The 72,089-nt window shown below is 32.4% G+C and overlaps 1 protein-coding gene and 1 non-coding gene across 2 annotated transcripts; both read right to left on the bottom strand.

Moving 5' to 3' along the window:
• Nucleotides 1-22,312: 22,312 nt before the first annotated feature.
• LOC139853751 (uncharacterized) lies at nucleotides 22,313-23,943 on the bottom strand. The gene is made up of 2 exons (XM_071843115.1): nucleotides 23,069-23,943; nucleotides 22,313-22,967 (listed from the first exon to the last, which is right to left on the bottom strand). The coding sequence occupies exons 1-2, from the start codon at nucleotides 23,941-23,943 to the stop codon at nucleotides 22,313-22,315; spliced, it is 1,530 nt and encodes a 509-aa protein (XP_071699216.1).
• Nucleotides 23,944-48,015: 24,072 nt separating this feature from the next.
• On the bottom strand, nucleotides 48,016-48,100 carry LOC139856473 (small nucleolar RNA snR60/Z15/Z230/Z193/J17). Its single transcript, XR_011761956.1, has one exon. It is a non-coding gene; the product is annotated as a small nucleolar RNA snR60/Z15/Z230/Z193/J17 (small nucleolar RNA).
• Nucleotides 48,101-72,089: the final 23,989 nt, after the last annotated feature.

Below are 72,089 nucleotides of genomic sequence, written 5' to 3' on the forward strand. Positions count from 1 at the left end.
CAGATCTACACCATTTCAATCATAAGCTTCAATATCAACATAATTACCTTTCCCTAGCCCAAACTAATATCTTGGTCAACATTTCCTTGATCTGCACACTCCGGACATACTCCCACTTTATTTACCTTTTCGCAATTAGGACTTTAGCTTAAACCAACTACTATCCTTTATCCAGGTAATTTAAATAAAAGGTAATTATCCACTTGATATTCAATTCATTAAACCATTCAAAGCACGACCCTAGGTTAACTTACACCTTCTACATCAGAAAGTTAAAAGTAAATTTAGGCCCCGCATAATACAAATTAAATAAGAAACCTCTGTTTATCACCGTACCGAACGTCCTGCGACCTAACGACACTGCACAAATAAAACCGTCTGCTTTAGTCATATCAGATCACAACGCCGACCTATAAATAAAGCAGGTCGATATAAATAATTAACTTAGGTCAAGTCTTAGTATGATAGCTATAGTACTTGCTGCAAGTAAACATAGAACAACACTCAGTATGTTTTGGTTTGATCAGGACAGCGTAAGGACACGTACTTTCTATTTTTAGAAAGTTTCTATTTTTAGCAGGTTTCCATTTTTGAAAAGTTTCTATTTTAGGAAGGTTTCTATTTTTAGAAAGTTGCTATTTTAGGAAAGTTTCTATTTTAGGAAAGTTGCTATTTTTGGAAAGTTTATAACTTAGGAAAGTTTCCTTAATTAGAAAGTCAACAAAAGTCAACTGAAAGTCAAAGTCAACCGAAAGTCTACTCAAAAGTCAAACTTAGTCAACCTTGAATTTTAAAGTATAAATTATATTAATAATATAAGTTATTATGTTATTTAAAGTCATATATGTATAATCATGTCATATCATAAGCTTAATTAAGTTAAATTGAATTATTAAAGTTAACATAAGTTTAAATAATATAATTAATATAACATAAGTATTTAATTAATTAATTAAATATTAGTCATAACATAAGTAATATTAATTAATAATAAATTTTAAATTATATCATAAGTATTATTAATTAGTAATGAATTATTAATCATATCATAATTTTTAATTATAATTATTAAATCATAAGTATTTAATAATTAAATTATAATTAAATAATAACTAAGCCTTATAATAATTAAATAATTAATTAATATTTATTATAAGTCTTATTATAATATTCTCATAATATATGTTTAATACTTATCATAAGTATTTTTCATTAATAATAAAAGTATTATTAATCATAAGTTTAATTAAAAGTTTCATTAAATCATAAATAATTATTAAATGATATAATGAATGTATATATCATAAGTCTTCCATTAAAATAATTACTTTTATATCATAAGTAATTTAATAATAATGAAAATCATTATTTATATCATAAGTTATATTTTATAACCATAGGTTTTAATAAAAGGTTCATCGGGTCATAACTTGAGCCCTGGGTGTCGGTTTACGGCGAGTCTTATATATATTTTTACCTAACCAAACCACCCGACACCTTAGTGTACTCAAGAACACCCCAAAATCAGTCCCCAAGTCGTGACCAACAGTCATAAATCAACTTGGAACTTTAATCCGTTAAAAATCTTGTTTTAGTCATACCGGGTGATCCGTGGCTCGAATTTCGATGACCCGAACATGAATGTTCATCCAATAATCAATCCTAACACACTAGTACACCCTAGAGACTCCAAAAGTGGTCAAAAAGTCTGACCAAAACTGAACACATTCGTTTTTATATTTTAATTCCATGAAAACACCAATTTATGCATAACTTAAGTTTCGGGAATCGAAATAACATGAATCCGGAGTGTAAAATCAATGTATTAATGAGAGGAACTCATCTAAACACTTTAATTTATCAAAATCATCAGTTAAATGTACAGAAATGTTCAAAGAGTCCGCTGTCCAAATTTTTCAAACCGAAAACACACACAATTGAGCATTTCTATGCATACAATCATCAATACAACAATACACAAGTGCTATACTATCATAATAACATCAAAATCAGTAAAATTAAATAATAATCAAAAATCTAGGGTTAGGGTTTATACCCTAATCAAGAAATGAAAGATATGAGCGCGTAGAGAACGATGCGGTGAATCCGATTACACTAAAAGCCCTTTGAAACAAGCTCTTGATTGATGAAGATGATGATGATAATTGTGAGTGATGGTGGCGGCTTCAAAGAGGGAAAAAGAGGAAGGAGAGAAAAATGAGAGAAAATAGGTTTGGAATTAGAATGTGAAAATAACCAAAATACTAGTAAATTGCAAAATGGGAAAAATGGGAGGGATATGGGGTATGGCCGGCCACTTGGTGTGGGTGGGCCCCATTTTTGGGCCAAAATGATAAAAAGACTAATAGCTTTTAGCCCGAACGCCCGAACGAAGCACGAAACGCGAAAACGCTGTTACGTGATTAAATCTTCGGAGAGATAACGCACATGCGACAAATAAAATATATAAACACTATATATAAACATATGACATAAAATATCATATTTAAAATAATTGGGATTCAAAAATCTCAAAAGTCTGACCGTTGGTTTGAAAATCCAAATGATTCGCCGGATAGAAATCCATGACACGTAGAAACGTACAAATTAAAATATGAATACAAATATTCACATAACACATGATAATTAATATATTATTACTAAAATAATAATATAGGTCATAAAAATGACATGGCACGAATAACAATTAACGGACGTTAAATAATAAACGATAAAAGATAACGGAAAAAGTAGGGTCGTGACAGTTAGGGTCATTTTATGGTGATCTCGAGAATTTCAGCACAATCGGAAACCGAAGGTTATGCGCTGCCAAATGGTACTCCATCTGGAGGCGCATACTAATGATTTAAAAAAACGTGTTTAATGAAGTGACATTAGATTCAAATTTATACCCGTTGATCAAGCATATTTTCACGGGGTCAAGGTGAACTTACGCTTGAGTGCATAAAGGGGTTTAAGGACTAACAATATTAGAACCTCCGACACTTAGTTGTGGATAACCCATATCGGTATCGTTTCGATTCTGACAGGGTGGCCAATTTGAGAGTCCACCAATAACCTAGCATACGAAGTTGAGTGCCCTAAGACATGAAGGTTTTATAGTTCGAGACATACCTGAAAGTCTTTAAGATCGTAAGAAGCTTTATTCGTACGATGGAGATTTGTATGCTATGGTTTACGTATGAGTAAATGAATGAATATATGTATTAGGGTTTATTATATATGTATTTATAGGCTCGCGAATTAGGGTTTCGGTAGAATCTCTTCCCTAATTAAATGTGATCTTGTCCCAACTAACTTTCGTTATTTAAGGAAAAGAATCCGAATTGATTATACCATACATTCTTCTAGAATGTACTGGATCCTTATGAAAGTATATGAAACTCGCATCAGATGGTATAGGCGCACAAGGTGCGACTATACCCGTGACATATGCCTTTGTGTGCGGTTTTAGGGTTTTGGATGCGCATCTGCACAATCTTGCGGATATGCTTATCATTAAGTCCCCCAGTTCGATGTTATATACAATGAATATAGTGTATGACGTCGAACTAGTAAGAAAAAATGTATACACAATGAACCTTAACAACACCTTTAAATCAGATTAGCATGCTTAATAGTGCAAATATAAGTCCTAGTCGGATTTCAAATGTAACCGGACAGATTGTGAGGTTATTTAAATATATATGCGTAACCGGATACTGTATTAGCATTAAATGCAATGTATGCGTGCAGTCACCAAACTGTCTTTTCGGCTGCAATTCCTACACCCGAGGTGACAACTGTCACTGTTTACTGAAAAGGTAATGATTGTAATTATGCAACCGCCTGTTAATGCTAACGTGCACCGGACCTATTAACAAGGTACTTAACTTGAGATTGATACATGTGTACGGCTATCATTATACCCGCGTTACCTTTTGACTCCCATATTTTCTCTATAAATAGCCTTTGTGCTTTTTCACATCTCACAATCTTTTTCCTTTTTAAATCAGTCTTCCTTTTTCATCTTCTCTGCCAAAAACTCAAAAAAGGTATATCTTATACCCTTACGCTATGCATATGTAACCCTAGTTACAAATTTTTATTTTTCACTAATTTGTTGTTTTGATTATTGTCTTTCCAGATGAAGTTGGAATCTTACACACCGAATCCGATCATCGATTCTGGTACCCAGACAAGTTCACCAGCTAGTCGTTCAGATTCACTACCTTTATTGTACCAGACTCCCTGTTCAAGAGGGTTAGGTAACCAAAAAAGGTTACACGACGAAGGTATGAATTTCATCCGACGACCTTTCAGTTGAATTTTGATGTTAAGATATTTATACACCATGCTTATTGCTTTTACAGGTCCTAGTGGTGCAATTCATCCTTCCAAACGTGCATGTCCAAATCCAGAAGATTTGTCTCTACTTATTCCACATGCTAATGAACTCATGAAGGTTCCTGTTTCAGTATTCGCCCAACAATTTTCTTTTCTACAATCCTGCGCCCCTCAGCAATTGATTCAAAAGTTTTCCACACTCTCACCTACCGAGGACCTATACATGGACACGCAAGCAACGCTATTCAACTTTGCCAAGGACCTCAATCGTTTGCAACTCAAATCTACTGCGCTCGCTCATCCACCACCGCCATCATCCACAGAGACTTCCTTGCAGCAAGAAAATGCAAAACTAACTGCTCAGCTTGCGGTTGCGGTAACCGCGCATAAGCAGGCAGAAGAGCGAATCAATGTTATGATGTATAAAAGGCAACAGGAGGATTAGCATATTTCTGAGAAACGGTTTATGGAGTCGGAGGTTACATCGCTGTCTGCAAAGCTCAAAGAGTCAGAGAACCATGTCTTCTTTTTAAACGAAAGCTTTAGTGACTGGATTGCATCACAGGAGTCATGGGTCGCGAAACATGACACTTTAAAGGCGGAGTATGACATTCTCCCCAAGGGTTTACCTAACCTTGTCTAGCATGCTCTTGACTTGCAAAGCCATCGAGCAGCAATTTGGTGCAGCCATGGTTGCTGCATGTGCGTATGAGCGAACCCTGTTCTGAAATGTTATTCGCCAGGAACTGTATGTGCCCCCGTGATTCCCCCTAATATTGCTGAGTTGCTCGTTGATGGAGCCAAGGAAAAATGTGAGGAAGCTTGTTCCCAACTTCAACAAATCTCGATCCCCCGTCTTCAATTTCTCATTAACGATCCTACCATCTCCTCGCAGGAGATAATTACTGACAAACTCAATTGAGTTTGTTAAGCCATCCATGGGTGGCTTGTTTTTGCCAATGAGGGATGGGCCTTGCAGTCTTGGAGGTTTCGCATCCCCATATTATATTTTTCTTTTCTGTTGACCGCGGAGTATGCGTCTGATCGCTGCGTGCGAGGATGGCATACTCTCCTTAGTGTAGGGCAAACGTTCCAGCCAATGCTACCCCCTTTTTTATTTTAATATTGGCATATATTAGGTCAAATTTTTGTATATGTCCCGCTTTTATGCTAAGCGGTTGGCTTTATATTCTCCAACTGTAATATGTTAGCTTTTGATTGAATATAATTTCGACAACCTTTTTGGTTAAGGCGCATTTATTGTGTTTTTACGAAATCACTATGGCGGTTATAATGATTTGTTACAATATTATGCATTCAATAACTCTTATGTAGAATAAATGCCATGACTTCATGACGAGAGCGACCCTTCAATCGGTTCATGATCTTTTTATTCTTGCGCCAATAATCCAATGTTGTACGCAAAAGTAAGCAAACCAATGCTTATAAGTTTATACTCAAGACTTTTATTAAAAAAAAATTATAAGTATGTACGCGTATACAATCCAATGCAAATTACCCGTACTATAGACAAACCAATGTCTATACTCAAGAGTCTTCCGGCCACGCCAATGTTTGGGTTATTTAAACAAGTAACCAAACTTGTGTTTTATAGTCTGGACTGTGCAAGTCTCCGTCTTGCGCGGTGTACAAGCGTTTGAAACAAACCAATGTTTTACTACTGTCACCATTAAAAATAGTATTAGTAACCAAACTAAACTATGCCGCTTGAGACTCGGAGTGTGTCCCTGTGCAGCTTAAAGGGCATGCAATCAACAAATGTAAAAGAAATGCACAAGTTATTGGCTTAATTTGCATAATTCAATTTATTTCAAACATATCTTTTGACCAGCACTTAGCTGTCATGTTTACAATGGAAAATAAAATTTCACATGATAAAAACTTTAAATAGTTGTTTGGGGTGATCAGTCCCTCTGCAGTTTTTCATATGTAGCACCGTTTCAATGTCTGCGCATGCCAGGTGCGCTTTATTGCTCTTCCATCAAAACTTGCTAGACGATACGCCCCTGTATCGCTTACGCCAATAACCTTGTAAGGTCCTTTCCATTTAGATCCAAGCTTACCCGTATCCTCTGCCCTGCTTGCTTCATTTTTTTGCCATACCAAGTCATCCAATTGGAAAGATAATGGTTGTACGCGCTTATTATAGTAGCTTGAGATTATTTGCTTATTGATTGCTTCTTTTATAGCCGCCATTTCTCTACGTTCTTCAATTAAGTTTAGGTTTTCATGCAGTTCTTCGCTATTGCTACTTTCATCGAAGGAAGCTATGCGCATAGTTGGCACATTTATTTCGGCGGGTATTACAGCCTCGGACCCGTACACCAAACTAAAAGGTGTTTCATTAGTTGCGCCCTTTAGAGTTGTGCGGTGTGCCTACAAAACGTTAGGCAGTTCATCTATCCAACCCCTTCGACACAATCCCAGCCTTGCTTTGATTCCTAAAACGATATCCCGATTCGTAACCTCACACTGACCATTCGCCTGAGGGTGTGCGACTGATGTAAATGTTTGTTTTATATTCAATTCTTGGCACCAATCACTAAATGGATTACCTTTGAACTACGTACCATTGTCGCTTACTATTTCATTTGGTATTCTAAATCGACAGACGATGTTTTCCCACACAAAATTTCGAATTTGCTTGCCCGAAATTGTTTTTAGTGGTTTCGCCTCTACCCATTTCGTGAAATAATCAATGGCCACTACTAGAAATTTTACACCCCCTGGTCCTGCTGGGAATGGCCCTACTATGTCGATTGCCCATTTGCAGAACGGCCATGGAGACGCGACCGGTATCATAGGATGTCGTGGAGCCTTGCTTACCGGTGCATGAAGTTGACACGATTGACACTTGCGTATTACCTCTGCAGCATCTCTGTACATTGACGGCCAGTAATATCCAAGTCGCATTATTTTGGACGCAACTGTTTTGTGTCTCGAATACAGAGCGCACATTCCCTCGTGTACTTCCCGTATGATTGACTCCGCTTGAGTTGGATTAAGGCACCGCAAATGAGGTCCCAGAAAAGACTTTCTATATAGAATTCCCTTGTCTAACAGATACATTGGTGCTTTCGTCTTAATCTTTCTTGCTTCACTTAAATCTATTGGCAATGTACCTTTAGTTAGAAATTCTATTATTGGTGTCATCCAACTCTGCTCCTCTTCTTCAACTGCAGCCGAAACACTGTCTTCTTCAATAGATTTTACTTTAACTTCCTCAACCCAAATTTCTTTCTTAAAATGACTGAATGTTAATGCAGCTAACTTACTTAGCGCATCCTCCTTTTTATTCAGCGTCCTCGAAACCTGAGTTATCTGGAATAAATCGAAGTCAACTGCTAGCTCTTGCACAAGCTTTAAGTATTTTTGCATTGATTCATAGTGTGCTTTGAATATTCTGTTAAATTGGTTTGCAACTAACTACGAATCAACATATACTGACAGTTCTTTAACCTCCAGATATTTTGCTACCCGCATCCCAGATAACAATGCTTCATATTCAGCTTCATTATTTGTGACAGGGAAGCTGAATCACAGTGCGAAGGTATATTCCTCTCCTTCTGGACTTTTTAGGACTATTCCTGTCCCTGAACCTTCTAGGCCACAAGCCCCGTCTGTGTGCATTTCCCACAGCTGTTCGGGCGAAGGTGGTATTTCTTTTGATTCATGCGAGACTTCGATATCTCCGGCTGTTTCAGCCAGATAATCTGCTAGGACTTGCCCTTTTACCGCACTTCGTGGTGAGAAGCTTATTTCATGCTCTCCCAATTCAATAGCCCATTTGGCCATGCGACCAGGATTTTCTGGTTTATATTGCACCTGCTCAACAAGTATCAGCGAATGTAAATTTGCTAGGATTTATCAAGCAATTTTATGTTTATTTGATGACAAATTGTTGTTTGTCGTACCTGATTTATCGGCTGATCTGTTAGGACCCTTATTAGGTGCGCTTGGAAATACCTTCGTAAGCGTCTATGTGACAACCCAGAAATTTCCAACCAAATTTAAACTTTAATCTTTATATGTTTCCGACATGATAAGAAATATTTGTTAAGTTAAATTTCAAGAATTTTAAACTATGTTCATAAATTCATTCAATCTCTACCAAGTTCCAACGATTCACGAACCATTAAACGAATATGATTATATATGTATATATATTATAACTTGAAACATAAACAAAATATTAGATTAAATACTTTATATGATTGTATCTGTTTCAAAATATTTATCAATGGAATTAGAAAATAAGATCAAATGATTGAATTATCAGATATATTGAATTATGATTACAAGTCTCTGTTGAAAGGCCCACGTTGATTTGAGAAATCTTTCCATTTTAACAATATTCGAAAAATGGTAAAGTGATTTATAAATAAGAACAAATTGTCAATAATTGAGAACTAGACAAAGGATAGTGAAAGATTGAATCTCATAAAGACTCGATTGATCTATTTAGTTTCAAACGTACAAAAACGTTTTCAGTTTAAAAAGAACTTTATTATTAAAACGTATATAACTTTTATAAATATCTAGAACCACTTTTGACAACTCATTACTTAACTAGTATGATAAAGATAACGATATTTATAAAATATATATAACGATTTAAATTAATATTATATATATTTATACGCGTATTATACGTACATAGTTTTATACTTTTACTATACTTAAACTTTACCTTTACTTTATTTTTACTTTACTTTAACTTTAATAATTCACTTTAATAATTCATACTTTAATAATTCACTTTAATAACTCATACTTTAATAATTCACTTTAATAATTCATACTTTAATAATTCACTTTAATAATTCATACTTTAATAATTCATACTTTAATAATTCACTATAATAATTCAAAATAATCTATTATAAATAGAATTCAATAGGTTTCATTATTTCATAGAAACTTGAAAATATTTTTCTCTAAACTCTCTCAATCGATTTACATATATATTTACTCCGTATTATTTCAAGATATTATTAGTATACATAAAATATTACGACAGAGTGTTGTCCGAGTGATTTTGAAATTGTTTTTCGAGTAGGAAAGGATTAAGGAAATTATGGGTTATAGCTATGGAGGTGATTGAGTATGGTTCATGGGTATGCTCGTGAGGTCGATATAGTGTTTATCATTTCCGTTGCGTCTACGTACCTTTCCTGCAATATTGAATCTCAATATTGATACGTGAGTACTCATAATTTAACTTTTACATACTAATAGTGTATCCCTGACTAGTGCTCGAGTATTTAGGATTATGCATGCTTGTACTTTTGATATTGCCCTTAGACAGGTTAGGTTGAATCTTGAATTAGTTACACTTGCGGTTGAGATAAGGTATAAGATATGCATGTCCTTGGAAAGCTAGCGAAAAATTAAGAACTTTTCCTTTAGATATCGAATGGTTTCGATGAACGGATTAGAAGTTATAATCAATTGAATTTTTGATATTTTTATTAAAAATGATTATTATTATCGTTGTTTTTATCGTCGTTCTAGTTTTATCTTATTATTATCATTATTATTATCTTTATCAATAAAAGGGATTTATCATTAAAAATTGTTATTTTTTTTATTATTACTATCGTTATTATTATTATTATTATTATCCAATTATTATTATTATTATTATTATTGTTGTTATTATTATTATTATTATTATTATTATTATTATTATTATTATTATTATTAATATTATTATTATTATTATCGTTATTAATATATATATATCATTATTTAAAAATGGTTATTGTTATTGTTATTATTATTATTACTATATTATCATTAAGATAATTATTAGTATTATAGTTAATAATGTTATAGTAACTATCATTATTAATATTAGTGTAATTAAAACAAATATTTGTAACACCTAATTAATTTGATTACTATTATTATCATTATTATGAACACGATATAAAAGAGGATTAAAAGCTATTAAACGAAACAATTAGGAAATAATGGGTAAGAGTATCATGATGAAATTAAAATATTATAAGATATTGATTTAGATAAAATTATCGTTCTTATTATTTTTATCATTACTATTATTATTAAAAGTATCGTTAGTATTAAAACTATCATTTTAACAAAAATTATCATTTTAATAGAAATGTCATTGTTACTATAAAATATCATTATTATTATTATTATTTTAAATAGAATTATTATTTTAAAGATAAAATTAAAAATTATCGTAAATATTAAAGTTATCATAATTAGAATTATCGTTTTATCATAATTTCATCTTAGTAATTATAAATATTGATATTTTTATAATAATAATTATTATTACAAAATAATACAACTTTTACTTACTATCATTATAGATATTATTTTATCAAATAAATATGTGATACAAACATATTTTACTACGTGTAATAACTTACTTTAATAATACCTATCATATTATCTTTATGATATTAAATGAACCCTATAAATTTTATTACTTAATATATATAAAAGTATATTTTATTATATAAATTTAATATAAAATTTTATTTGTTAATAAATAAATTATATTATTTTCTCTAATAAATCTTTTAAAAATATTTAAAAATATAAAACGACGATATTTAAACTATATATTAATCATATATAGATTTTTGAAAATTATTTTGTGTCAAATTTACTTTTGTTGACTTTTGCATATTAGTCTCGAGCATTAGGATTGTGGTACACTATGACTTGACCTAATTTGTTAAACAAATATTGACCAACACATAAATATATATAATTAATTTAGGTTCATGAATCCGAGGCCAACCTTGCACTTGTTCAATGACGTTATATGTATTTTTACTACGAAATACAGTATGGTGAGTTTCATTTGCCTTTTTACCCTTTATATTTTTGGGACTGAGAATACATGCGCTTTTATAAATATTTGATGAAATAGACACAAGTAATTGAAACTACATTCTATGGTTGAATTATCGAAATCGAATATGCCCCTTTTTATTAAAGTCTGGTAATCTAAGAATTAGGGAACAGACACCCTAATTGACGCGAATCCTAAAGATAGATCTATTGGGCCTAACAAACCCCATCCAAAGTACCGGATGCTTTAGTACTTCTAAATTTATATCATGTCCGAAGAAGGATCCCGGAATGATAGGGGATATTCTTATATGTATCTAGTTAATGTCGGTTACCAGGTGTTCACCATATGAATGATTATTTTTGTCTCTATGCATGGGACGTATATTTATGAGAAATGGAAATCTTGTGGTCTATTAAAATGATAGAAATAAATGATTATGATAAGCTAATGAACTCACCAACCTTTTGGTTGACACTTTAAAGCGTGTTTATTCTCAGGTGTTAAAGAAATCTTCCGCTGTGCATTTGCTCATTTTAAAGATATTACTTGGAGTCTTTCATCGCATATTTCGAAGAATGTTGCATTCGAGTCATTGAGTTCATCAAAGATTATTATTAAATCAATTTATAGTTGGATAGTGGATATTATGAAAAGGTATGCATGCCTGTCAATTTTCGATGTAAAGAAAGTTTGTCTTTTAAAAACGAATGCAATGTTTGTAAAATGTATCATATAGAGGTCAAATACCTCGCAATGTAATCAACTATTGTGAATCATTTATAATGTATATGAACGGGTTCTTTCAGTTGGTATCAGAGCGGTGGTCTTAGTGAACCAGGTCTGCATTAGTGTGTCTAACTGATAAGTCGATAGGATGCATTAGTGAGTCTGGACTTCGACCGTGTCTGCATGTCAAAAGTTTTGCTTATCATTTTGTGTCAAAAATTAACTACTTATCATCCTCAGGAAATTACCTGCTTATCAATTTTAGTCTAAGACACGTCTTGCTGCATTGATTGCAAGAATAGTGTACAGACAAAAATTCATATCTTAGCATATCTGCTAAATCATATCTTATCGTATCTGTTACTTTAAACTTTGCCTGACATATCCCGCAAAGTCCTCCGTAATCTACGAAATCTTTTGATCTATATATATATATGTATATATATATATATATATATATGTATATATATATATGTATACATATATATATATATATGTATATATATATATATCTATATATATATATCTATATATATATATATATATCTATATATATATATATATATATATATATATATATATATATATATATATATATATATATGTATATCTATATATATTCTATGTAATTAGAATACCATCCGTTAGCCAAAATCATTTCATATCGAAAAAAAATCCTTTATCCAATCGTACGAAATGGAATTCTTCATCAGTTCAAGTCACTCAGATTCCGAAATGGAATCCCATTCAAGCTCTGAAAGCAGTGTGACCGGAATAGATCAACCAATCAGTCATCACCTATTCTGGATGAATTGGGGATGGGTTCGTTGCCTCCTCAATCATTGGAGACAAGAAGAAGGTGATCCCTTCCATCCACCACAATGCCCTATTGACGAAGAACCTGAAGCACTTACCGGCGAACCTGTCCAAAATACCATTTTCTCGCACATTTCCAGAGTATCTCGTCACGATTATATATTACATCAACTTTTAGATTTTATTTATCCGCTCGTCCGAACCGACAATCACCCCGGTGTAATAGAAGAAGTCAACGAGCTTCGCGCTTGGGTAGTGGCTTTGGAGAATATGGTGCAGAGATTACAAACACCAGCAGCAGCATCAGCAGCATAACCAGTACCACCATCATCAACGCCAACAGTACCATTACCACCTCCAACCACAACCGCGTCGTAAACCTCAACTTCACAATCTGTCCCACGAGCATCAACGTCATACGCACCATAGATACCAAGGAGTACCAACAACAATAACTGACGAAGTATTAATTTATAATTTCATTGGAGAAACATTCCGCGGCGATTATGTAATCTCTAAAGTCTTAGAGATTATCTAATCTAGCCCTAACCATAAATCAGTTAAGCGAACCAAAATGATAGAAGGAAGAGTAGAAACCCTGACAAAAATGGTGTTTGATTAACAAGCTAAACTTGCTTTACCAACAGCGTTACCAGCATCGTCAGTACAGTCAACATCCGAATCAACAACACCGATAACATCACAAACTCTGTCAGTTCAAGAATCACTGTGGACATCATTACGAATCAATAACGTATATTGTATCAACGAGTTATGAAGAATTAACTCATTCCCTCTGAAGAAATTATATATATATATATATATATATATATATATATATATATATATATATATATATATATATATATATATATATATATATATATTTGAAATAAATCTTTCCGTGCTAAGCTATTGTGTGTGAATCTTAACTACTCGGTTAATTCATATTACAAATATGCAATAATGTACGTCCTTCGGCCGCAACTTAACCAGCGTTAACTACAATCTCTGTCGCAATTCAACAAATTCCAATTCATAATAAATCAAGTATATATTTGATTTTACACTTTCATCATCGATGTACCCGAAACTTTTCAGATAACATCATTCGTACTTTGCGAAATTCACAAGAATTCCACGAACCGAACATCATACATCAACAAATAACGAAGTATTGATTCATAATTTCAATGTCATTAAAGAAATACTGCGTAAAAGTTATGTACTTTTTAAAGCCTTTAGGGATTATTCAATTCTAGTTTCAACCGAAAATCAAATGAGTTTAATTTAACATTAACTCATTAAATCTATGTTACATCTGAAGAAAATATACATATATATATTTTCATAAAGACTGTAATAAAATTCTTTTGTACAAAATATTAATTGTGAATTTTTTTTTTAACGGGTAGGTAATACCCGAGAGATATATAGATTCACAATTAATATGTTACATTCTTTGAATCTGATTCAGCAAATCATCCATTATACTCCCTACTTTCACAACAATATACATTCTTTTATAGAAATCAAAACAACCATACTCATTCAAAATTTAATTACATATTTTGATTTTGAAATCTCAAAATTCAACTTGAGATATGACCAAAATCATCACTCTTAGATCCTTATATCTTTCACAAGCTATATTTTGACTTCAAAACTGTGTTAGAACATCAAATGTATGTTAACGATTACAATCTGTGTTCAAACCCTTCGAAAATTGCTGAGGACACTTCGAATGATGAGCAATCGAGATGATGATTCAACCACATGTTACCCACAGTTATGTACCTGAAAAACTCTTGAAACCAAAGTAAAAGTTTAAACAACGTATTCGCGTCAGATTCTTTGGCATTTATTAGCAAAAATAACTTTGCGACTCCTATTCAAAGTAGTCAGTTTTGTCACAGCTCCAGCAAGTCAACTTTGACTTTTCAGTCAGACTAACCTTATTATAACCTTGAGATATACACCATCGTTACCAGGGAACCTTTTACATTCCACCACATTATTAGCAGATGTACCAACAACTTCATTACCCTTTAACTTTAACCTCTCCAAAAAGTCATTATAATTATTTATTGAAACCCCATCATTTACTCATTCGCATCTTGTAATGAGAATTGCCATACGAATCATTGGGAATTAGCAATCAGTATTTTGAAATCTCGCAGCATGTCTACGCCAACAGTTATATGAGTATATATAACGTCTATCTTCTGGACTTAATTTGAATGTAAAGTTTCTGAAAAACACTCCGAACTACGAATTGGTTCTCCGAAAATGGAAAAAATGCTGATGAAGCAGCAAAAACTATAAATGACTTTAAATGGTAAAAGCTGGATGATAATAATGAAGTGTGCTGGCAAAGCGCAGAAAAAGAGAAGTTTTGGAACTGGAAAACGGATTGAGCAAAGTAGGAAGGAGGCTGTGGATAAATTACAAAGACTGAACCTGACTTCAAAGGATCCAAATGATTCAGTACCTGCTGAAGTCATTAATGAATACCTTGCTCCTGACTCTAAACCCCTGCGGACAATATTCTTCATCATCCTCTGATATTAGAAATTTTAAAATATCATCATATCTTTCATTATAAATATCCTCCATATTTTTGAAGATATTTTCTTAATTTTTCTTATTTGAAATCATTTACCTCTTCGTGCTATCTGTATTACATCATAAAAGAAACTATTTTAGTTTCTAAATTCTGAAACATTCAAGTTTAAAATAGGAATATTTTAAAGTAGTGTTGGGAACTGAAGCATGAATTAGTATAATATAATGACACTTGATCAATGTGATTATATTACAGTAAGTCATGCTGAGTTTCTAAATGGAAGGTGATGATTCACAGATCATAACATCATCATGTGCCATGTTATACGACTCTTGTATTCTATTTAACCTCTAAAATATCAAGAAAATATTTCTTGATGATTCGGCCTTTTCCAAGGTATTCTAGTAATTTGACAAGTCAAGATCGTGCCATCACAATTTTCTTCCTAGAACATTAACAATGTTCATTCCGAAATTCATATCTGTGAATTCTGGACCATTACAAGCGGTGCTTAATCGCAAGAAGAAGAAACGAAAGGACAAAACTCCGAAATAGAAATTGGGGTATAAATTGCAGCAAATAAAAGAGAGCATTAACTGTGAATGATAATGATTATAGAAGACAGAAGCAGAGACTTTGAAATATAAGGGAACATATAAAGCCCAACGATAAACCAGAAATTATAAACTATATATATCGATGCATATAGCAATATAAAGACACGGGAGAACTTTAAATATTATAAACCCAAGAGTATAGTAGAAGTAAATCGATTCTTCCAGCGGTAGATGAAAAAGAAGAATGACCGATATGAAAGTTAGAAGTATATCGAGAATCAGAACTGGATGGAGCATATTGATGAATACTTTAAAATATGAGTTGAGGGGGAAAGAATAGAAGGTGATGAAACATGACTAGGAACTTAGAAATCAATAGATTTAACTCACACAATGGCGGAATAAGTGAATCAAACCCTCTAGTGAATAGGTTAATTTTTTTTTTTTTTTTTGATTAATTTAGTCAAACCACAACTAAATTAAGTGTGATTAAATCAACACCTAGAGCTATTATTCACCACCTGGGTGATTTGGACTGAGAGAGAATCGAAGGAGCTCACTAGATCTGAGTGTGTGTAACAAATGAGAGGCTTAACCTAAAATGAAGAACATAAGACTTTATATACCCCTACTGTTGACTCACCCATACGATTCATTCATCACACGTACGAGTTGGCTTCATCAGCCGTACGGGTGATCACTCACTCGTGTCTTCTTATTTAGGTTATAATTGTGACTTAGCTCAGCATCAACCGTGAGTATGAGCCTGTCAGCTGTACTAGTGAGGCTTCACTCGTACATCTGACTAAGTCTAACATAGTCAAACATCTAAATCTCGTTCCTGCAGTTCCTGTAACCACATACAAACATGGATAGGATAATAACGAGCAATCATGGTGGCCTGTAAACTGTTGTACCTGCAATGGACGTGGGTAGATGTCTAGGGACTTGCATAAAATGCATCAACAGAAGGTGTGAGTTGTAAGGAAACGAAGGAGGTGAATTTATAAAAAAATCTCCGACAGAACAATTAAAATGGACGATCGCATTTAAAGCGGATCCTAATTCCCTTGATTACCAGAGAGTCAAATCTTATTAAGAAGATTTTCTTCAAATCCCTTGAAATCTGGGAATCAATCATATTTACGTCAAATGATAAGATGAATCTACACTTACTCATTTCACTCTTCTATGTTAGCTTCATTCGTACTCTTCATATAAATGGATTGTTTATCCAAATTATTCGCTGATAATAAAACTCTAATTTTCAGCCCGTATGCATCATGAAAACAAACTTATTATCATTCACGACCTTTCCACTCAAATTTCGGGACGAAATTTCTTTAACGGGTAGGTACTGTGACAACCCAGAAATTTCCAACCAAATTTAAACTTTAATCTTTATATGTTTCTGACACGATAAGCAATATTTGTTAAGTTAAATTTCAAGAATTTTAAACTATGTTCATACATTCATTCAATCTCGACCAAGTTCCAACGATTCGCGAACCATTAAACGAATATGATTATATATGTATATATGTATATATATTATAACTTGAAATGTAAACAAAATATTAGATTAAATACTTTATATGATTGTATCTGTTTCAAAATGTTTATCAATGGAATTAGAAAATAAGATCAAATGATTGAATTATCAGATATATTGAATTATGATTACAAGTCTCTGTTGAAAGGCCCACGTTGATTTGAGAAATCTTTCCATTTTAACAATATTCGAAAAATGGTAAAGTGATTTATAAATAAGAACAAATTGTCAATAATTGAGAACTAGACAAAGGATAGTGAAAGATTGAATCTCATAAAGACTCGATTGATCTATTTAGTTTCAAACGTACAAAAACGTTTTCAGTTTAAAAAGAACTTTATTATTAAAACGTATATAACTTTTATAAATATCTAGAACCACTTTTGACAACTCATTACTTAACTAGTATGATAAAGATAACGATATTTATAAAATATATATTACAATTTAAGTTAATATTATATATATTTATACGCGTATTATACGTACATAGTTTTATACTTTTACTATACTTAAACTTTACCTTTACTTTATTTTTACTTTACTTTAACTTTAATAATTCACTTTAATAATTCAGACTTTAATAATTCACTTTAATAATTCATACTTTAATAATTCACTTTAATAATTCATACTTTAATAATTCACTTTAATAATTCATACTTTAATAATTCATACTTTAATAATTTACTTTAATAATTCAAAAATCTATTATAAATAGAATTCAATAGGTTTCATTATTTCATAGAAACTTGAAAATATTTTTCTCTAAACTCTCTCAATCGATTTACATATATATTTACTCCGTATTATTTCAAGATATTATTAGTATACATAAAATATTACGACAGAGTGCTGTCCGAGTGATTTCGAAATTGTTTTCGAGTAGGATAGGATTAAGGAAATTATGGGTTATAGCTATGGAGGTGATTGAGTATGGTTCATGGGTATGCTCGTGAGGTCGATATAGTGTTTATCATTTTCGTTGCGTCTACGTACCTTTCCTGCAATATTGAATATCAATATTGATACGTGAGTACTCATAATTTAACTTTTACATACTAATAGTGTATCCCTGACTAGTGCTTGAGTATTTAGGATTATGCATGCTTGTACTTTTGATATTGCCCTTAGACAAGTTAGGTTGAATCTTGAATTAGTTACACTTGCGGTTGAGATAAGGTATAAGATATGCATGTCCTTGGAAAGCTAGCAAAAAATTAAGAACTTTTCCTTTAGATATCGAATGGTTTCGATGAACGGATTAGAAGTTATAATCAATTGAATTTTCGATATTTTTATTAAAAATGATTATTATTATCGTCATTTTTATCGTCGTTCTAGTTTTATCTTATTATTATCATTATTATTATCTTTATCAATAAAAGGGATTTATCATTAAAAATTGTTATTTTTTTTATTATTACTATCGTTATTATTATTATTATTATCCAATTACTATCGTTATTATTATTATTATTATTATTATTATTATTATTATTATTATTATTATTAGTATTATTATTATTATTATCGTTATTAATATATATATATATATATATATATATATATATATATATATATCATTATTTAAAAATGGTTATTGTTATTGTTATTATTATTATTACTATATTATCATTAAGATAATTATTAGTATTATAGTTAATAATGTTATAGTAACTATCATTATTAATATTAGTGTAATTAAAACAAATATTTGTAACACCTAATTAATTTTATTACTATTATTATCATTATTATGAACACGATATAAAAGAGGATTAAAAGCTATTAAACGAAATGATTAGGAAATAATGGGTAAGAGTATCATGATGAAATTAAAATATTATAAGATATTGATTTAGATAAAATTATCGTTCTTATTATTTTTATCATTACTATTATTATTAAAAGTATCGTTAGTATTAAAACTATCATTTTAATAAAAATTATCATTTTAATAGAAATGTCATTGTTACTATAAAATATCATTATTATTATTATTATTTTAAATAGAATTATTATTTTAAAGATAATATTAAAAATTATCGTAAATATTAAAGTTATCATAATTAGAATTATCGTTTTATCATAATTTCATCTTAGTAATTATAAATATTGATATTTTTATAATAATAATTATTATTACAAAATAATACAACTTTTACTTACTATCATTATAGATATTATTTTATCAAATAAATATGTGATACAAATATATTTTACTACGTGTAATAACTTACTTTAATAATACCTATCATATTATCTTTACGATATTAAATGAACCCTATAAATTTTATTACTTAATATATATATAAGTATATTTTATTATATAAATTTAATATAAAATTTTATTTATTAATAAATAAATTATATTGTTTACTCTAATAAATCTTTTAAAAATATTTAAAAATATAAAACGACGATATTTAAACTATATATTAATCATATATAGATTTTTGAAAATTATTTTGTGTCAAATTTACTTTTGTTGACTTTTGCATATTAGTCTCGAGCATTAGGATTGTGGTACACTATGACTTGAACTAATTTGTTAGACAAATATTGACCAACACATAAATATATATAATTAATTTAGGTTCGTGAATCCGAGGCCAACCTTGCACTTGTTCAATGACGTTATATGTATTTTTACTACGAAATACAGTATGGTGAGTTTCATTTGCCTTTTTACCCTTTATATTTTTGGGACTGAGAATACATGCGCTTTTATAAATGTTTGACGAAATAGACACAAGTAATTGAAACTACATTCTATGGTTGAATTATCGAAATCGAATATGCTCCTTTTTATTAAAGTCTGGTAATCTAAGAATTAGGGAACAGACACCCTAATTGACGCGAATCCTAAAGATAGATCTATTGGGCCTAACAAACCCCATCCAAAGTACCGTATGCTTTAGTACTTCTAAATTTATATCATGTCCGAAGGAGGATCCCGGAATGATAGGGGATATTCTTATATGTATCTAGTTAATGTCGGTTACCAGGTGTTCACCATATGAATGATTATTTTTGTCTCTATGCATGGGACGTATATTTATGAGAAATGGAAATCTTGTGGTCTATTAAAATGATAGAAATAAATGATTATGATAAGCTAATGAACTCACCAACCTTTTGGTTGACACTTTAAAGCATGTTTATTCTCAGGTGTTAAAGAAATCTTCCGCTGTGCATTTGCTCATTTTAAAGATATTACTTGGAGTCTTTCATAGCATATTTCGAAGAATGTTGCATTCGAGTCATTGAGTTCATCAAAGATTATTATTAAATCAATTTATAGTTGGATAGTGGATTTTATGAAATGGTATGCATGCCTGTCAATTTTCGATGTAAAGAAAGTTTGTCTTTTAAAAACGAATGCAATGTTTGTAAAATGTATCATATAGAGGTCAAATACCTCGCAATGTAATCAACTATTGTGAATCGTTTATAATGTATATGAACGGGTTCTTTCAGTCTAGCCGTATGCACGAGTGCATAAACTAGTTTTTCGATTGCAGGATAGTTTAATTCGCTTCTTGTCAAAGCTTTGCTAACAAAATATACAGGCATTTGTACCTGTTCGCACAGCATAATTATATAACTTTAAATGCATATTGGTTGAAAATTAGCTATTTTTAATTTTATAGTGCGTACCTGTCCTCTGTCTGCTATTAATACTGAACTTATTGCTTCCTTCGATGCTGCTAAGTATAGTATCGACGTTTCTCCCGCAATCGGCGCAGTCGTTTTTGGCAGCTCTTTCAGCAACTTTTTCATTTCTTGAAACGCCACTTCTGCTTCCTCCGTCCACTTGAAATCCGTTTTCTTTAAGCAATTCTTCAATGTCCTGAAAAAGGGGAGTGATCGCTCTGCGGATTTTGATAAGAACCTCATTAATGCCGCCAACTTACCCGTTAAACTTTGTACTTCTTTTTTATTTCTTGGTGACGGCATATTCTCGATTGCCTCTATTTTCTTTGGGTTTGCACGTATCCCGCGCTCAGTTATTATATGACCAAGAAACTTTCTTTCTTCCTCTCCAAAACTGCACTTCGACGGGTTGAGCTTCATATTAATCTTTCTTAACGACGCGAACGTTTCTAATATGTCTTCCAACAGACCTTGTTCTGTTGTGCTTTTTATAACTAGGTCGTCAATGTATGCTTCTAAATTTCTCCCAATCTGACCCTTGAAATCTTCGTCTATTACCCGTTGGTATGTTGCTCCAGCATTTTTTAAACCAAATGGCATCTTGGTATAGCAGTATATGCCCTGGCTTATGTGGAAAGCAGTCTTATCCTCGTCGTCCGCTGCCATCTGTATTTGATGGTATCCTTTGTACGCATCCAAAAAATATTTGTATCGGAAGCCAGCTAACGATTCAACTTTCCAGTCTATTTCTGGTAGAGGATAATTGTCCTTTGGGCAAGCTTGATTGATATCCGTGAAGTCAACTCACATGCGCCAAGACCCATTGGGCTTTTTTACCAGCACTGGGTTTGCTACCCATGTTTGGTACCTTACTTCTCGCAAGATGTTTGTTTTAACCAACTTATCGACTTCTGCCTTCAACCATTCGCTTCTTTCGGGAGCCATGCCGCGTTTCTTTTTCGCACTGGCGTCAGACTAGGATTTGCGTTAAGCTTGTGCTCAGCAATTTCCCGTGGTACGCCCGTCATGTCCGCTTCTTTCCATGAGAAGACGTCCGTATTAGAAGCTAATATATTACGAAGCTTAAATTTTGTCTCATCGGACAATCCTCCGCCAATTTTAATTTTCTGTTCTGGATGTCGCGGGCTTGCGATGATCATGCAGCTTCGAATTTGCTCTGCCTCACTAGGCTGTTGTTCTACTTTTTCTACAGCCGCAACGCTTGCATCTTAATTTTCTGACCTTATCGTTGCAATTCCTATCGGTGTTGGGAACTTGATAAGGCCATGTACCGTAGAAGGGATGGCTGCCAATTTTTGCAAAGTCGTGCGCCCTAAAAGCGCGTTATATTTTGAGTAAGACCTTACGACGACAAATTCTACTATCGTGCTTCTCACTAACTCCTTATTATCATCGTCCACCAGCTCCAGCTCTAATTCGATCATCCCGATTGGCCATGCGGACTCCCCAGAAAATCCTGATAACGCAGTGTTAGGAGCCACTAGCTTGGCTCGCAAAGCCCTTGGCAGCAAGCAAAAACAGTGCTCGTACATTATATCAACACCGCAACCGGTGTCTACATGCAATCGCTTGATGATGTACCCACAGTTTTTGACACACCCTTTAATTGTGATGGGCGCATCCGAGGGTTCCTGTGCTGTGGCCGGGAATATGATGGGAGTGTTTTCCCATTCCTCATATACTTCTAACTTGCGCCTCTGATTTGTCCGTCCGCTGGTTACCATGTTTATGGTTTTATCCGTTTCCTTTCCCTCATTCTTCTTTTGCCTCGGATATTCTTTTTCTCCATTTGGCTTATCAGCTTGTGCTCTTGCACTTTTCTTCAAGTGTTGCAATCTTCCTCTTTTGAGTTCAGTAACTACCCTTTCAATTAAGTGCCGACATTCATTGGTCTCATGACCGTAATCATCGTGAAAATCACAAAATTTGCTTTTGTCTCTGTTTCCATACTTTGACAAAGGTACTGGGGGTCGAAGCTTTTGCACACTGCCTCTGTAGCCAAAATTTCTTTTGGTGTTTTTGTGAGGTCTTTTATTAACGCAACATTTTCAGTGTGGCTGCTTTTGAACCTCTGACTTCCTCCCCCTTTATTGTTGTTGAATTTGCGATACTTATCATTATGGTAGTTACCACTCCTAGGTTCGCCATTACCACCATAACGTTTGCCAGACTCTGACCCTTTTCCCTGCACTCGATAATAATCATCGTCGATGTCCATATTTGAAGAGGTACTTCTGCGATTCTGCTTTATATCTTCTTGTGCCCGCATGTAATCATGCGTTTCTTTTACGGCTTCTGCGAAGGTTTCTGGCACTCTTCTCTGTAACCGTTGACATAAAGACAGGTGTCTGTCGGTATCTATACAATGTATAAAACCGGATACCTTCTGGCTTTCTGGAAAGTCTTGTATTTTAGCCACCTCCTTGGTATATCTGTCTATTATTTCTCCCAAGCTCTCTTTCGATTTCTGCTTAATGTCGTGACATTCGACATGTGTTCTTTTGCGTGCGCGCAAATTGTGAAAGTTTAATAAAAATTTTGAGTGCAAATCCGCAAAACCTGTAATGCTTTGGGCTGGCAAATTATTGAACCATTCCCTTGCTACTCCTTGCAGCACTATTGGTAGCATATGGCATGCTACTGAATCACCCCAGCTGTGTGTTCTTGCAGTTCCTTCAAATTTTTGTAAAAAGTCATCCGGATCTGACAACCCATCATAACTTTCGAGTATTAGAGGCAACACCGGTGCGACTGTGAAGGGATGATTGGTAATGTGTGGCATAAACTTTTCTGTTGTGGGAGCTAACTCAAGGCTTTGCTCAGCTTTTTGCCCTTGCATCACCGCGAACCAATTGCTCATAAACTCTTGTACCCGCGCTGGCTCATTGAAAGCGGGTGCCAAGTGTGGTGGTGCGACTTGCTGTAATTAAGATATGAAGCTATTTGACTGGGCTGCGGCATAGTGCGCCCCACTATATTGATTGCTTGCAACAGTATGGACTGGTTGTGAAGACGCACATGCCGTTAACGCTTGTTATAGTGTTAGCATGATGTATGAACCATCTGGATTTCTCTGACCCATCTGCCTGATTCTTTCCTGAGCTTTCTCAGTAGTGACCCTTTCAATCGGTGTTTCGGGTTCAACCGAGGTGATAATTGGTATTGTACCCACACAGGTAATTTTAACTTTAAAGCCTGGTGGAACCGTTTCACTTGGAGAACCGAAGCTCAGAATTTTTGGTGACAGATCCTCGAATGGTTTAAAGCTAGTTCCTGTTTCCAGTAAACTTCCATCAGGAGTATGCCACCATCCCTTAGATGATTTATTCAAGACAGTTTCTGATGTAATCGGCCCTGTTTCAATACTTGGTGTCGATTGAAGCTTTGATGTGCCCTTGGTTGGTGCTGGTGGCGTCGACGGTGTGTTCGTAACAGTCGTCGTAGCTGTTTGAAACCCTGGACTTACTGGAGAGTCCGATCACCCTTGGTTCTTTTCACTCTTACTTCCTCCACCCATTCTTGCTAACAATTAAAAACCTGAAGGTGATCGATTAGTTAAACAAAAAAGTTTTATGGAAAAAATATACGTACAATAAATCATATACAACATAAATTCCAATCTTCTTTGTTTTATATAACCGGTCCCACGGATGGCGCCAAATGATCAAGCATATTTTCACGGGGTCAAGGTGAACTTACGCTTGAGTGCATAAAGGGGTTTAAGGACTAACAATATTCGAACCTCCGACATTTAGTCGTGGGTAACCCATATCGGTATCATTTCGATTCCGACAGGGTGGCCGATTTGAGAGTCCACCAACAACCTAGCATACGAGGTTGAGTGGCCCTAAGACATGAAGGTTTTATAGTTCGAGACATACCTGAAAGTCTTTAGGATCGTAAGAAGCTTTATTCGTAATATGGAGATTTGTATGCTATGGTTTACATATGAGTAAACGAATGAATATATGTATTAGGGTTTATGAGCTATGTATTTATAGGCTCACGAATTAGGGTTTCGGTAGAATCTCTTCGCTAATTAAATGTGATATTGTCCTAACTAACTTTCTTTATTTAAGGAAAAGAATCCGAATTGATTATACCGTACATTCTTCTAGAATGTACTGGATCCTTATGCAAGTATATGAAACTCGCATCAGATGGTATAGGCGCACAAGGTGCGACTATACCCGTGACATATGCCTTTGTGTGCGATTTTAGGGTTTTGGATGAGCATCCGCACAATCTTGTGGATATACGTATCATTACCCGTTATACATAATTGCATTGCGAGTGAAATAATAGGCCTTAAAATGATATATATCATGCTAAGTCATGCATACACAAAACTAATAATAAGATATTGATAATGCTAAAAACGAACATATATTTCATAGCATTATTCCTCAAGAAAGACAAGCTTTTAGTTGCAATTGTTCTATTTACAAGTGATATTCGTTTAAATAATAAAAGGTGAAGACAAAAGACAGATTCGACGAATTGAAGACGCAAACGACCAAAAAGCTCAAAAGTACAAAAGACAATCAAAAAGGTTCCAATTATTGATAAGAAACGTCTCGAAATTACAAGAGTACAAGATTCAAAACGCAAAGTACAAAATATAAAATTGTACGCAAGGACGTTCGAAAATTCGGAACCGGGACCAGAGTCAACTCTTAACGCTCGACGCAACGGACTAAAAATTACAAGTTAACTATGCATATAAATATAATATAATATATAATTAATTATATTAATTATATATATATTATATATATATAATAAAAACCGTCGGCAGAGAAAACTCCAAGGACTGAGCTGTAATTTCTATCTCCGCGACTCGCGGAGTTTGGAGAGGCTTTTGCCGCGAGTCGCGGAGCCCCAAAAATCAACTCTGGCTATAAAGCCAACCGAATTCTGATCAAAAATCATCATCTTTTTCTTCTCTTATCATACGTAAAACTTATATATATATATATATATAATTTATATTTTAATTTTAATTTTAATTCTAATAATAAGGGTATGTTAGCGAATGTTGTAAGGGTGTAAGTCGAAATTCTGTCCGTGTAACGCTACGCTATTTTTAATCATTGTAAGTTATGTTCAACCTTTTTACATTAATGTCTCGTAGCTAAGTTATTATTATGCTTATTTAAAACGAAGTAATCATGATGTTGGGCTAATTACTAAAATTGGGTAATTGGGCTTTGTACCATAATTGGGGTTTGGATAAAAGAACGACACTTGTGGAAATTAGACTATGGGCTATTAATGGGCTTTATATTTGTTTAACTAAATGAAAGTTTGTTAATGTTAATATAAAGATTTACAATTGGGCGTCCCTATAAATTACCATATACACTCGATCGGACACGATGGGCGGGGTATTTATATGTACGAATAATCGTTCATTTAACCGGACACGGGAATGGATTAATAGCCACTAGAATAATTAAAACAGGGGTGAAATTACATTCAAGGGTAATTGGTGTAATTGTTAACAAAGTAGTAAAACCTTGGTTTACACGCAGTCGATAACCTGGTGTATTCATTAAACAAAGTATTAAAACCTTGTTACAATTCGAATCCCCAATTAGTTGGAATATTTAACTTCGGGTATAAGAATAATTTGATGAGGACACTCGCACTTTATATTTATGACTGATGGACTGTTATGGACAAAAACCAGACGGACATATTAAATAATCCAGGACAAAGGACAATTAACCCATGGGCATAAAACTAAAATCAACACGTCAAACATCATGATTATGGAAGTTTAAATAAGCATAATTCTTTTATTTCATATTTAATTTCCTTTATTTTATATTTAATTGCACTTCTAATTATCGCACTTTTATTTATTGTTATTTAATCGCACTTTTAATTATCGTACTTTTTAATTATCGCAATTTTATTTTATCGCACTTTTATTATTCGCAATTTCATTATCGTTATTTACTTTACGCTTTAATTTAAGTCTTGTATTTATTTTATATTTTACATTAGATTTTAACTGCGACTAAAGTCTTAAAATCGACAAACCGGTCATTAAACGGTAAAAACCCCCCTTTTATAATAATAATATTACTTATATATATATTTGTATTTTTAACAAAAGTAAACTAATATAGCGTTGAGCTTTGTTTAAAGATTTCCCTGTGGAACGAACCGGACTTACTAAAAACTACACTACTGTACGATTAGGTACACTGCCTATAAGTGTTGTAGCAAGGTTTAAGTATATCCATTCTATAAATAAATAAATATCTTGTGTAAAATTGTATCATATTTAATAGTATTTTCCTAGTAAAATATAAACTATTTTATATACACCTCGCAGGACATCAAGTATTTTTGGCGCCGCTGCCGGGGAACTATCTTAAAAGCCGGAAGCGCAACGCTAATATAAAAAATTTTTAGTTAACTTTTATTAAAATTCGCTTTTGTAAAAATACGTTTTAAAAATTCGAAAATATAAAAAGAAAAACAAAAATATAAGTATTTTTAAGATTTTGTTAAATATTTAAGTTTTATAAGTTTCTTTATCTTTATTTTAATTTATAAAAATATAACTTTTATTAAATATCTTTTAGAAAAAAAAACAGAAAACAGAAAATAAAAAAAAAATAAATAAAGAAAACGCGTAAAATTTCAAAGCTGTCAACTGAATTTCTGAACCCCGCGACTCGCGGGGTTTTCTTCTTTAATTGCCGCAACTCGCGGAGACCATCTGACACACGGACAAAGAACCCTAAATCTGCATTAATTACGGGATTTAATTAATTATTATTATTATTTAAACCTAATTATTATTATTATTATTATTAGTTTTAGTTTTATTTTTACTTTTTATTTAATTTATGTATTTTGTTTAATTAGTTTTATTAAAATTGTAAAATTAATAGTTTTATTAAATAAATAATATAAAAATAATATTTTTATAAAAATTGTACTTTTTACAACTTTTTGTATATTTTTATATTTTGTCCCTTTTTAATCGTTGTAGCGTAATATTTGTATTTTTAGCTCATATTTAATTTTAAACTTAGTTTTTGCTATAGTTATTTTTACTCCTAGATTTTTAGGCTTTGCCGTAGAATTCCTTAAGTGCTTTTTCTTTAGACTAAGATTTAGGTGCTTTAGAATTTTGCGACGCCTTTTGAAGTTTTAGTTTCTTTTTAAGTTATTTCCATTTGGGATTTAGTTTTTCCTGTAAGCTTTAATATTTTTAGACCTTTTACTATGTATCAATTATCATTCCAATTAGTAATCTCAATTTGCGATTATAATTTTAAGTTAGTTGTAGTAATAAGGTTAGGTTAGTCAAGTATTTTTAAGTTTTTATAAGTTTCTTTTATTTTTCCGTCACCTTTTATTTTTCAACCATTTTTTTTCTTTTTCAACCTTTTTCGACGAACTCTTTTTCTCTCTTATTTCTCGCTATTCTAGTTTTAGGACTTAGAATTTTTTCTACTTCTTATCTAAATTTCTTAAAATTACGAAAATTTATTTTAAGTGGTTAAATTAATAGACATCAAAATTTTCTGGTTCGTAGTAATAGTTGGATTTGTACGTGGACCGGGTTATTGGAGCCAAACAGTCCTCAATTATATTGAGACCAAACGAATCCTGCCCCTCTGCTGCATCTTTTGGCTATTCGAAACGTGGGCAAAATCAGAAAAGTCTATTGATTGGATAACTTATTATAATTTTTCTTTCCTTTTTAAAACTAATAGGATATTCAGTGAATGCACCGAGCAAGACGTTCATCACCTTTTGTACGTTCACCACCTGTAACTCGATCAAGACATTTAGCAAATATAACCGCCGTTGATTTTTCTTTAGAATCGTCATCCAGTCAACCAAGTACTTCAGTTCAAATTTCCGATAATCCATTTTTTGAACCCAACATCACAATTGAGAATCCAGAGAATATTCAGGAACGGTTCGTAGATCCTGAACCATTAAACTTTCCTCCGGAACCACCAATCATTCAAACAGAGATTGTTGAGGAACGAACCATTAAATCAGAATCATCCAGTGATACCGATTCAACAAATTCAATTATGGAGAATCTGGAACCTTTAAGGATGGAAGACCGAATGAGAGCTAAACGCACTGACCAAGGTCACGCAATTACTCATCCAGACATTAATGCGCCAGATTATGAAATCAAAGGACAAATTCTACACATGGTGACTAATCAATGCCAATTTATTGGTGCGCCGAAGGAAGATCCAAATGAACATCTACGTACCTTTAATAGGATCTGCACACTATTTAAAATCCGAGAAGTGGAGGATGAACAGATATATCTCATGTTATTTCCCTGGACTTTAAAGGGAGAAGCCAAAGATTGGTTGGAATCGTTACCTGAAGGGGCGATCGATACATGGGATGTTTTAATTGACAAATTTCTTAAACAATTCTTTCCTGCATCTAAAGCCGTAAGACTTCAAGCAGAAATTGTTACGTTCACTCAGAAACCAAATGAAACTCTATATGAGGCATGGACAAGATATGGAAAGTTATTAAGAGGATGTCCGCAACATGGTTTAGACACCTGTCAAATAGTACAAATATTTTACCAAGGATGCGACATCACTACAAGAAAAGACATAGATATAGCAGCTGGTGGTTCTATTATGAAGAAAACCGAAACTGATGCTTACAAAATTATTGATAATACTGCTTCCCACTCACATGAGTGGCATCAAGAAAAAGACATCATTAGATCATCTAAAGCAGCTAGAGCCGATTCTAGCCATGACTTAGATTCCATTTCCGCAAAGATAGATGCTGTAGAGAGACGAATGGAAAAGATGACTAAAGATATTCACTCAATACGAATTAGTTGTGAGCAGTGTGGAGGACCACATTTGACAAAAGATTGTCTCAGTATTGAATTAACAATGGAACAAAGAGAGAATATTTCATACATAAACCAAAGGCCTGGAAATAATTATCAGAATAATTATCAACCGCCAAGACCGATTTACAATCAAAACCAGAATTATAACCGAAATATTCCATACAACAACCAACAAGGTCCTAGCAATCAACAAGTATCCAATAATACTTATAATCAGCAAACACCTAATTTTCAAAACAAACCACCACAACAAACCGATGATAAAAAGCCAAATTTAGAAGATATGATGACAAAGCTAGTTGAAACTCAAACACAGTTTTTCACATCTCAGAAACAAACCAATGAACAAAATGCTCAAGCATTTAGAAATCAACAAGCTTCTATTCAAAATCTGGAACAAGAAGTAAGTAACCTAGCAAGGTTAATAGGTGAAAGAAAACCGGGAAGTCTACCTAGTGATACAAATGCTAACCCCCGGAATGAAACAGCTAAAGCCATTACCACAAGAAGTGGTACAACACTTAAACCACCTGAAATACCTGTAACTTCTGATGAAACCATTCCTACTCCACAAGAACCACAACCTGATCAAGATAAGGAAAAAGAACCGGTAGTTGAAAAGGATAATGAAGATAACACAGTTAAGGCTAAACCTTATGTTAAACCATACCAACCACCACTTCCTTACCCGAGTAAAATGAAGAAAGAAAAACTTGAAGCCGAGCAATCCAAATTCTTGGATATGTTTAAACAGATAAATGTAAATCTTCCTTTCATTGATGTGATTTCAGGAATGCCTAGATATGCTAAATTCTTGAAAGATCTAATCTCAAATAGAAAGAAAATGGAAGAACTCTCGGCTGTTACTATGAATGCTAATTGTTCAGCGGTGCTGTTGAATAAGATACCAGAAAAATTATCTGATCCAGGAAGTTTCACAATTCCATGTTTTCTGGGTAGTCTTAGTTCAATAGAAGCATTGGCAGACTTAGGTGCTAGTATAAATCTAATGCCGTATTCACTATACGCTAAACTAGACCTTGGAGAATTGAAACCAACAAGAATAAGTATACAACTAGCCGACCGATCAGTAAAATATCCTAGAGGGATAATGGAGAACATGCTAGTTAAAGTTGGTACTTTAGTATTTCCAGTAGATTTTGTTGTTTTGGACATGGAAGAAGATTCTCAAGTTCCTCTCATATTAGGAAGACCATTCTTAAACACGGCTAAAGCAATGATAGACGTGTTCGGTAAGAAACTGACCCTAAGAATAGAGGATGAGAGTGTTACCTTTTCAGTTGATAGAGCAATGCAACAACCACAATCTGCAGATGATACATGTTATTATATTCAAACTATAGATGCACATGCAGAATTATTAGAAGAATTTCCAGAATTACAAGGAACAGGAGAATGTTCTTTAGGAGAAGGTAATGAACCAATTGATGAAGCTGAAATGTTAGCTACACTTATAGCTAATGGATATGAACCAACAACAGAAGAAATTCAAATGCTAAAAGAAGAAGACAGATATCGATATAAATCATCGATAGAAGAACCTCCGAAATTAGAGTTAAAGCCACTTCCAAACTATTTGGAATACGCTTATTTACATGGTGAATCTGAATTACCTGTAATAATATCGTCTTCTCTTACTGAAAATGAGAAATCACAACTCATTTCTGTGTTGAAAGCTCATAAACCAGCCATTGCATGGAAGATTCATGATATTAAAGGAATAAGTTCTTCGTATTGCACACATAAAATCCTTATGGAAGAAGGTCATAAAACGTATGTGCAACGCCAACGAAGACTAAATCCTAATATGCAAGATGTAGTTAAGAAAGAGATTATTAAACTGCTAGATGCAGGTTTAATTTATCCAATCTCTGATAGTCCATGGGTAAGCCCAGTTCAATGCGTGCCTAAGAAGGGTGGCATGACTGTCATTATAAATGAGAAAAATGAGCTTATTCCTACTAGGACTGTAACAGGATGGCGTGTATGTATTGATTATAGAAAATTAAATGACGCCACCAGAAAAGATCACTTTCCCTTACCTTTCATAGATCAAATGTTGGAAAGATTAGCCGGAAATAGTTACTATTGTTTTCTAGATGGATTTTCCGGATATTTTCAAATTCCAATAGCACCCGAAGATCAAGAGAAAACCACATTTATGTGCCCTTATGGTACTTTTGCTTACAAACGCATGCCATTTGGACTTTGTAACGCCCCTGCAACCTTTCAAAGGTGTATGATGGCGATTTTTCACGACATGATAGAAGAATGCATGGAAGTATTCATGGATGACTTTTCAGTTTTCGGTGATACATTTAAATCATGTCTAGTTAATCTGGAACGAATGCTTATTAGATGCGAACAATCAAATCTAGTACTTAATTGGGAGAAATGCCATTTCATGGTTAAAGAAGGCATCGTTCTTGGACATAAAATTTCAAAAGAAGGAATTGAAGTGGATAGAGCTAAAGTAGATGTAATTGCTAAACTTCCACATCCCACCAATGTTAGAGGAGTTAGGAGTTTTCTAGGGCATGCCGGTTTTTACCGACGTTTCATAAAAGATTTTTCTAAAATTGCCACTCCTATGAATAAACTCCTAGAAAAGGATGCGCCATTCATCTTTTCAGATGAGTGTATCAAATCTTTTAATATTCTTAAAGAAAAACTCACTAATGCACCAATCATGATAACACCAAATTGGAATATACCATTTGAACTAATGTGCGATGCAAGTGATTTTGCAATGGGAGCCGTTTTAGGACAAAGGATTGAAAAACGATTTCAACCTATATATTATGCTAGTAAGACATTACAAGGAGCACAAACGAACTATACAACTACTGAAAAAGAACTCCTTGCTATTGTCTTTGCTTTTGACAAATTTCGATCATATCTCGTTCTAGCAAAAACGGTGGTCTATACCGACCATTCTGCTCTTAGATACCTATTTTCAAAACAAGATGCTAAACTAAGATTAATCCGTTGGATCTTACTCTTACAAGAGTTTGATATTGAAATCCGAGATAAAAGAGGAGCAGAAAATCTCGCCGCTGATCATCTTTCTCGTCTTGAAAATCCTGAGTTAGAAGTTCTAAATGAATCGGCCATACAAGACAACTTTCCTGATGAATATCTATTGAAGATAGATTATAAAGAAATCCCATGGTTTGCAGACTATGCAAACTACTTAGTTTGTGGATTCCTTGAAAAAGGATTATCGTACCAAAGACGAAAGAAATTCTTCAGTGATATAAAACACTATTTCTGGGAAGATCCACATCTGTTTAAAAGTTGTCCCGATGGAATAATACGCCGATGTGTATTTGGAGATGAAGCTAGTAAAATTTTAAACCATTGTCACACAGGACCAACAGGAGGGCATTATGGGCCTCAACTTACAGCAAGAAAAGTTTATGAAGCTGGATTCTATTGGCCTACAATTTACAAAGACGCACACCTTCTTTGCAAATCCTGTGATGCATGTCAAAGGGCCGGAAAAATAAGTCAACGTGATGAAATGCCACAAAATGTCATCCAAGTATGTGAAGTATTTGACATTTGGGGTATTGACTTTATGGGTCCATTTCCAAAATCTCATAATAATTTATATATACTCGTAGCCATTGATTATGTATCTAAATGGGCGGAAGCACAAGCTCTCCCAACTAACGATGCACGAGTTGTAGTCAACTTTTTAAAACGTCTTTTTGCAAGGTTTGGAACACCGAAAGCTTTAATAAGTGATCGGGGTACTCATTTCTGTAATAATCAACTTGAGAAAGTTCTTAAAAGATATGGAGTAACTCATAAAATCTCCACCGCATATCATCCACAAACAAGTGGACAAGTTGAAAATACCAACCGAGCTTTAAAACGTATTCTAGAGAAAACCGTAGGATCAAATTCGAAGGAATGGTCCATTAAATTGGAGGATGCACTCTGGGCTTTTAGAACAGCCTACAAAACTCCAATTGGAACCACACCTTTTAGACTTGTTTATGGAAAAGCATGTCATCTTCCAGTAGAAATTGAACACAAAGCATTTTGGGCTTTGAAAACATGTAATCTTGATTTACATGAAGCCGGACGTCTACGATTAAGTCAACTAAACGAATTAGAAGAATTAAGACATGAAGCATACGAAAATTCGTTAATCTATAAAGAAAGAACGAAGAAATGGCATGATAAAAGAATCAGAAGTTCAAAAGAATTTAAAGAAGGAGACAGAGTTCTTCTTTTCAATTCACGATTCAAGCTATTTCCTGGAAAATTGAAATCAAGATGGTCTGGACCATTCATAGTCAAAAGAGTTTTCCCATACGGAACGATAGAATTGATAAATTCAAATGGGATTGAATTTAAAGTTAATGGTCACAGAGTTAAACATTACATACATGGTCCGATGGAAGTCGACAACGAAGTTAATCACAATTTCGACGCCACAGCTAACTAAGTGTGGGGAGAATCAAGTCTTTAAAGGATAATATGTATTTCTGTTAGAGTTAGATTGTCTGTTTTCGTGTAGTTCTCGAAAATGGAACACGTATGGTCTTTCCCTAGCAGACCCTAAAGAACTAGTCTTCTCCCCCCATTCTGAATTTTTATTTTTTTTAGGTTTCTATGAAATGAAGACTGCCTGTGAACTAAACCATGGTCTAATGCTACACGCTTTGATCACTAAACGTAATAATGACATACTACCGAGCGAATTAGTATCAGTAATCAGAGAAAGAATGGACGGAGTTAGAAAAGAATCCAGATGCGAAGATAATAAGTTACAATTTGGTAAAGGAAAATCAAAATCCGCAGCGAAAAGAAGAGCACGACACCTAGAACGATGTCACAAATGCGGAAAATGGTCACATGGAGGTAAATGTTCAAATAATCAAACCTATTCAAATACCGAATTTGTTACTTTATGCAGAGACGGACCGTTCATATGTTTAGAAGAAAAGACACTGAATGCTCGAGGTTACGCCTATGTAGCCATGGAAAACCAATTAAACCGACTATCTTATGAATGGAATAGATCATATAACTAAGAAATCTATTTCACAGGTATGTCTGTACAGTTTTTATTTTTATTTTTATTTTTAACCTTTTGATAATAAACGCTAATTTGTTCGCTAAAAAGTATTAAATTGGTATTGAATAAAATTAGGTTTGGCGACCGAAATTATTGATATCATTCAAAAATTTATTACATCACTGCGAAATTTAACGTTTATTCTTAAGGTATAAATATCTTTAATCAATCAACCCAAAATATTTCAAAAATTCGTCATGAGTTAAATTAGGTCTAGGAACCGAAATTACTTTACCGAAAAGAGGGGCGCATATTTTTGATAATATTTGATTGATTAAAGTGGGATAAAAAGACAAAAAGATTTTTAATTTTATTTTTACCATATTTTTAAAATTAATATTTGAATCTTAAATTAATATTGTAAACTTTGTAAAAACAATATATTTAAAATTGTAAATATTTGAAAAATTAATATAAGTTTGATATGAATTTATAAATTTTTAAAAAAATTAAGTTTGGTGTGAATTTTTAATTTTTAAAATATTAATTTTTAATTTTATGCATTTTAAATTTTAAGTTTGGTGTGAATTTTTAATTTTTAATTTTTAATTTTGAATTTTATATTTAAGTTGTGTGAATTTAAAAACAAAAATTTACTTTATCTCATTAAGTTAAGAATATGATTTTTAAAATTCGTAGTAAGTTGAAGACTAGGTCTTTGAACCGAAATTGCTTTACCCGAGGGAGGGACGAGAACTTTTATTATCATTATTTTTAATCTTATTGAATTAGAGTATGCCAAAAACATTGAAAAAACCCAAAAATCTTAGCTTTTAAAACAATCGCTACAAAAAGACAAATTTTAAAATTTTGTCGAGGGACGGACTAGGACATCGATCCGAAACGACCTCGTCCTAAATAACAAAGGAAACAAAATTTTAAAATTAATTACTTAATTGTTTTAATAAGTTATTGATTATAAAAAAAAAAAAAAAAAAAATATCAAACTCCGCGACTCGCGGAGTTTGAAGTGAAAAACCTCCGCGACTCGCGGAGGGACCAATTTACAGAAAAAAAATATAACGTAAGAACTGATCAGTTTCACTCCCCCACACACAAAAACACTGCGAAACACAGCGAAAAAAGACCCGAAAAACCCGAGAAAAAACCCCAAAAATCCCAATTTTTCACCGTTAATCACCAAATCTTTTGCTAAAATCATGTTGAGAAGGATGCTATCTAAGAATTACTCAAGAAAAACGGTAAATTTCTACACCTAAACACCATTTAATTCGAAATTAGGTGTTCTTGAGCTATTTTTTCCCCAATTTGATTTTGATGCTTTTTAGTGTAATTAGACTTAAATTGTTTATGTATTATGCTTGTATAACCTAGATTGATGCTGTTTAACATGATTAGAAGCCTTAAACTTCAAATTTTGAATAATCTAGGGTTTGTGTCCTTGAGCAAATTTGGGGCTTTTTGATATAAACAGGTTATGGCCGATTTTTGTCATGAATTGTTGCTAAATTGAGTAGTGTAACATGTCTAGGTAGTTAAATGATCCAAACTTTGAGCCTAAACATGATTTTGAGAATTAAAGTGGACTTTTTCAAAGTCTAAAATTCATGAACTTGATTTTTGAAAGATAATGCCATTTGAGACCTGTTTAATTGCTAGTAATGATTATTTTGACATGTTATTTGAGTTGAATGCTTATGAACTTGGCGAACATTTTCGTATATGCTTATTTGAAAAAGTGTAGATTTGATAAAAATGTGAAAATAAGCTTAAGTTTGATATAAATTGATAATGTCATTGTAATTATTTTGATTGATGATTTTACTGACACTAATGCATATTTGGATGCACAAAATTTGTGTTTGATGTGTTTTGCAGAATGAAAGGGGTGAATCTTCATCCCAAGCCCGCAATGCTCCTGCTGAGAATTTGGAACAACAGGAGGTGGATAACTAATACAAGCAGGATGTACCTCATCCAGTCATGACTTTTTCCGATATGCATTTGGAAGAGTTGCACCCGAACCTAAGATTTGACAGACTTTGGATAGATTATCTAAAATATCAACGGGGTTTGCATACTCTTCATTCCAAGGTTGTTGAGGTACCGAGGGTCATAGAATGGGGACCCTTAGAAGCTGTAGAATTGGCCGGGCCAATTAGGGAATTACTTGTACAGAGGTATGGTAATTCTTCTTTTAATGACTGGATATGTTTATTCACCATACGTAGACCTGTATATAAAGTATGGTGTGAAGAATTGTTATGTAGTATAGAGTTGAATGATCGGGTAGCTAGTTTAACCGATCGTTCTTTTATTAGATTTTTGTTAGGCGGTTCGATGCGCCACATGTCTTTACTGGACATGGCTCAGGCTTTACATATATATACGCCTGAGGAGTTAGCGTCTGCCGATTGTAGAGGATTGATACTAAACGGTAGAAAGATAGATGAAAATTTTGATACACACGGTGTGTGGAGTCAAATGACAAGCCATCACCGTTTCAAGGGGGGAAATTACTCTTATTTGGATATAGATAGAGCCGAATTAAGAGTGATACATAGGTTTTTAGCTAATTCGATTACACAAAGGGGTAAGAACAAAGAAAAGGTAAATGAACAAGATTTGTTTTACCATATGTGTATTCGAGACCCACAGAGCGCTGTAAGTATACCATATTGTGTGGGTTATTATTTATCAGCTATGGTTCGGGGGATGCGTCCACATAGCATAATAGGAGGTGGTATTTTTATTACTTTGATTGGTGAATATCTCGGTGTGGATATAAGTCGGGGGGGATTATTACTAGAAGAGCCGGAACCCCGCGATACTATAGGTTTAAATGTATACCATGGTGCGAAAGTTTTGAAGAGGCGAAATAACGCCGCAGTACGATACCATGGTAGACATCCACAGGTGGAGAGAAACCAGCAACAAGGTAATGTAGGAGGGGGGAATGAGATGCAAGAAATGCATAGGTTTATAGCTTCTCAGGAATACGAAAATGCTAGACAGAGAGCATTTGAAGATTGGCAAGTTCATCAGAACCAGATCATAGCTCATTGCCAACATATAGGTAGAAACTATATTCCTACACCGAAACCCATCTTCCCTCCTTGGTCGATAGAGATGCAGCCACCATATCCTACGTATGACCCTGCCGAAGCATTCTATAGCACTTATGGTTATGCCTGGAACCCCTATTGGTACCAATATCATCCTTAATTTACTTATTATTTTTTTTTATTTTGTAATTTGTAATTATTGATATGTTTAATACTTTTGTTAATATTGTAATCATTTTTATAATTATCTAACTTTTATTCTTAGATTTTAATAATTTTTGAATGTGGGGTAATATACCAAACTTCAAAAATATGTATATATGTTTGCAGTTTATCTTATGTACTCAACAGGGTAAAACAACGCATTTTCAAAGACTGGCATTAAGTTCAGCAAAAGCAACTAATTTTGACGACAAGATGCAAAATATATGTGAAATAACAACAAGACGGAATGAACAAATGATGTGCACCATTTATCATTCAGCAAACAAACGCCAATATATTTGGAAACTTTGGTAAAAATTTAATCATTTTCACACAAATCACCCTCAATAATTTAAATTGTTACTGATTTCTTGCAAATGAGGGCATTGCAAGATCTTAAGTGTGGGAAGGGGTTAAATTCTTTCGGATTTTAAAATTTTTATATTAAACACTTGGTTACCATTAAAAATACTAGTAAAGCAGTAGTTGTATTAGAATCTAGTGCTCTCTGATAAAAAAGAACAGCCCTAGTCTTATATACTGACTACCCAATTCTAGTAAAATTTTTCAAAATTTTCAATTAAATGAATTCAAAATCATGTTTATACATATTTATGAACGATAAAACTAGGTTTTAACACCGAAATTATTGTTACCTCGGAAAGGACATAAATTGAGAAACAAACTAAAATGTTAAAATTCATTTAAAATGGAATAGAGGACGATAAAAAGGAAAATAAAAGCCAAGTGTGGGAAAATTTACCAAGTTATTTTAAACATATGTCACATATATCTGTAACAAATAACTGAAAATACTTTTGCTTTGGACTAAACTAAACTGTTTTACCCGATGAAAGAAAAAAAGAGATGGATCTACACGATGAATCAATTCCATCATTAAAAGGAAGTAAAGTCTTCCGAAAAAGAAACGCGCTTCTTGATTTAGGTCATGAAGTTGTCGTTCAGACCAGCTGTAGGTTGACGAAAAATCTAGAAAAGTCATCACTAAAATCAGCAGGAAATCCACGGACCTCAGCATTAAACAGGGTCGCCATGTGGTCAGATTTATCCTAACCATGAGAAGGATTTATCTCGTACAATGGGGGGGCACCATGCAAATTAGCTGGATAAGACTAATGAATCAGATCCCCAGAAAGGATAATCTCCTTAAAAATCAGCTTTTAAGACTGATATTACTCAATCCTAGAGATTGACCTTAAAGATTGAGAATTCAAACTCATGGAATTCAATGATATCTAAACTCGAGCTTAAACGAGAAAATATTTTGATCAAAACTACAAGCCGATTTGTTTTCTGAAAACCCATTTTCAATGCGTTCATTACCATTGAATGTAAAATCCTAGGAATTCACCTGGAATTCATTAGGTCACCTGAACTAAATCGGGTGTCAACCGTAAGAACGGTGATTGCATATTGGTCAAAGACAGGACCTTGTGCCAGACCGAAAAATTATAAGGGTGAGCTTTACTATTGCTCCTACCAAGGATAGTAATTGCGTCCGACACGTTATAGACCATAATCAAAAGCATGTCACGGGACATTGCCTTAACAGTTGCTTGTTCAACGCTTTCCTTTATAACCGGACGGTAGTTTGCCGAAAGGTAATATACGGGACAAGTAAACTGGACGTGTTGCTTTCCAAATACAAGGTTAGCAAGTGGGTGACACAAAACCGCAAGTTTTGAGCTAAAATTTTCAAATCTGAAACCCACCAAACCCACAAAAATATTTTGCAAACACCGGTAAAGGATTATTCCGGAAAACTTATCTAGGGTAAAAACTAGATTTAATTTTCAAAAGATCAAATGTTTTCATAAAGATCCAATTTCCTTAATGGATCTAAATTTTTATAGTCATGTGGGACTGTAAACCATATCGTTACTACCATTGTTTATACCGCCGTATAGAAATCACTGATGTACAAAGTGTGAAGAATAAAGAAGTGATTCTAGTATTTCAAGACAATATTGCTTGAGGACAAGCAACGCTCAAGTGTGGGAATATTTGATAATGCTAAAAACGAACATATATTTCATAGCATTATTCCTCAAGAAAGACAAGCTTTTAGTTGCAATTGTTCTATTTACAAGTGATATTCGTTTAAATAATAAAAGGTGAAGACAAAAGACAGATTCGACGAATTGAAGACGCAAACGACCAAAAAGCTCAAAAGTACAAAAGACAATCAAAAAGGTTCCAATTATTGATAAGAAACGTCTCGAAATTACAAGAGTACAAGATTCAAAACGCAAAGTACAAAATATAAAATTGTACGCAAGGACGTTCGAAAATCCGGAACCGGGACCAGAGTCAACTCTTAACGCTCGACGCAACGGACTAAAAATTACAAGTTAACTATGCATATAAATATAATATAATATATAATTAATTATATTAATTATATATATATTATATATATATATAATAAAAACCGTCGGCAGAGAAAACTCCAAGGACTGAGCTGTAATTTCTATCTCCGCGACTCGCGGAGTTTGGAGAGGCTTTTGCCGCGAGTCGCGGAGCCCCAAAAATCAACTCTGGCTATAAAGCCAACCGAATTCTGATCAAAAATCATCATCTTTTTCTTCTCTTATCATACGTAAAACTTATATATATATATATATAATTTATATTTTAATTTTAATTTTAATTCTAATAATAAGGGTATGTTAGCGAATGTTGTAAGGGTGTAAGTCGAAATTCTGTCCGTGTAACGCTACGCTATTTTTAATCATTGTAAGTTATGTTCAACCTTTTTACATTAATGTCTCGTAGCTAAGTTATTATTATGCTTATTTAAAACGAAGTAATCATGATGTTGGGCTAATTACTAAAATTGGGTAATTGGGCTTTGTACCATAATTGGGGTTTGGATAAAAGAACGACACTTGTGGAAATTAGACTATGGGCTATTAATGGGCTTTATATTTGTTTAACTAAATGAAAGTTTGTTAATGTTAATATAAAGATTTACAATTGGGCGTCCCTATAAATTACCATATACACTCGATCGGACACGATGGGCAGGGTATTTATATGTACGAATAATCGTTCATTTAACCGGACACAGGAATGGATTAATAGCCACTAGAATAATTAAAACAGGGGTGAAATTACATTCAAGGGTAATTGGTGTAATTGTTAACAAAGTAGTAAAACCTTGGTTTACACGCAGTCGATAACCTGGTGTATTCATTAAACAAAGTATTAAAACCTTGTTACAATTCGAATCCCCAATTAGTTGGAATATTTAACTTCGGGTATAAGAATAATTTGATGAGGACACTCGCACTTTATATTTATGACTGATGGACTGTTATGGACAAAAACCAGACGGACATATTAAATAATCCAGGACAAAGGACAATTAACCCATGGGCATAAAACTAAAATCAACACGTCAAACATCATGATTATGGAAGTTTAAATAAGCATAATTCTTTTATTTCATATTTAATTTCCTTTATTTTATATTTAATTGCACTTCTAATTATCGCACTTTTATTTATTGTTATTTAATCGCACTTTTAATTATCGTACTTTTTAATTATCGCAATTTTATTTTATCGCACTTTTATTATTCGCAATTTCATTATCGTTATTTACTTTACGCTTTAATTTAAGTCTTGTATTTATTTTATATTTTACATTAGGTTTTATCTGCGACTAAAGTCTTAAAATCGACAAACCGGTCATTAAACGTTAAAAACCCCCCTTTTATAATAATAATATTACTTATATATATATTTGTATTTTTAACAAAAGTAAACTAATATAGCGTTGAGCTTTGTTTAAAGATTTTCCTGTGGAACGAACCGGACTTACTAAAAACTACACTACTGTACGATTAGGTACACTGCCTATAAGTGTTGTAGCAAGGTTTAAGTATATCCATTCTATAAATAAATAAATATCTTGTGTAAAATTGTATCGTATTTAATAGTATTTTCCTAGTAAAATATAAACTATTTTATATACACCTCGCAGGACATCAGATATAAATTGGAAACGTTCAAAGAGAACATTAAAAATGAGTAAAATGTCTTTTTTCGTCATCCTGACGGCCTCGATGTCAAGACACTATCCAGGAGTCTTAATATTAGGGTCGTTTTATGGTGTTCTCGAGAATTTCAGTACAATCTGAAATCGAAGCTTATGCGCCGCCAAATGGTACTCCATCTGGCGGCGCATATTAATGATTTAAAAAAGCGTGTTTAATGAAGTGACATTAGATTCAAATTTATATGCGTTATACATAATTACATTGCGAGTGAAATAATAGGCCTTAAAACAATATGTACCATGCTAAATCATGCATACACAAAAGGAATAATATGAATGAAATTCAAAACGGTCAAAATCGAAAAAGGCAAAATTAAAGGCTTTCGAGGACTCGTTTCGAAAAATATTTGGGACAAACTGCCAACGGCAGTTTGCCAACGGATAGATCCCAAAAAAATACACGATTTAGATAAAACGGTGACTAAATCAGAGCTACGAGTCAAAAGATACGATAGATCGAACATTTTGGCCAAAGACACAAAACACCAAGCACCACGAACCGTTGGTGGTGCTTGGTGCGTCGTGCGATTTTGCGAGGAGAGATGTCTTTTCGGAATCTAGACGACCTCGATTGGCAAGCACGTTCAGAGAGTCTTGCTCGTTCAACCATTTTAGGGTGATCTTGAGAATTTCAGCACAATCTGAAACCGAAGGTTATGCGCCGCCAATTGGTACTCCATCTGGCAGCGCATACTAATGATTTAAAAAAAACGTGTTTAATGAAGCGACATTATATTCAAATTTATACCTGTTATACATAATTACATTGCGAGTGAAATAATAGGCTTTAAAACGATATATATCATGCTAAGTCATGCATATACAAAACTAATAATAAGATATAAATTGAAAACGTTCAAAGAGGACATTAAAAATGAGTAAAATGTCTTTTTTCGGTATCCTGACGACCTCGATGTCAAGACACTATTCAGGAGTCTTGATGTTAGGGTCGTTTTATAGTGATCTCGAGAATTTCAGTACAATCTGAAACCGAAGGTTATGCACCGCCAAATGGTACTCCATCTAGCGACGCATACTAATAATTTAAAAAAGCGCGTTTAATGAAGTGACATTAGATTCAAATTTATATATGTTATACATAATTACATTGCGAGTGAAATAATAGGCCTTAAAACAATATGTACCATTCTAAGTCATCCATACACAAAAGGAATAATATGAATGAAATTCAAAACGGTCAAAATCGAAAAAAGACAAAATTGAAGGCTTTCGAGGACGCGTTTCGAAAAATATTTTGGACAAACGGCCTACAGCAGTTTGCCAACGGATAGATCCTGAAAAAATACACGATTTGAAAAAAACGGTGACTAAATCGGAGCTACGAGTTAAAAGATACGATAGATCGAACATTTTAGCCAAAGACACAAAACACCAAGCACCACGAACCGTCGGTGGTGTTTGGTGCGTCGTGCGATTTTGCGAGAAAATATGTCTTTTTCGGAATCTAGACGATCTCGAATGGCAAGCACGTTTAGAGAGTCTTTCTCGTTCGGCCGTTTTAAGGTGATCTTGAGAATTTCAACACAATCTGAAACCGAAGGTTATGCGCCCCCAAATGGTAATCCATCTGGCGACGCATACTAATGATTTAAAAAAACGTGTTTAATGAAATGACATTAGATTCAAATTAATAGCCGTATACATAATTACATTGCAAGTGAAATAATAGGCCTTAAAATGATATATACCATGCTAAGTCATGCATACACAAAACTAATAATAAGATATTGTAAGTAACTAGAGGGGGGTGAATAGTTACTTAGTCGATTTTTAAAAAAATTCTTAGCGTTTTCTTGAATTTGAACTTGATATAGTGTGACTTGAAATGTTTGTTCCTAAACAATACGTATAAAATATATGTATATGTATATGTAATCAAAGAGATAAAGGAAGAGAGAACAAACACGATGATATATAGTGGTTCGGGAAGATGTTAACTAATCTTCCTTAATTCACTTCCCAATTCTACGAATTGAGATTTTTCTACACTATGATACTCTAAACTCGGTGGAGTGTCCAGATACAACACTAGTACTTCGATAAGCCACAACTTGTGAACCCTTACGTCCCTTTGAAGACTTCACAAACACCCAAAGCTCTTACCACAAGATCCTAATGCACTATCCTAATGAAAACACAACTACCTTCTAGATCCCTTTAAGAAGATAGTTTACAAGTAAACTTACAACTTAAGCTTACAAGTACTCTTGCTAGAATCACTCTAAAAGATTACAATGAATTATAAGAATGATATCAGAAAGTATAAGAAAATATGAGTGCAAGAGGTGATTCTTCAAATGCTCCAAGCTTAGGATTTTATAGGAAAGAGAAATCTGCCTGGAAGTTGTACGGCTCACTGCACGGTCGACCGTGGTTCGACCGTGTACCTCTGATATCTGATTCTTATAACCGTTTTTGTCCTTTGAAAATTGTCATTTTCCTTTATTGAATAGCTGCAACTAAAAGCCAATTATCTCTTAAATTATCCCCATTACCCTTTTGTTTTGGACATAAGTGTAAAAGTTGACATGTCCATAAAAGAAGAAAGTCTTCAAGCTTTGACCATTTGTCATTGATTACTTAATAGGGTAATTGCAGAATTTTGTCTCTTGACAAAGCATTATCTTCCAAAACTTCATCAACCTTTCTTACTTACTTGTCACTTTGCTAATGGAAGCATTTTGTCCTTTGGAATCTTATTGCATCTCAAATGAACTAGTTTGAATCTAGTTGGAACTTACTTGGAGATTATTACATCAACAACTTACTAGTTCATAATAATACATGCATAAAAATGACACATAAAAGTTATGGGAGAGCAACTCTTTTGTTGGAACTTTTAATGATCATCATTAGTATGTATTTGAATGACATATTATAACAAGTAAAAAGTATTACTTTTGTATTAAATCTTATTTGAGTTTAAAATATCATTAAGATGTCATTAGGTGTGATTAGTAGAAATTAACATCTTTTGGTTCAAAACTCTTTTGAATACAAAGAAGGCAACTATTATAAGTATGTTTAAAAAGGTTTTGTAAATTATAGATGTCTCAAAGTGGTCTATCTCAAAGTGGATGAATTTGGTTACAGAGAGATCTGCGGTTGATCCACGGTCTACCGTGAGGTTGACCGCAAATAATAGTTTTGAAAATGAATTGCAGCCGTTGGTACAGGGCATTCACAGTCTGACTCACGATCGACCGTGGTGCAGTCGTATAGCAATTTTACCAAGTTAATTATTTATGTATTGGTCTTTTGCTAGAGATAGTGTAGGATTATGAACTCGTATCGTCTTACATATGATCAAGCACTTATTTCTTTTGTGTCATCATCAAAACAAAGTGATTAACTTTTGAATATTATAATTGGATTCTTAACCAACATATATAAATTGAAAACGTTAAAGGGAACATTAAAAATGAGTAACATGTCTTTTTCGGCATCCTGACGACCTCGATGTCAAGACACTATCCAGGAGTCTTGATGTTAGGGTCGTTTTATGGTGATCTCGAGTATCTCAGCACAATCTGAAACCGAATGTTTAATAAAGTGACATTAGATTCAAATTTATATGCGTTATACATAATTAGATTACGAGTGAAATAATATGCCTTAAAACAATATGTACCATGCTAAATCATGCATACACAAAAGGAATAATATGAATAAAATTCAAAATGGTCAAAATCGAAAAAAGACAAAATTAAAGTGTCACCCGTTATACATAATTAGATAGCGAATGAAATAATATGCCTTAAAACGATATTTTCCATGTTTAGACATGCATACACAAAACGAATCATATGATATAAATTAAAAACGTTCAAATAGAACATTAAAAATGAGTAAAATGTTTTTTTTTTGGCATCCTGATGACCTCGATGTCAAGACACTATCCAGGATTCTTGATGTCAGGGTCGTTTTATGGTGATCTCGAAAATTTTAGCACAATCTGAAACCGAAGGTTATGCGCCTTCAAATGGTACTCTATCTGGCGGCACATATTAAAGATTTAAAAAAGCGTGTTTAAATGAAATGACATTAGATTCAAATTTATAGCGTTATAAATAATTACATTAGGAATGAAATAATAGGCCTTAAAACAATATTGAAGGCTTTGGAGGACTCGTTTCGAAAAATATTTGGGACAAACCGCCTACGTCAGTTTGCCAACGGATAGTTGCCGAAAAAATACACGATTTGAAAAAAAAAACGGTAACTAAATCGGATCTACGAGTCAGAAGATACAATAGAACGAACATTTTAGCCAAATAGACAAAACACCAAGAAGCACCACGAACCATCGGTGGTGTTTGGTGCGTCGTGCGATTTTCCGAAAAAAGATGTCTTTTTCGGAATCTAGACGACCTCGAATGGCAAGCACGTTTAGAGAGTCTTGCTCGTTCAGCCGTTTTAGGTTGATCTTGAGAATTTCAGCATAATCTGAAACCGAAGATTATACGCCGCCAAATGGTACTCCATCTGCCAGCGCATACTAATTATTTAAAAAAACATATTTAATGAACTGACATTAGATTCAAACTTATACCCATTATACATAATTACATTGCGAATGAAATAATTGGCCTTAAAACGATATATATTATGCCAAGTCATGCATACACAAAACTAATAATAAGATATAAATTGAAAACATTTAAACAGAACATTAAAAATGAGTAAAATGTTTTTTCGGCATCCTGACGACCTCGATGTCAAGACACTATCCAGGAGTCTTGATGTTAGTGTCGTTTTAGGGTGATCTCGAGAATTTCAGCACAATCTGAAATCAAGGGTTATGCGCCGCCAAATAGTACGCGATCTGACGGCGCATATTAGCGTGTTTAATAAAGTGACAATAGATTCAAATTTATATGCGTTATATTGCGAGTGAAATAATAAACCTTAAAACAATATGTACCATGTTAAGTCATCTAAGGAATAATATAAATGAAATTCAAAACGGTAAAAATTTACTCTCATTCTACATACACTCACAACAACCATAAAATAATGAAATGTCTTTTCAAATTCATAACAAACTAATTCTCCATAATCTTCACGATGCTCACTCTGCGCAAATTTATTGCATAGTTTATAGTTAAACATTCAGTAAAATAACTGCAGCAAAATGACATGTAAAAGATTATAGAGTACGAGTTTGTATAAACAAAAAAACACATTAATGTTATAAAAAAGATGTGATAAATCACCTTTACTGCTATCCAACATGAACAAGTCCATAACCACAAAAGCTAAATTCTATCATCAAAGATAAAGTTTTACAACGTAATTTGATTCGGACGAGCTTGTCAATGACAAAAATTTTTCTTAAACGCTAACAATTAAACCGTATTCTTAATAGTCAAATACACCAAAACCATGAGGGTAACATTTATTGAAAATTGATTGAATAAAATAATGAGAGTACTTTTTTTTCTTAATCAACCAATTAAACGGTTTATGTTTCAAAATGACAATGTATTCGTCAAAAATAGACATTCGAATAATATTTTTGAAAACTACTTGATTTTGGCTTTTACAATAAGTTAATTCACTTTAGTGTTTAATGTTATATTGAAGAGAGTTCATCATATAGGAGCGCAAGACTAATTTCTAATCACATTAAAATCATGTGAACTATGCAAATAGTCATCATTTGAACCTCCCAAATTACATTAAATCAATTTCAAAAATAGTAAACTAATAGTAGATAAAATAAATAAAAAAGCCTCAGAAGGAAGGCAACATTTGTTGTAATCATGATTTTGATCATACATTACACAAATATATATGTAATCATCATTGGCTTGCTTAGTGAAAAAAAACTTTATATATAAAAAAAAATTAAAATAAATGGCCTCATAGAGAAGATTAGATATATTATTATTTTTATTATTATAAGTATTATCATTTTTATTATTATAAGTATTATCATTTTTATTAACATTACCATATAATATCATAATATTTTAATAAATATTTATAGAAGTAAACTCACTGTAGTAATAGAAAATACTAATTAGTTATTTAAAGTAAAAAAATATAAATATATCTAACTTAGTATTTAATATAATAAATTATGGATTTTTAAAGCAATATAAATATTATGTATATAAAATATATTTATAAGTAATATCACATAGGTATGTATTATTCATAGTAACAATTTTATACGAATATTCATATATAACAAATTAGGTATTTTTAATATAAGATTTTATAAATAATAATCATTTTCAAATATATATACAAATTAAATAAATAATATATAAAGTTATAAAATATGAAATTGTTCGATTACGAGTATATGTTTTAATATATATATGAATAATATAGGTTCGTGAATCCGAGGTCAACCTTCCATTGTTCAGTTTCGTCGTACGAATATTTTTACTACAAAATATTGAATCGTGAGTTCATTTGCTCTCTTTTACTCTTTACATTTTTGGGACTGAGAATACATGCGTTGTTTTTATAACTGTTTTACAACTGCTTTATTAAATGCCTTTGAAATCTATATTTTTGGACTGAGATGCTTTTATAAATGTTTGACGAGGTAGACACAAGCAAAACATTCATCGAATGAATTATTATGCAGACAGAAGTTCTGTGAATTATTATTGAATTAGTTGGACGTTATAATTGCCACTAATTGTTGTGAATATTTTCCCCTGATTATTATTGCTTGGTAACCTAAGAATTAGAAACGGGTATGGCCCTAATTCATGCGAATCCTAAAGGTAGCTACCGGGTTTAACACTCCCACCCAGAATGTTCACTAGACGGAAGAGCTAGTGGGCGTGGTGTTTAGTACTTCGAAGTTTATATATTATACAGACGAGATGTTCTGTTTTGGGGATATTATTGATGCGCATTATATGTTAAGGTCGGTTACCATGTTGAGCAATGAAATCAAATTGAATGTTATGTATCGAGAGAATGATTTTTATACACAGGTTATGTGTATTATATTTTGTACACGAGATATGTGTACGGTTATTTAAAAATCGTGAGGCAAACTACGGGGAAGAAAAGGATACGAACCTACTATGTCAAGCATTATGAAAATGGTTTCGTACACAAGATAGGTGTACTGTATTTGAATCTTGTGGTCTATCAAAATGATGAAATTTATTTTTTTATGATAAACCTATGAACTCACCAACCTTTTGGTTGACACTTGAAAGCATGTTTATTCTCAGGTTTGAAAGAAATATCCCGTTGTACATTTGCTCATTTTAAAGATATTACATGGAGTCGCTCATGGCATACTTAGGACTGTACCTCGCAATGGAGCCAAATGTTGATGACTTCGTCCAGATGGATTAGGACGGGTCTCTACAGGTGGTATCAGAGCGGTGGTCTTAGCGAACCAGGTCTTGCATTAGTGTGTCTAACTGATAGTTGTTTAGATGCATTAGTGAGTCTGGACTTCGACCGTGTCTGCATGTCAAAAGTTTTGCTTATCATTTCGTGTCGAAAATTACCTGCTTATCATTCTTATGGAATCATTTACTTATCATTCTTAGTCTAGACACATCTTACTGCATTGATTGTATGAATAGTGTATAGACAAGATTCATATCTTTGCGTATCTGCTAATTCATATCTTAGCGTAGTTGTTACTATAAACTTTGCCTGATATTCCGTAAATTCCTCCGTAATCTACGAAATACTTTGTTCAATCGTACAAAATGAAATTCTCCACTAGTTCAAGTCCCTCGGATTCTGATATGGAGTTTCACTCAAGCTCTGAAAGCAGTATAACTGGAATGGATCAGCAAATCAGTCATCACTAATTCTGGATGAATTGGGGATGGGTTCGTAGTTGACTTAATCAATGGAGACGCGAAGAAGGCGATCCCTTCCACCAACCGAATTCACCTCTTGGTGAAGAACCTGAAGCACTTACCGGCGAACCTATCCGAAACACCATTTTCAGCCTCATTTTCAGGGTAGCTCATCACGATTATATTCTATCCACAATTCTAAACCTTATTCATCAGCTCGTTCTGACCGACAATCATCCCGAAATAATGGAATAAGTCAACGAGCTTCGCGCTCGAGTAATCAATTTGGAGAATATGGTGCAAAACTTACCAGCTTCAGCAACATCACCAGCACCTACAGTACCACCAACATCAACACCAGTACCACCAACAACTCAAGTTTCAACATCACATGCCTCAACATCTCAATATGTACCTCGAGTATAATTGTTGATGTAGCGTGAGGGTACGAAATAGTATTATTTTTACTAGGAAATACTACAAAATATGACACAAGTTTTATTAATTTACGGATGAGATATACCTAAACCTTGCTACAACACTATAGGCAGTGTACCTAATCGTAGAGTAGTGTAGTTTTTAGTAAGTCCGGTTCGTTCCACAGGGAGCTAGTGATTACGTACTATATTTTTAACAACTATATTTATATAAATATATATATATATATATATAAGTAGTAATATTATTATAAAAGTGGGGTTTTTACCGTTTAATGACCGGTTTGTCGATTTTATATTTTTAAGCGTAAAGATAAATGACAATAATTAAAGTGCGTAAAATAAATAAATGACGATAAATAAAATAACAATAAATAAAATTGCGATAGAATATGAAATAAAAGGATTATGCTTATTTAAACTTCCGTAATCATGATGTTTGACGTTTTGATTTTAATTAATTGTTACTCGGGTTAATTGTCCTTTGTCATGGTTTATTTGATACCTATCTGGTTTTTATCCATAATAGTCCATCGGTCATAAATATAAAATGCGAGTGTCCTCGTCAAATTACCCTTATACCCGAAGTCAAATATTCCAACTAATTAAGGATTTAAACTGTGACGCAGTTATCACTTCTGTCAACAATTACACCAGTTATCACTGTATGTAATCTACCCCTGTTTTGATTAGATATGAATATTAATTTACCCACTTGATCAGTTTGAATAATCAATTACCCAACCCGAATAATTAATTAAATGATTATAATAGATTCCATATGAACGTCACTAAATAGGACAACCATAATCATTATTAATTATTAGGATAATTAATTTGAAGATAGGTTCGACAGACTCCAATGAGTTGTCACTCAATTAGACAATACCCCCCATCTATTAATAGTCAATAGTCCAATTTCCACAAGTGTCGGTCTTTTGCCCAAACCTTAATTATGGTACAAAATTCAATAACCCCGTCTTAATATTTTAGCCCAACATCACGATTACTTCGGCTCAAATAAGCATAATAATAACTTAGTTACGAGACATTAAATTAAAAAGGAAGAACATAGCTTACAGTGATGATTAATCGCGTAGCGTTACACGGACAGAGTTCTGACTTAAATCCTTACAATATTCGCTAACATACCATTATTATTATTATCTAAAATTAAAATTAAAATTATAATATAAATATATATGATACGTTTACATATTAAAGAGAGAGATTGAAATGGAATTGAAAAAGGAGGTGAAAAATCAATTAGAATTTGTTTTCTTTTATAGACGAATTTTGAATTGAAATTTTCACTTATGACCCCTTAACTATGCTTAATTAACAACTTTTTATTATTTAATATTATTCTTATTATGAATTATTTAAATATTATATTTTATTCTTGTGCATAGTTGACTCGTAATTTTTACACTGTTGCGTCGAGCGTTGAGAGTTGGTTCATGTCCCGGTTCCGGATTTTCGAACGTCCTTGCGTACTATTTTATATCGTGTACTTTGCGTTTTGTAACTTGTACTCTTGTCATTTTTAGACGTTCCTCATCAATAATTTGAACCTTTTTTATTGTATCTTGTACTTTTTAGCATTTTGGACCTTTTTGTCTTCAAATCTTCGTTTTCGCCTTTTGTCTTCGCACTTATTAAATATAAACGAATATTACTTGAAAATGGAACAATTGCAACTAAAATCTTGTCTTTCTTGGGGGATAATGCTATGAAATATATGTTCCTTTTTAGCCTTATCAATATCCCCACACTTGAGCGTTGCTTGTCCTCAAGCAATATAGTCTTGAAATACTAGAATCACTTCTTTATTCTTCACACTTTGTGCATCAGTGATTTTGATATGGCGGTATAAACAATGGTAGTAACCATAGAACCATGGTTAAAGGTGGGTGTGTCATCCACAGTTGCCTCGGGTTTAGGTCAACGACACTTTCAATCAAATAGCCGATTTACTTTCGGTTTCCAAAGCAAAGTGCACATTTGAAAGGTGGTTTACAGTCCCACATGACTATAAAAATGTAGATCCTTTAGGAAATTGGATCTTTATGAAAACATTTGATCTTTTTGAAAATTCATTCTAGCTTTCACCCTAGATAAGTTTTCTGATTTGACCCACCCTTCGTGTTGCAAAATATATTTGTGGATCAATATTTTGGCTAAAACTTTTAGGCTCGTGTAATCCACTGCTATCCCGGTATCGGAAAGCACACATCCAGTTTACTTGTTCCGTATATTACCTTTCGGTAAACTACCGTCCGGTTGTAAAGGAAAGCGATGAACAAGAAACTGTTAAGGCAATGTCCAATGACATGCAGATGTTTATGGTCTTTTTTTAACGTGTCGGATGCTAGTACTATCCTTGGTAGGAGCAATAGTAAAGATCATCCTATAATTTTTTCGGTCTGGCACAAGGTCCTGTCTCCGACCATGCTATGCAACCACCGTTCTTACGGTTGACACCCGATTTGGTTCAGGTGACCTAATGAATTCCAGGTGAATTCCTAGGATTTTACGTTCAATGGTAATGAACGCATTGAAAATGGGTTTTCAGAAAACAAATCGGTTTATAATTTTGATCAAAATATTTTCTCGTTCAAGCTCGAGTTTAGATATCATCGAATTCCATGAGTTTAAATTCTCAATCTTTAAGGTCAATCTCAAGGATTGAGTAATATCAGGCTTAAAAGCTGATTTTTAATCTTTAAGGAGATTATCCTTTTCTGGGGATCTGATTCATTAGTCTTATCAAGCTAATTTGCACGGTGCCTCCCCATTGTACGAGAAAAATCCTTCTCATGGTTAGGATAAATCTGACCACTTGGCGACCCTGTTTAATGCTGAGGTCCGTGGATTTCCTGCTGATTTTAGAGATGACTTTTCTAGATTTTTCGTCAACCTACAGCTGGTCTGGACGACAACTTCATGACCTAAATCAAGAAGCGCGTGTCTTTTTCGGAAGACTTTACTTCCTTCAAATGATGGAATTGATTCATCGTGTAGATCCATCTTTCTTTCAAAAGTATTATAGTAAATCGGGTAAAACTGATTAGTATCATTCAAAACAAAAGTACCTGCAATAATCTTGTACAAAAATATGTGATAGATAGTTTTTAATTGAATAACTTGGTACATTCTCCCCACACTTAGTTTCTTTCTTTGCCTTTTTATTCTCCTTTATTCCATTTTAAATGAATTCAAGCATTTTAGGTTGTTTCTCAATTTATGTCCTTTCCGAGGTAACGATAATTTCGGCATTAACACCTAGTTTTCATCGTTCATAAATATGTATAAACATGATTTTGACTTCATTTAATTGAAAATTTTTCAAATTTTCACAAAATTTGGCAAATAAACCAAGTATAAACCTGAGAGAATTTATAACCCTTCCCCACACTTAAGATCATGCAATGCCCTCATTTGCATGAAATCAGACTATAATTTAAATTCATGAGGGTGATTAGCGTAGAACAGTGATTAAAAATACCCAGTTTGCAAACATCTTGTTGTTATCTCACATTTGATATTTTGCTTCTTGTCGTCAAAATTAGTACCTTTTGCTGAACTTAATGACAGTCTTTGAAAGTGCGTTGTTTTACCCTGTTTTGTATATAACATAAAATACAAACATATATATACATATTTTTGAAGTTTGGTATATAACCCCACGTTCAAAAATTTATAAAATATAATATTTTTTTGGCATACTTTAAATCAATAAAATAATGATAACAAAATTTGTCGCCTCGCCTTCGGGTAAAGCAATTTCGGCTCAACGACCTAGTCTTTAACTCACGACAAATTTTAGAAAGCATTTTTTTTCAACTTAATGAAATAAAGTAAATTTTTTTTTTTAAAAACACACAAAACTTAAATTTAAAAAGCATATTAATTTCATAAAAAAAAACTATAAAACAAAAAATTTAGAATGGGGGGAGAAAACTAGTTCTTTAGTGTCTGCTAGCGGAAAAGACCAATCAGATTCCATTCTCGGAACTACACGAGAACAGAACAACTATCTCTAGACAGCATTTTCTTAGAATACTTGAATCTCCCCACACTTAGGTAGCTGTGGTGTCGAAATTGTGATTAGCTTTATCGTCAATTTCTCTTGGACCATAATCAACTTGCATATCTGTGACTTTTTCTTTAAGCCATTGGTCGGATTCCTGTGTAATATCCATAATTTCAACTAGCTTCGCCTTTTCTTTAGGCGATAAATTGGATACTAACCGGTTACATAACTTGAAGTTCCCCTTACTTCTAGCATCGCGAATCCGTTTAATAAGTTTCTTCATTGAACTATTAATAACGGGATCATTTAATTTTGTATCAACAGCGGGGTTCTTTATTATCAGGTCATCATTAGGTGTTACTTCATCTTCCCCACACTTAGGCGTTTCATTATTGTTAAACACTACCGTTGGAGTTGGTAAAACAACATGGTTATTACCAATTGTTTTTACTGGTTCAACGGTTTTGGCTGGTGGAGATTTAGACTTTCGAATCATAAAGGTGATCGATTTGTCACCACTTTTAAGTGTCATTCTTCCATTTCCTACATCAAATAACGCCTTGTTGGACGCAAAGAATGGTCGACCTAAAATTAGAGGAATGTTTGAGTCCTCTTCTATGTCAATTACAATAAATTCGACTAGAAAGGTTAAATTGCCTACTTGAATGGGTAGGTTGTCAGCAATTCCAACTGGGTGCTTAATGGTTTGATCAAAGAGTCGAACACTCATATCCGTTGGACTTAACTTACCTACACCTAATCTCTTATATAAGGAAAGAGACATAACACTCACACTTGCACCTAAATCTGCTAGTGCATCATACATGACACAATCACTAAGTAGACAAGGAACAATAAATTCACCCGGATCACCTACCCTAGGTGGAGGTTTTTGTGGAGCTGTATTCACCGGGTTTACTTCTACGGCTTTTGTTTCTTGTACTTTCTTATTCTTTTTCTTCTTCTTCTTTCCAGAAGTATCACAATCTTTATTACTTATTACTTGCTCATACTCAACTCCTTTTCTTGGAAACGGGATGGGTGGTTTGTATGGTGTCACCACTGGCTTTACATACTCGGGTGGTGGTGGTGATGTAACTTCTTCATTGTTACTCACATCTAAAACCTTCCCATCTTCTGGAGCTGGTTTTTCAGAATTTGTTGAAACCATGTTAACATTCTCATTCCGAGGATTTGCTTCAGTATTACTCGGTAGCTTTCCTTGTTCCCTCTCACTCATTAAGCTAGCAAGAGTACCTACGTGTTTTTTTAGATTCAAAATGGAAGCTTGTTGAGTTCTTAATGACTGATCAAACCTCTCATTCGTTTGGGTTTGAGATGTAATAAATTATGTTTGAGATTCAACTAGCTTTACCATCATTTCTTCTAGATTTGGCTTTTTCTCTTCGGTTTGTTGTGGTGGTTTATACAAGCTAGGTCTTTGTTGATTGAAAGTGTTGTTTTGAGTTGGTTGGTTATTCGGACCTTGTTGGTTATACGAGTTATTGTCGGGTCCTTTTGGATTGTAAAGAATGTTTTGATTTCGATTGAAGTTTGGCCTTGACGGTTGATAATTATTCTGATAACTATTTTCCAGCCTTTGGTTCATGTAGACAACATTCTCACGTTGTTCCATCGTTTGTTCAATGTGACAGTCTTTCATTAAGTGTGGTCCACCGCATTGCTCACAACTGATTCGTATTGCGTGAATATCTTTATTCATCTTTTCCATTCGTCTCTCGAAAGCATCTATTTTTGCGGAAACGGAATCAAAGTCATGGCTAGAATCGGCTCTAGCCGCTTTAGATGATCTAACGATATCTTTTTCTTGGTGCCACTCATGAGAGTGGGAGGCTGTATTATCAATAATTTTGTAAGCTTCAGTTGCGGTTTTCTTCATGATGGAACCACCAGCTGTTATGTCGATGTCTTTTCTTGTAGCGATGTCTACGCCTTTATAGAAGATTTGCACTATTTGAAAAGTATCTAATCCGTGTTGAGGACATCCTCTCAACATCCTTCCGAATCTTGTCCACGCCTCATATAATGTTTCATTTGGCTTTTGCGCGAATGTAACAATTTCTCCTTGAAGTCTCACGGCTTTGGATGCCGGAAAGAATTGTTTAAGAAATTTTTCTACTAAAACATCCCATGTATCAATCGCCCCTTCAGGTAACGATTCTAACCAATCTTTGGCTTCTCCCTTTAAAGTCCAGGGAAACAACATGAGATAGATCTGCTCATCTTCCACTTCTCGGATTTTGAATAGTGTACAAATTCTTTTAAACGTACGAAGGTGTTCGTTTGGATCTTCCTTCGGCGCACCACTATATTGGCACTGATTAGTTACCATGTGTAGGATTTGTCCTTTGATTTCATAATCTGTCGCGTTAATGTCTGGCTTAATAATGGCGTGACCTTGGCCCGTGCGTGTGGCTCTCATTCGGTCTTCCATACTTAGAGGTTCCAGATTTTCCATAATTGAATTTGTTGAATACGAATCACTCGAGGATTCTGATTTAATGGTTTGTGGCTCAGGATGAATAATTAGTGGTTCAAGATCTTGGAATTGTCCTTGAATATGCTCCGGGTTCTTAGTTGTGAAGTCGGGTTCAAAAGATGGATTGTCGGAAATTTGAGTTGGAGTTCTTGGTCGACTAGATGACGATTCTAAAGAAAAATCAACGGCGGCAATATTGGCTAGATGTCTTGATCTGGTTACAGGCGGTGAACGTATGAAAGGTGGTGAACGTTTTGCTCGGTGCATTCACAGAATATCCTATTAGTTATAAAAATAAGAAAAACTTATATAAGTTGTCCAATCAATAGACTTTTCTGATTTTGCCCACGTTTCGAATAGCCAAAAGATGCAGCAGAGGGGCAGGATTCGTTTGGTCTCAATATAATTGAGTACTGTTTGGCTCCAATAACCCGGTCCACGTACAAATCCAACTATTACTACGAACCAGAAAATTTTGATGTCTATCAATTTAACCACTTAAAATAAATTTTCGTAATTTTAAGAAATTTAGAGAAGAAGTAGAAAAAATTCTAAGTCCTAAAAACTAGAATGGCGAGAAATAAGAGAGAAAAAGATTGCGCGTCGAAAAGTGTCGAAAAAAAAAAAAAAAGACGAAGAGTGGTTTGTAAACACGCGGTTAATCCAACCTTATAACTATCACTATCTTAAAATTAAAACTACAAATAGAGATCACTAATTGGAATTGTAATTGATACATAGGTAAACGGCGTCGAAAGATAAATAAAAATAAGAAAGTAGCACGAAAAATGGCGTCGCAAAATTCTAAGGCACCTAAATCTTAGTCTAAAGAAAAAGCACTTAAGGGATTTTACGGCAAAGCCTAAAAATTCTAGAAGTAAAAATAACTATGGCAAAACTAAACTTAATACTAAAAGTTGCGACTATAGTCTAAAAATCTAAAGGTAATAAAACTAAAAAAAAAACATTTTTTTTTATAGACAAAATCTTAAAAAAATATATTTTTTTTTTAATAATTTTTTTTTTTTTTTTACGTTTTTTTTTTTTTTATATAAAAAACGAATTTTTTTTTTCTTTAAAAAAAAACGTTTTTTTTTTACACAAATTTTTTTTTTTAACTCATTTACTATTCATGAATAGTAAATGAAAAGAAATTAATTAATTTACTATTCACATGAAAGCGACATTATAGAAATTATTAATTATAAGTTACATAATATACCCCTGAAGTATTTAATAAATACGACTTTTTTAAAATTTACGTATCAAATTTTGATTCTAAAATATTATTATATTATTATATTCTATTTCAATATTATTATATTATTATATTCTATTTCAATATTATTATATTATTATATTTTATTTCAATATTATTATAATTAAAAATATAGCGTTTTAGCGCTCCCCGGCAGCGGCGCCAAAAACTTGTTGATGTAGCGTGAGGGTACGAAATAGTATTATTTTTACTAGGAAATACTACAAAATATGACACAAGTTTTATTAATTTACGGATGGGATATACCTAAACCTTGCTACAACACTATAGGCAGTGTACCTAATCGTAGAGTAGTGTAGTTTTTAGTAAGTCCGGTTCGTTCCACAGGGAGCTAGTGATTACGTACTATATTTTTAACAGCTATATTTATATAAATATATATATATATATATATATATATATATATATATATATATATATATATATATATATATATATATATATATATATATATATATATAAGTAGTAATATTATTATAAAAGGGGGGTTTTTACCGTTTAATGACCGGTTTGTCGATTTTATATTTTTAAGCGTAAAGATAAATGACAATAATTAAAGTGCGTAAAATAAATAAATGACGATAAATAAAATAACAATAAATAAAATTGCGATAGAATATGAAATAAAAGGATTATGCTTATTTAAACTTCCGTAATCATGATGTTTGACGTTTTGATTTTAATTAATTGTTACTCGGGTTAATTGTCCTTTGTCATGGTTTATTTGATACCTATCTGGTTTTTATCCATAATAGTCCATCGGTCATAAATATAAAATGCGAGTGTCCTCGTCAAATTACCCTTATACCCGAAGTCAAATATTCCAACTAATTAAGGATTTAAACTGTGACGCAGTTATCACTTCTGTCAACAATTACACCAGTTATCACTGTATGTAATCTACCCCTGTTTTGATTAGATATGAATATTAATTTACCCACTTGATCAGTTTGAATAATCAATTACCCAACCCGAATAATTAATTAAATGATTATAATAGATTCCATATGAACGTCACTAAATAGGACAACCGTAATCATTATTAATTATTAGGATAATTAATTTGAAGATAGGTTCGACAGACTCCAATGAGTTGTCACTCAATTAGACAATACCCCCCATCTATTAATAGTCAATAGTCCAATTTCCACAAGTGTCGGTCTTTTGCCCAAACCTTAATTATGGTACAAAATTCAATAACCCCGTCTTAATATTTTAGCCCAACATCACGATTACTTCGGCTCAAATAAGCATAATAATAACTTAGTTACGAGACATTAAATTAAAAAGGAAGAACATAGCTTACAGCGATGATTAATCGCGTAGCGTTACACGGACAGAGTTCTGACTTAAATCCTTACAATATTCGCTAACATACCATTATTATTATTATCTAAAATTAAAATTAAAATTATAATATAAATATATATGATACGTTTACATATTAAAGAGAGAGATTGAAATGGAATTGAAAAAGGGGGTGAAAAATCAATTAGAATTCGTTTTCTTTTATAGACGAATTTTGAATTGAAATTTTCACTTATGACCCCTTAACTATGCTTAATTAACAACTTTTTATTATTTAATATTATTCTTATTATGAATTATTTAAATATTATATTTTATTCTTGTGCATAGTTGACTCGTAATTTTTACACCGTTGCGTCGAGCGTTGAGAGTTGGTTCATGTCCCGGTTCCGGATTTTCGAACGTCCTTGCGTACTATTTTATATCGTGTACTTTGCGTTTTGTAACTTGTACTCTTGTCATTTTTAGACGTTCCTCATCAATAATTTGAACCTTTTTTATTGTATCTTGTACTTTTTAGCATTTTGGACCTTTTTGTCTTCAAATCTTCGTTTTCGCCTTTTGTCTTCGCACTTATTAAATATAAACGAATATTACTTGAAAATGGAACAATTGCAACTAAAATCTTGTCTTTCTTGGGGGATAATGCTATGAAATATATGTTCCTTTTTAGCCTTATCAATAATCATCGTTCTACATGACGTTCTACATCATTTATCTTCGTTCGACATGATGCTTACGTAATCTCTAATGTTTTAGAGATTATATATTCTTGTTCTAACGGTAAATCAAATGAGTTTAATATCATATTGACTCATTAAATTCATGATTACATCTGAAGAAAATATATATATGTAAGTATATTTTCATAAAGATTGTAATTAAAATTTCTTTTGTACAAACTATTAATGGTGAAAATATTTTAACGGGTAGGTAATACCCGAGGAATATTTAGATTTCACATTAAAAATTTACAATGTACATTCTTTCAAATCTGATTCAACAGTCATTTACTATCCTACTTACATCCACCGATACATGTATCCGTTCACCGCAGAATAACTATTTTCATTCAATTTCATATTTGGATTTTGACCTATCAGAATCCAACAAGTGGCATAATGAAGAAAACATTGGACAAAATAAAATTTGTTAGAAACAAACAAATTAACTATGAGAAATTTTGTTAAGAATCCACGCTAACAAAATCCTAGTTAACTGTTCCTAGCTAACTGCTAATTCCTTATTACATTTATTTATCACAATTTAATTATCGCAATTTTAATTCTCGCAATTTTATTTATCGTCATTTAATTACTGTTATTTATTTTACGCACTATAAATATTGGGACACGTATACAAGGTTTTAACATATCATATCGACGCATCTATATATATTATTTGGAATAACCATAGACACTCTATATGCAGTAATGCTCGAGTTAGCTATACAGGGTTGAGGTTGATTCTAAAATAATATATATACTTTGAGTTGTGATCGAGTCTGACACATGTATACAATGGGTCATGATACGTATTAATTAATTCGAATATTATATATTAAACTATATATGAATCATTGAACTACTCACTGTGGACTACTAACATTGGACAATTAAAATGAATTAAAATATTGATTATAACATATGAAACTAAACATTTCTTCAAGTTTGTCACTTGATTTCATCTTAAACCTCATTTGTATCTTGACGATTACAATCTGCATTCAAACCTTTCATGATTCTTGAAAACACCTCAATCGAGAGGATGAACCAACCGCACTTCATCTACGGAAGAAAAGATTGATGCATATAGTTATGCACCTGAAAAACTCTTGCAACCTGAGTAAACGTTTAACACGTATCTATGCTAATTCCTTTAGCGTTATTATTACCGAAAATAACTTTACAACTCCTGTTCGAGATAGCCAGTTTTGTCACAGCTTCAGCAAGTCAACTTCGACTGTTCGTTCGAAATAACCTTATTATAACCTTGAGATATATGCGTACTCTTTTATTGTTACCGGGGAACCTTTTATATTCTAGAATATTACCAACAAACGTACCAGCAACCTCGTTTCTCTTTGGCTTAAATCTCTTCGACAAATCACCATATTTATCTATTGAAGTCTTATCTTATACTCATCCGCATCTTGTAATGAGAACTACCATACCAATTATTGGGAATCAGCAATCAGTACTTTGAAAACTCGCAGCATGCCTACATCAACAGTTATATGTATATATATAACATTTATCTCTTAGAATTATGATCTTCCATTCTGGAATTCTGAAAAGCACCCAGTCTACGAATCAATACCCTGAATGTTGAAAAGGCTGAAAGAAGCAACAAAAAAAAACTGTAAACGACTTTAACAGTCAGAAGTTTGATGATAAAGAATAGTATGTTGGCAAAGCTCAGAAATGTTGGAACCGGAAAATGGATTGAGCAAACTATGAAGAAGGTTGTGGACAAATCACAAGGACTAAACCTGCCTTCAAAGAATCCAAATGATTCAGTATCTGCTGAAGTCATTAAAGAATACCTTGCTCCTGACTCTAAACTTTTACGGATAAATCTTCTTCATCATCCTCTGTTATTAGAAATTCTAAGATATCATCGTATCTTGCATTATAAATATCATCGATATTTCTGAAGATATTTTCATAACTATTCTTATCTGAAATCATTTATCTCTTCACGATATCAGTGTTACATCAGAATGGAAACTATTTTGTTTCTAAATTCTGAAAAATTCGAATTTAAAATATGAATGATATTGAAGTATTGTTGGGAACTGAAGCATGAGTTAGTATAATATAATGACACTTGATCAACGTGATTATATTACAATAAGTCATGCTGAGTTTCTAATGGAATGTGATGATTCACAGATTATAACGTCATCATGTGCCATGTTACACGACTCTTACATTCTACATAATCTCCAAATATATCAAGAACATATCTTTCTGATAAGTTCTATCTTTTCTCTTGAATTTTGGTAATTTAACCAATCAAGATCGTGCTATTACAATCTCTTAGAACATTAGCCATGTTCATTCGAAACTCCATACCTACGAATTCTGGACCATTATTCACTTGACTTAAAGTCGAGAAAAGAAAATGAAAGTATGGAACTCCAAAATATAAAGGAAATGAAGAGGGTGGATTTATAATGAAATATCCGACAAAGCAATCAAAACAGATTATCACATTTAACCAAAGAGGATCCTAATTTCCTTAATTTCTGAAGAATCGAATCTTATTGCAAAGATTTACTTTAAATCCCCTTGAATTCCAGAAATCTACCGTGACTACATCAAAAGTTAAATCTCTATCTCAATCTTTTGTGATAGCTTGACTCGTACACTTAGAGTAATCGAATTGTTTTATCCATATTACTCACTGATGATAAAAATTCCATTTATCAACTCATAGGGGTCATGAAAACATACTTATTGTCAGCCATGACGATCCCAATCAAAATTCGGGACGAAATTTCTTTAACGGGTAAGTACTGTGACGACCCAGAAATTTCCGACCAAATTTAAACTTAAACTTTATATGATTACGACACGATAAGCAAAGTCTGTAATGTTGAGTCTCAAAATTTAGAACTGTTTTCATACAATCATTTAACTTCGACCATTTCCGACGATTCACGAACTATTACATATAAATAAATAAATACATATATATATATATATATATATATATATATATATATATATATATATATATATATATATATATATATATATATATATATATATATATATATATATATATATAATACTTTGAAATATAGTTTGATATAATATATGATTTAAATTATAAAATGATATAAGAGATAATAAAATTTATTATTAAAATAAATCTATATATACATAAAAAGTATATTAAATATATATTTTGTGATTTCGAAGTTATTTAGTAAACAACGATAACGCTCAATTGTCATATTGATTGATAATAAACGAGTTAAAAATAAACTTATGTAATTTTAAAATAAACGGTGATTCAAAAATGAGTTTTATAAATTTTAGGCTTATTAATAATATATGTAGAAGTTGTTTGTCAAATTTTAAAACTTTTTATATTTTACTTGGGGATTGGGAGTGATTAATTAATGTAATTTTTATTTAATAGTTAATGACCAAATTTTATGCCATAATGACCTAAATAAATAATGATACTTAATTTAAAATTTTGGGATTTTTTCGAAGACTTTTATCCGCCACTGATTTCAAATAGTGCACGATACACAGTCCGTGAAGAAGTGTCGGCAGAAGAAAACTCCATGTACATAACTGTTTACTGTTTCCAATCATTCACTTGATTAATGATTAATTATTATAATTATTATTAATATTAGATATTATATATATTACATAATATATATATATATATATATATATATATATATATATATATATATATATATATATATATATATATATACGTATGTGTATCGAAGAAAAGGAGAGGAGAGATCATCGACCACCGTAGCTCACCGCCACCACCTTCCTCCACCGAACCACCTCAGGCAACCACACCTCCGGCCACCTTGAAACCATCGACCAAAAACTTTGCAAACCACCACTTATCTTCTACGATTTTGCAGCCCACACCATAGCCACCACCCTCCATCACCGCACGGTACCACCACCATCCTTCAACCTTCGGCCACCATTTGACCACTACTGTGATGACCCGAGAATTTCCGACTAAATTTAAACTTAATCTTTATATGTTCTCGATAAGATAAGTAAAGTCTGTAATGTGAAGTCTCGAAAACTTTGAAACTATGTTCATATATTCAATTGACCTTTTGACTATTCCCGATGATTCACGAACAATTGGTTAAAAATATATATAGATATATGAATAAGTGTGCATATACATATATATATAAACAAGAACAAAAGTATATATAATAATTTGAAATAATAAATACAATTTAATCAATTAGAATTAAAATATTAAATAGAGTAGATAAGTTACTATCATATATATATATATATATATATATATATATATATATATATATATATATATATATATATATATATATATATATATATATATATATATATATATATATATACACACTACTATGAATTTATATGTATATGGTTCTAGGTAAAAGTATTTGTATTTATAAATAATAAATATTTAATAAAAGATATTATATATAAATTCTTATACATATATTAAAACAAGATAAAATATAGTTGTCATAATAATTATTATTAAAATAGATATCAGTATTAATAATATATGATATAACAATGAAAATTGATATATATATATATATATATGTATATATATATATATGTATATATATATATATATGTATATATATATATGTATATATATATATATATGTATGTATGTATATATATATATATATAAATTGTTATATTATTACATTAATAATATTATTATTATTAGTATATGAATAATATTATTATTACATTTTTTTTATTATAATTATTGATAAATAACCACTAGTGTTATTATTAACTTTTGATGTAATGAAAGATTGTCTTTTCAAAAACGAATGCAATGTTTGTAAAATGTATCATATAGAGGTCAAGTACCTCGCGATGTAATCAACTGTTGTGAATCGTTTATAATCGATATGGACTTAGTCCGGATGGATTAGGACGGGTCTTTACAGTTGGTATCAGAGAAGAGGTCTTAGCGAACCAGGTCTGCATTAGTGTGTCTAACTGATAAGTCGTTAGGAGGCATTAGTGAGTCTGGACTTCGACCGTGTCTGCATGTCATAAGTTTTGCTTATCATTTCGTGTCGAAAATTTCCTGCTTATCATTCTTAGGGAATCACTTGCTTATCATTCTTAGTCTAGACACGTTTTACTGCATTGACTGCATAAATAGTGTATAGATAAAATTCATATCTTAGCGTATCTGCTACTTCATATCTTAGCGTATCTGTTACTGTAACTTTGCCTGACAACTTCCGTAGATTCCTCCGTAACTTATGGGATTTTAGTATTATATATGCATATGTAAATTGTGTATTGCATGGTACTAATCTATATCCTATAATCTATTTCTTATCGAAAATCCTTCATCTGATCGTACGAGATGAATCCTGCAACTAGTTTGAGTCCCTCAGATTTCGATAGCTATTCCGATAGTTATTCCGACAGCTATTCCGACATAGATGTTCATCTAAGCTCCGAAAACAACATCATCGGCATGAATCAACCAATCAGCCATTATCAATTCATCTGATGGGTTCGTAGTCAACTTAATTAATGGAAACGCGCAGAAGGCAATCCCTTCCACCAACCAAATTCACCTCTTGATAATGAACCTGAAGCGTTTACCGGCGAACCTGTTCGAGACACCATTTTCAGTCTCATTTCTAGGGTAACTCGACAAGATTATATTCTATCCACAATTCTGAACCTTATTCATCCGCTCGTTCCGACCGATAATCATCCTGAAGTAATAAGTCAACGAACTTCGCGCTCGAATAATCAATTCGGAGAATATGGTGCAAAATGTACCAGCTTCAGCAACATCACCGGCACCAACAGTATCATCAATAACAGCACCAGTACCATCAACAATCCATGCTTCAATATCATCATCTGTTCATTGAGTATGATCTTCGTTCTACGTATCGTTCTACCTCATTTATCTTCGTTCGATATGACGAATATGTAATCTCTAAAGTTTTAGAGATTATTTATTCTAGTTCCAACCGAAAAGCAAATGAGTTTAATATCATATTAACTCATTAATTCCATGAATACATCTGAAGAAAATATATATGTATATATGTTTTCATAAAGATTGTAATTAAAAGATCTCTTGTACAAACTGTCAATGGTGAAAATATTTTAACGGGTAGGTAATACCCGAGGAATATTTAAATTGCACATTAACAAGTTACATTGTACATTCTTCGAATCTGATTCAATAGTCATTTACTATCCTACTTGCAACCACAGCTATACGAATCCGTTCATCACAGAATAACCATTTTCATTTAATTTCATATTTGGATTTTGACCTATCAGAATCCGACAAGTGGCATAATGAAGAAAACATTGGACAAAATAAAATTTGTTAGAAACAAACAAATTAACTATGTGAAATTTTGTTAAGAATCCACGCTAACGAAATCCTAGCTAATTATTCCTAGCTAACTGATTACATTTTATTTATCGCAATTTATTTTATCGCAAATTACATTCTCGCAATTTTATTTATCGTCATTAATTTTCGGTTATTTATTTTACGCACTTTAAATATCGGGACACGTATACAAGGTTTTGACATATCATATCGACGCATCTATATATATTATTTGGAATCACCATAGACACTCTATATGCAGTAATGATCGAGTTCTCTATACAGGGTTGAGGTTGATTCTACAATAATATATATAGTTTGAGTTGTGATCGAGTCTGAGACGTATACGGGTCACGACATGTATTAATTAATTCGAATATTATATATTAAACTATATATGAATGATTGCACTGTCAACTATGGACTATCGACTGTGGACTAATATCATTGGACAATTAAAATGAATTAAAATACCGATTATAACATATGAAACTAAAAAAAAAAAAAAAAAAAAAAAAAAAAAAAATCTTCAAGTTGCCACTTGATTTCGTCTTAAACATCATTTATATCTTCACGCTTACATTTTGAGTTCAAACCTTTCACGATTCTTGAAAACACCTCGATCGAGAGGATGAACCAACCGCACTTCATTTACGGGAGAAAAGATTTATGCATATAGTTATGCACCTGAAAATACTCGGAACCTGAGTAAATGTTTAATACGTAGCTGTGCTAATTCCTTTAGCGTTATTATTACCAAAAATAACTTTGCATCTGCTGTTCGGGATAGCCAGTTTTGTCACAGCTCCATCAAGACAACTTCGACTTTTCGTACGAAACAACCTTATTATAACGTTGATATATACGCATGCTCTTTTATTGTTACCAGGGAACCTTTCATATTCCACCATATTACCATCAGCGTTTAATCATCTAAAAACACAATTTTCCTGAAACCATCTCGGATTAATAACCGATGATTCAGATATCATAGCATTAAATGCAGACGAAACAGAAAAATAGTAGATGGTCTAAACAACTAAAAGTTGATGATAAAGAAAGGAGTGTTGGGAACGCTCGATAGAAAAATTGGGTATTGAAAAAAAAAAAACAGATTGAACTACCCATGAAGGAGACCAAAGACAAATACAAGGACCAAACGCTATATTCAAAGGATTCATGTAATTCTGGATCCGTTAAAATCTTTAGAGAATACCTTGCTTCGAAGTCATGTTAAAATATTGCGGAAAATCTTTCTCCATCAACCATCGAACTTAGAAATTCCAAAATATAATCATCAATATCTTCGATATTTCTGAGGATATTTTCATAAATATTCTCGTCCGAAATTATATACCTCCTCGTGCTTCCTGTGTATCATTATATTGGAAACATTCAATAGAAAGTTTAGTACCGAAAAGCAGATTATGCGAAACTATGAAGAAAGCCGTGGACAAATCACAAAGAATAAGTTTGACTTCAAAGAATTCAAATGATTCAATGTCTGCTAAGATCTTTAGTAAATATCTTGCTCCTTACTCTAAACCCTTGCAGACAATAGTTTCTATCATCCTCTTATCTTAAATATTCCGAGATATTATCGTATCTTTCATTATAAATATCCTCCATATTTTTAGGGATATTTTTTTATAACTATTCTTATCTGAAATCATTAATCTCTTTATGCTATCAGTGTTACATTATATAGAAACTGTTAGTTTCTATATTTTGTAAACTTTCGAGCTTAAAATATGAATGTTATTGAAGTAATGTTGGGAACTGATGCATGAGTTAGTATAATATAATGACACTTGATCAACGTGATTATATTATAGTAAGTCATGCTGAGTTTCTAATGGAACGTGATGATTCACAGATTATAACGTCATCATGTTCCATGTTACATAACTCTTTCATTCTGTTTAACTTCTGAACATATCAAGAAAATATATTCTTGATAGTTCTATTCTCATTGATTCAGGTAATTTGACAAAACAAATCGTGCTACTACCTTTCCTTTCTACCTTGTATATTATGATAATTCGAAACTCCATACCTATGAATTCTGGACCGTTACTTACGAAAAGTAAACCAAAGCATGAAGCTCCAAAATAGAAAGGGGGTATATATCGCAGCAAATAAGAGAGCGCATTAACTGTGGATGACAATAATTATAGGAGACAAAAGCAGGGACATTGAAATATAAGGGAAGATATAAAAACCAATAACAACACAAAAGTTACAAACCGTGGATATTAATACGATTAGCAATATAAAAACACGATATAATTAAGAATAGTATCCCTCCAAGGCAGTAGTAGAAGTAAACAGATTTTCTGGTAGAAGATTGAAAAAAAAAGGATGACAGATACATAGATAGGAAAATATCAAGAATCAGAACTGGATGGAGCATTTTCCCAATATTTTAGAAGTAGGAATAGAGGAAGAAAGTATAGGAATGGTGAAAGTAATGGAACGGAAGAAGTTCATTTATAGTGAAAATACCAGACAAAGAAATCAAGGCAGATTTTCGCATTTATTATAGATATCTTAATTTCCTTATTCGCCGAAGAATAAAATCTTTGAGATTTCATAGATTTTCTTTAAATCCCTTGAATTCCGGAAATTCAACCCTGACTGTCAAAAGTTAAGAAGAATCTTTACTTTCCTATTTCACTCTTTGGTGATAGTTTCATTCGTACTCTTCAAATAATCGAATTATTTTTATCCATATTATTCAATGATGATAAAACTCAATTTATCAACTCATATTCGTCATGAAAACATTTTTATTGTTAGCCATGACCACCTCACTCAAATTTCGGGACAAAATTTCTTTAACGGGTAGGTACTGTGATGACCCGGGAATTTCCGACTAAATTTAAACTTAATCTTTATATGTTCTCGATAAGATAAGTAAAGTCTATAATGTGAAGTCTCGAAAACTTTGAAACTATGTTCATATATTCAATTGACCTTTTGACTATTCCCGACGATTCACGAATAATTGGTTGAAAATATATATAGATATATGAATAAGTGTGCATATACATATATATATAAACAAGAACAAAAGTATATATAATAATTTGAAATAATAAATACAATTTAATCAATTAGAATTAAAATATTAAATAGAGTAGATAAGTTACTATCATATATATATATATATATATATATATATATATATATATATATATATATATATATATATATATATATATATATATATATATCTATACACTACTATGAATTTATATGTATATGGTTCTAGGTAAAAGTATTTGTATTTATAAATAATAAATATTTAATAAAAGATATTATATATAAATTCTTATACATATATTAAAACAAGATAAAATATAGTTGTCATAATAATTATTATTAAAATAGATATCAGTATTAATAATATATGATATAACAATGAAAATTGATATATATATATATATATATATATATATATATATATATATATATATATATATATATATATGTATGTATGTATATATATATAAATTGTTATATTATTACATTAATAATATTATTATTATTAGTATATGAATAATATTATTATTACATTTTTTTATTATAATTATTGATAAATAACCACTAGTGTTATTATTAATATTAGTTGGGAAATAATATATATTATTATTATTAATATCAAAAATATGATCATTACCATCTCTATTAGTATCGTTATCCTTATTATATATCATTATCAATAATACATTTAATAATTATTAAAATTTATTTTATAAACTATAAAATAAGCAAGAAAGTAAGGATCTGTTTCTTGTAGCTTTCAACTATTTATGATTTTACAAAACTCGTACAATCAGATTCAATAACATCCAAAATTAGATTGAAGTAGTACAAATCAAATGCCTTTCCATATCTATAATATATTTCTTTTTGTTTAATTAATCCTTTGATTTAAATTTCTGTCTAGAATCTATTACCCGTCAAAATCCATCTTTAATACAAACAAAAGGGTCATATCATCTTTACAGCCTAAATTTTACTCGATTACAAATTATAGAATGTTAAACACCTTTCTTGATTATTCGACCCATAACCACGTCACCTTCAACTGATCACTATATTCACGCATCATTCACCATATTTCTCAACCATACACCATAACCCGTCTCTACTCTCTCTCTCTCTCTCTCTCTTAAAATATATCGTGAAACAACCCCGGTTAACCTCATCACTAATCTCCACTTTTATACAACCACGATTACCAAAATCCTCACCATTGTTGTCGTGATCAAACCCAAACCAAGAACCAAACTCAAACCAAGAATAACCATTTAAAACACAACCATGAACCACTATAAGTTACTACTACTATTTTCGTCACCTTACTCTTCCCCTCTCTCTCATTCACTCTCTACTATAAGTAACCAAGAATCACCACGGTTCCACACCCATTTCCACATAACCACCAACTTGAAACCGAATACCATTAACATCTTAGATTGTTGTTACCTTGTTCGAGTGACCATGAAAGCTGAGACCTTTGTTGGTTGCTGCTACTGCTATGTGTTGTATCCCTTCTATTTTTTTTTCTGTTTACAGCCACATATCACCACTACAGTCATCTACACAACCATAATCAACCATCATCTCCTTTTTGTTTATTTTCTTTGGTTCGAATGCTACACAACCCAAACCGGCTCCATCAACCATTAAATTACAACCACCATTAAACCATCTTACTAATCTTATTTATGTTGTTATCACAAATCAAAAACCCCAATTAATAAACCCATATCGCCACCCTTATCTTCTTCACTCCACCGCCGGTGACCGTCCATCATCACTCTACCATGACCATCAACCGGCACTTCTTCATTATTTTCTTTAGAACACCACACCAACACGAGTGTTGCTACGCCTATTATTTTCCGTTTCCTAATTAGTTCGAAAATCGTTAACCACCAAACATCACCGCTGCCACCATCACCCTCAACTTTCACTAACACCATCAAAGCACCACCTACAAGACATCATCTGCTATTATTTCTTTTCCTGTTTTACTGCTCGATTACAGTTCACAAACTTCTGCTGTTCTATTCGAACTATGACTGCTATACGCTCCATCTTCTTTGTTTTTATTAACCAAGATAAAGGGCAACGATGATTATGAAAAACATGGTGATTATTATATAAATAGAGT

The sequence above is a fragment of the Rutidosis leptorrhynchoides genome, chromosome 6, assembly GCF_046630445.1.
Source record: "Rutidosis leptorrhynchoides isolate AG116_Rl617_1_P2 chromosome 6, CSIRO_AGI_Rlap_v1, whole genome shotgun sequence".
Classification (NCBI taxonomy): Eukaryota; Viridiplantae; Streptophyta; class Magnoliopsida; order Asterales; family Asteraceae; genus Rutidosis; species Rutidosis leptorrhynchoides.

Excerpts from the sequence above, each read along its gene's own strand:
- LOC139853751 (XM_071843115.1), bottom strand. The coding sequence starts at position 23,943 with ATGCAAGGGCAAAAAGCTGAGCAAAGCCTTGAGTTAGCTCCCACAACA. Across the intron at positions 22,968-23,068 it reads TGCAAAAGCTTCGACCCCCA|GGTAGTTACTGAACTCAAAA; the intron begins GTACCTTTGTCA and ends CTTAATTGAAAG.